At 45.9% G+C, this 71,480-nt stretch overlaps 1 protein-coding gene across 3 annotated transcripts; it reads left to right on the forward strand.

Annotated features, from left to right (window-relative positions):
- Positions 1–16,579: 16,579 nt before the first annotated feature.
- LOC309398896 (solute carrier family 2, facilitated glucose transporter member 11-like) lies at positions 16,580–45,840 on the forward strand. Of its 3 annotated transcripts, none has more exons than XM_081966183.1 (12): positions 16,580–16,985; positions 37,456–37,554; positions 39,627–39,787; positions 40,569–40,693; positions 41,214–41,343; positions 41,491–41,639; positions 42,660–42,847; positions 43,192–43,302; positions 44,124–44,225; positions 44,659–44,734; positions 45,070–45,197; positions 45,445–45,840. In XM_081966183.1, exons 2-12 carry the CDS (start codon positions 37,480–37,482, stop codon positions 45,649–45,651), a joined length of 1,452 nt encoding a protein of 483 aa, XP_081822309.1. In that variant the 5' UTR covers positions 16,580–16,985; positions 37,456–37,479; the 3' UTR covers positions 45,652–45,840. The 3 variants fall into 3 exon arrangements, with proteins under 3 accessions (XP_081822309.1, XP_081822310.1, XP_081822308.1); XM_081966184.1 differs by lacking the exon at positions 16,580–16,985 and adding an exon at positions 17,978–18,018; XM_081966182.1 differs by lacking the exon at positions 16,580–16,985 and adding an exon at positions 20,760–20,824.
- The last annotated feature ends 25,640 nt before the right edge of the window (positions 45,841–71,480 follow it).

The following is a 71,480-nucleotide window of genomic DNA, read 5'->3' on the forward strand; positions in this document are numbered from 1 at the left end:
TTTGGGTAAGAAATGTAAAATTTACACAAGCTCGGAACTTGAGAGAGAATTTTTACAAGATGTTGTACAGATGGCATTTAGATCCAAAAAGGCTAGCCTGTATGTATCCGAATCTACAATCTAAATGTTGGAGATGTGACTGTGTTGGTGCCACGTACTACCATATTTGGTGGACTTGTAAAAAAGTTAAAGCATTTTGGATAAAAATATGGTGGGTTATTCAAAATATTTTGAAAAAGAGGATAAAGTTCACACCCCAGTTGTTTTTGTTAGATATAGTTTCAGATTGTACTGTTATAGAGACTAATTTGATTTTGAACCTAACGACGGCAGCAAGATTGTTGGTGGCGCAATATTGGAAGAAGGAAGAGTTGCCCACTATCCAAGAATGGACGTTAAAAGTAGTAAACTTAGCAGAGATGGCCAAAATCTCAGCGTATCTGAAGGACCATTCAGATGAGAAGTACAAGCTGGACTGGAGAAGATGGATTGACTATATTCAAAACAAATACCGGACTAAAAAATTTCAGTTAGTTTATGAATGAAGGCATAAGGAATGCTACAATTTATTCAAAGCTAGTTTAATAAAGGGGGAGTTAAAGCACAAGAATAGTAACATGTTAAAATTAGCTTATGTTAGCATATGGTTGTTAAATGTTTATACCCTGTATTTTGCTCTGGGAGGTCGGGGGGAGGGAGGGAGGGAAGAGGGGCAGGGATGGGGGAAGAGGGAAGGGTAAGGGGGGTAATAATTGTAAAACTTATTAAAAATTTTAAGAATAAAAAAAATCCTTAAAAACCATTGTTAAGTATTCTGCACACAATAATTTATACTGTAACCATTTCAAGGTATTCTACACACAATAAATTGAAGTAAACCATTTTAAAATATTCTACACTCAATACTTTTAAGTAAAATGATTTTAAAAAATTCTATACACAATACATTTTAAAGTATTGAGTATAGAATTTTTAAAAATGCTTTATTTTAATTTATTTTGGATAGAATCTTTTTTAAATAGTCTAAGACAATTTAAAAAAATAATCCACACACAATAAATTGAAGTAAACCATTTTAAAATATTCTATACTCAATACTTTTAAGTAAAACAATTTTAAAAAATTCTATACACAATACATTTTAAAGTATTGAGTATAGAATTTTTAAAAATGCTTTATTTTAATTTATTTTGGATAGAATCTTTTTTAAATAGTCTAAGACAATTTAAAAAAATAATCCACACACAATAAATTGAAGTAAACCATTTTAAAATATTCTATACTCAATACTTTTAAGTAAAACAATTTTAAAAAATTCTATACACAATAAATAAAATATTATTTTAAAAAACATTAAAAGAATAAAAGAAAAAAAACAGGTCACTTACCAGCAGGCAGAATTCAGCAGCTCTTCGATGCGATGGATGAGCAGGGAGCAGGCAGGCAACAAGACAGCAGGACAGGTAAATTTACTGGACTGGAGGGACAAGAGTTGTCGGTTAGCTAGGCACATCGCCTGGCAGCTTATCCAGCCAGGCGAGGCTGGAGAGAGGGGGCGGGGGGCTTTTGGCTGCGTGGCATACGCCAGCTCGCGGCTTTCATAAAAGCTAGCCCACCACCAATGCCGCTGCCCACCCACTTTCGGCCGTGTGTGAAAGCCACCGCCTGCGCCATCGCCGACCAGTGCCTTTCAGCCACGCAGCGTATGCCAGCTCGCGGCTTTTGCAAGGCAAGGCCTGGAAGGCCTTCCCTCGCGAAAGCAGCGAGCTGGCGTAAGCTAGCCTCCCGCTGCCCCCCCTTGCACTTAGTAGCTTACCTGAGGGAAGCAGCAAGCTTCTCGAAGGCGAATCGAAGCAAAGGGAGGACCGATCAGCAAGCGCAATGCAACAGCACCTTGGAAACGAGAAGAATGTTGGCCGTTGGTGCCAAGCTTTTAAATAGGTCGCCTCCAGCCCGCTCACTGATTGGCTGGACTCCAGCCAATCAGTGAGCGGCGGGCTGGGCTAGTTTAGTGCCGACGGGCGGGGGAGCGAGCAAGCTGCGACAGGATGTCCAGGGTGAGTGAGCGACAGGGCCAGGGCAGGTGTTCCGGAAGTTACTTCCGGGTCCACCGGTCAAACCTCCTTTCACTGGATCAGTAAATTTCACCAACCGGTTCTCCTGAGCTGGTGCGAACCGGCAAAAACCTACCACTGGAGCAGACCCACTACAACATAATGCCCACAACTCCCAACCTTGTGTGTTCATCTAAATCTCCATAAAGTTTTTCCATGAGAGCAATCAGTGCTGTTTCCATTCCACATTCCTTGGCTTGGATCCTGACAGCCGAAGGTCCAGATAGCCTCCTTCTTCCATTCTCCTTGGCAGCTGCTACACTATCACCTTAGGGAGGAAAGGTTTGGAAGTGGAGCAGATACTATTTAAACCTGCTGGGTTTGAGGCAGATTGTGTAGGAGACAAACTGAGCTTTTCAAGGCTACAGAGCCCTTTTCAAGTTTAAAAAATAACAAAAAATACAAAAACAAATACAAAACAGATAAAAACACAAACAACATAACAATATTATATACTTTTACAGCTTCCCATGCCCAGCGTGTATATTCTGCTTTTCTAGTTTACTATTCAATTTTGCCTTCTTGTAAGTTTCTAACAATTCTAATGATAATATAATAATTATACTATAATATAGTATAGTGCATATAATCAAATTTTACTTATATACATATATACATTTTTCTTCATAATATAATCAATAGTTTTTGAAACTTTTATTTCTTGTTTTGACTTCTATTCTCCAGCCACTTGTACAGTCTACTCCAAATTTTATAATAGTCCAACTCTTCTCTTTCTTTTAACTCCATGGTTATCCTATCCATTTTCGCATATTTGAGTCTCTTCCTAATTACCACATCATCTGGGTGGGTAGTTTTTTGTTTCCAATTTTGGGCAAAGGCAATCCTAGCAGTGGTTAGTATGTGTAATGTTATATCTTGATATTTCTTATCCATCTCTGGGTCTAGTATACCTAATAAGCATAATTCTGGTTTCAATGCTATCTTCTGTGATTTCTTCCAGCTAATCCTAAATTTTAAACCAATATTTCCACCACATATGATAAAACATCTCAGATTTATGTCTGCATCTCCAACATTCCGAAAATAGGTTTGGATACACCTTGGCCAATCTTGCTGCTGGTAGGTGCCATTGGTAGAGCATTTTATATAAATTATCCTTATTGGCTACCACCATCGTAAGCTTATCGTTTCTTTCCCACAATTTGTCCCAATCCTCTAATTTTATAGTATGTCCAAATTTTCTGGCCCAGGTTATCATGGTGTCACGCCTGCAGCCATGTTCCTTTTGAGTCTTTGGCCTGCCACACTTCTATTATACTATGCTGTTTCTATATTTGGGAAATGGGAGGGGGGATGATATGGAGTAGAATGTTATGTAGCCAAAATAAAATTCCTTTCTAGATGGCCAAGGTCATTCTTTGTCTTGGTACCTCTGCACCTGAACAGAACTGGATGGGTGGAACTGCCAGCATGGGAGTGGAAGATTGGGCCATGTGATGGACTTGTGGGTGTAGGAGCAAGATCAACTTTAACTTGGGGGGGGGGGAATGGAAGAAGCTTCAGATTTGGGTTTCCCCGAGATGTGCCAGCATAGCTCTCTTAATAAATTGGAATATTGAGCAGCACGTTGCCTTGGACTCTGATTTAATTTTGGATGCTATCTGGAATGCTGGAATTAACCCAAATCTCCCTCAAAATACTTCATCAGCTATCCCAGGATTGGGATGCTATTCGGGGTTCTGAGTCCCAGCATTGATCCAACCCTGGGCAGTGTAAAATCTCAATGAGAATGGAAGAAGAGAAGAAAGCTACCAGGGGGTGGGGGGGCGCAGATGACAGATCACCTATCTATATCAAGACCATTTATGTGCCTTCTAAAACTGTAGCCGAGGCAGCAGAAACAGTGGAGGCCACAGGAAGGGAGAGCCAGCTGGGGGCCAGGTGTAAGGAACTGACCTCTAAACCTCCCTCACAGATGGAATTAATTCTGCAAGACGAAGCCTCGGGATTTATTGCCTCTAAGGAATTTCTGCTGGAGAGACAGGGGGTGCAAGGGAAGCTCTGACACACTACTGGAGAAGGTCAGAGCAGACCCCAGCTAGCAGATCTGATGAATGGAGATCCTAGCCACCCTCATGGTGTGATTCTCTGACCGGCCCCCCAGACCAATTTGCATGGCTAAACATGAGTGGAATCAACCCCCCATTTAGCTCAGGACCACCTAGGTGGGCCCTGGCCCAGCCCACATTCTCTTTCCCTAGCAGAGACTCTGCAATGCACTGGAGTGGAGATCTTCCACAAAGCGACAAGCGAGGCGACGCAAACCCTTGCTGCTGGAGCAAAGCCAACATCAGGGCACCTCCCTCCCAGAGTGCAGATGGGCCCTCCACTGAAATGTGGAATTCAATCCAGCCAGCAGAAAGGGGCCTGGGGCACATCTCCCCTTAGCCAGTGACCAATGTTCAGGCTGCAACCTGTGAATCAAGCACCACTGGGGTGGGCTTTCTTCCCAGTCATGGATGGGCCAAATACCAATAGGCGCCTGCCCCTCCTCAGCAGATGACACCATTTCAGATAACTGATCCAGGGCAGCCTCAGGGACTAACATCCCCACCACCACCGGTTCCAGTCCCACCAGCAATGTCTCAACAAGCTTTTTCCCAACCTCTGCCACTGGGAACAGCTCAACAAGGGGACCTACTGCCCCAAGCAGCCAGCCAGAGCCTGCTCAAATTCAGCCACCAGCCCTGCTGGCTCCCATGCCCCCGCATTTCTGGGCAATATTTGATGGGACCCCAGAGAAGCTAGTTTACTTCTTGAATCGAGTCTCGGCGTACATTGATCGGGTTGGGATCCAATACCCTTCTGACAGAGAATTGATTTCAGAAATAGCAGAGGGGATGAATGAGGTGGAGGCTGCATAGTGGATAGCGTAGCTCCACGAAAAGAGGGCTCCTGAGCTAGAAGATGCAACCGGGTTCATCTGATGCTTGCCTGATTTAGCGATTTGGCCCAACACATGGAAGCAGAAGAGCAGATCCAGGGATTGCAACAGGCTGGTCGTCAGGTGAAGGAGTTAGTTTGGGAGTTCAGGAGAACAGCTGAAAGACTGAGAGACTGGCCAGAAAGACTCCTGGTCCACACGTTTAAAAATGCCTTAGATCCCGAACTGCTTGCAGCATAAGAGGGGGTCCGAGAACGAATCCAGAATTGGTACACCACTGCAATCATACTGGATCACAATCTTCACCCTCATTGAAAGCCTGCTGCAGAAAAACCTGCTGTAAGGTCTTTGGGCCGCCGAACACAGATGCAGTGAGCTGAGAAGCCTCGACCCCCCCTTTCCCTTGGGAGGCGGCAATAAAATGCTACCGATGCAGTCAACTGGGCCACAGGGCATCAGAGTGCCTGGCTCTAGTCCCAGTCCCACAAGCACAAGACAAAGAACCCCCCCCCAAAAAAAGCCACCAGAAAAGAGTCATCTGGTCCAACAACCTGAGAAGCCTGATCCCCAACCTGAGGAAACAGAGGGTCTGACCACTGGGGAAGCCCGTTCCACCTCAGAGGAGGAGGAGAATACTAAAGATGACTCAATGGTGAGTGCACCCATCCACCCCTTTACCATCAAAGCCAAACTCCAAGTACCAAAATCGGGAGTGGAAGTGGAGGTTAGGGCAATTGTAGACACCGGCTGTACCCAATGCTTAATCAGCATGTCTATTGTGGAGCAGCTAGGCATATGCACAAGACCCCTAGCCCATCCCATTCAGTTTGAACAGGTTGATGGAATGCTAATTGGGAGGGGCAGCCACGTGAATTACTGAATTGGTAAAGTTACAGATAGGCTGCCACTATGAGTTCCTCAGATTCTAGCGGTAGCTCCAAGAATGCAGGAATCAATTATCTTGGTGCTTTCATGGCTGAACAAATGGGCACCTACAATAAAGTGGGAGGATGGTATTCGTAAGTTGATTATTGGCTTTGGTCCGCTACCACCGGTGGAGCCAAAGGGCCACCCAGCGATGATTGGACCCAATAGCCCAGACCACCCAGAGCCTGCAGCACCTGCAGCAGACGCAAAAACCCCAGGGATCCAGCAAGTACCAAAAGACTACTGGGACCTGGAGGGGGTGTTCAGTGAGGAAGACTGCAACTTTCTTCCCCCTCATCAGCCCACAGATTGCGCAATAAAATTCATACCTGAGGCTACCCTACCAAAGCCGAAGATGTACTCCATGGCTCCAAAGAGATGGTAGAATTGAGGAAGTACATTGATGTCAATTTGAAGTGAGGCTTTATTGAACCAACAAAGTTGAAAGTAGTGGCCCCAGTGTTCTTCAAAGAGAAGAAAGATGGCGGTGTTTGTCTCTGTATTGATTTGTAGGGTTTGAATGCAGTATACGTGAAGAACACCTCTCGCCTCCCCCTCATGAAAGATATGTTGAACCACTTGGCTAAAGGCAAGGTGTTCACCAAGCTGGACTTGAGAGAGGTGTATTACCATATATGAATCAGAGAGGGATCTTTTCTGAAACCCTAGAAGAACATTGTGAAGCTGGTACGACAAGTCCTGGAAAAACTCCTAGTCGCCAAACTATATGCAAAATTGTCAAAGTGTGAGTTCCACAAAACCTCACTAGATTACCTTGGCTATCGCATCTCCAATGAGGGGATAGAGTTGGAGCCAGGAAAAGTGAAAGCTGTGTTAGACTGGAAACCTCCAAGTACTCACAGACAGCTGAGGCTTCAGCTGGTCCAGAATGCGGCCGCGCGGGTTGTCATGGGGGTACCTAGGTGCTCCCATGTTACACCCCTTTTAGGCGGCCTGAACTGGTTGCCGGTTGTTTTCCAGGTGCAATTCAAGGTATTAATTATGACCTTTAAAGCGCTCCATGGCTTAGGCCCAGGGTACCTGCGAGACCACCTACTGCCACCAGTAGCCTCCCACCGTCCAGTACGATCCCACAGAGTTGGCCTTCTCAGGGTGCCGTCGGCCAGACAGTGTCGGCTGGTTACCCCCAGGGGGAGAGCCTTCTCTGTGGGAGCGCCTTCCCTCTGGAATGAGCTGCCCCTGGAGCTTCGCATAATCCTTCCGATGGGCCCTAAAAAGTTGGCTTTTGCAGCAAGCCGGCCTGGCCTGTTAATTTTAACTCATTTTTTAAATGTATTGTCCTATAAATTGGGTTTGTTTTTTTGGATATGTATTTAATTTCTTTTTAACTTTCGGGATGTGTGTTTTTTAATGTTGTACGCCGGCCTGAGTCCTTTGGGAGAAGGGCGGCATATAAATCCAAATAAAACAAACAAAACAAAACAAAACAAACTAATGGAACTACTTGTCTCCAGATGTTCTGGGTGCTCGATTACTGGAAATTTTTAAGAAAAGACTGGCCAGCCATTTCTTTGAAATGGTATAGGGTTTCCCCCACCCCCCAAAGTCCCTTCAAAGTGTTATTCTGTTATCCTGACACCTTTCCCAGGCCCTCCACTCAGATTTTGGCATCCTCAGTTTTCCTGCTGAGCAGGGGGTTGGACTAGAAGACCTCAGACGTCCCTTTCAACTCTGTTATTCAATTATTCCTGACATTCACACACACACACACACACACACACACACACACACACACAATTTAAGCAAATGCCCTTGTTTTGGAGAGTTTAGAATCAGAAGGTACCTTGGAGCAGTGGTGAGCTGCAAGTGTTTTAACAACCAGTTCTGTGCCCTAATGACTGGCTAGGTGGGCGTGAGCAGGGCGTGAAAGCACTCCGCTTCCTGCAGCACTCAGCCAGCCAAAACGGGGCGCAGGGGTTAATTACAAAATGTGGGCTTTGCTTTGTGACATCCAGATCCAGTGAGCAAGAGGTGTGAACTGCACAGAAAATACACTTTGTTTGGTTATGAAGAAATATCCCCAAAGTCCGATGTACACTAAATGTAGACTGACTTTTAGCTACACCCCTCCACCACCAAACAGCAAATTTTGAAGCTCCAGATAAAGAGGATTCATTTTAGGCTGAGTAACCACAGTTTGCATGTTGGAGGGTCCTAAAGGAATGCTGGGAAACTCTGTATTTTAAAGGACATTTGAGGGAGGGGTGCAGAATCGTGAGCTACAAATATTCTCTTCCACATATAAACACTTTTTTGTTAGAGGGACTCAGAGCCTGCCTCATATCAGAAGGCTCCCAGAGCATTTCATTCTAAGTTTTGATATGATTTCTGTAAATAAGGAATGTAGAATTATAATGGCTAAGTAGTTGATTCTTCATGCATCAAAAAAAAAAATACAAAGCTAAGGGATAAACAAATAAAAAACAGATTTGAAAAAAAGAAAAGGCTGAGGAAAGAAAAAGAGTGACTTGCAAGTTTCATTAGTACAGATATAAGTACAAAATATATCAAACTCTTACTCTAAGATTAACATTTGTCTACATTATTTTCATAATCCCGTATCTAATCATCAAAGCATAAATCAACTTTTAATTTCAGTTTCTCACAAAAAGTCCACTAATAGCTTTAATTATTTAATTATAATGTGCTGTTATAAAATTCTGTCAGTAGCCCATCTCGTACTGATGTCTTTTGTCTCTTAATCGCTTCTGACAATTCCATCATTGATATTCATTCATTTACCATAGCTTTCACTGCTTCTGGTACTTTAGCTAGTTCCACTTTTTCCAAATATTCTTTAATTTCTCTTCTGAAACTTTCTCTTGCTCATACAGCTTTTCATAATAGTCTTGAATTATTATTATTTTTATCCTCATTTTGGTAGTATAAAGTTCCTTTCTCATCTACCAGCCTATGTATCAATTTTCTTTCTCTTTCTCTGTTTTCAATTTATATGCCAACCATCTTCCTGGTTTATTTGCATTTTCAAAAAAAAATCTGTTTAGCATTTTTGATTTTTTTGGTGTGCCAATTCTTCTTTATCTAGTAGATTCATTTTATATTTTATCAGTTTCATTTGATTTTTTAAAATCTTCTTGTTTGGTTCTTTCTCTAATTCTAATTCCAGTCTCTTGTGTTCTTCTTTTGGTTTTGTTTCTTTTTCTTGCTTTTTCTCTCTGTATATGTTATAGCTAATCCCCAAATATATGCCTTCACAGTGTCCCGTACATTTTGTAATGAGGTTTCTTCTTTTCTATACTCTTTTAAAAAGAAGTCAATTTCATTTTCCATTCTTTGTATAAATTCCTTGTCTTTTAGTATTGATTCAATGTCCGTCTCCATTTTCTCTTTTGTCCTTTCAATTGGAACTTCAATTGGATTATGATCTGCCCAAGTGCTTGCTTCTATTTCTATTTCTTGCACATTTGACTTTAATTCCAGTGGCATCCATATCATATCTATTCTTGATGTTTATTTCAATAAAATGAGTATTGATTTATTTTAGGATTCATTTCTCTCCATACATCTTGAATACCGAATTCTTCCACCATTAAAAAAAAGATTTTGGAAGCATTTTTCTAGCTTTTTTTACTTACTTTACTACTTTATAGTCCAATTCTGTGTCTACAATTGTGTTGAAATCTCCTACCACACAAATATTTTCATATTCCAATTCTGTAATTTTCTTATGCAGTTTTTCATTAAAAAAATTCTTGTTTATAATTCGATGCATATATTGCTACCAAAAGTATTTGCTTATAGTTCATTGTTACTTCCACCATCAAAATTCTCCCTTCTTCATCTGCAAAAAAAGTTGTCTTGCTTTTATTGTTTCCTTAATATATTGAACCATGCCTCTTTGCTTTTGTTGTGCTTCCAGCTCCTGATGCCTCTTCTTGCTTCTTGCCATCCACCTCCTCTCTCTTTTTTCTTCATATGATCCAAATTTCTCATCATAAAATTGCTTTGCTTTCTCTATATCCATGATGGCCCACGTGCCAGATGTGGCATGCAAAGCCCTCTCTCTGCACTTGCGCTATTGCCAGCTGCTCTTCTTTTTTTGGTGTGTGAATGTGTGATGGCCAGCTGATCTTTGTGAGTGTTGGAGCCCCAGAAACCTGAAGACCAGCTGGCCAGTGTGCATATGTGCACCAGCCAGCTGGTCTTTGAGTTTCCAGGCCATGTTCCTTCGCACACGCATATTTCAGTTTGGGCACTTGGTGCCAAAAAGATTCTCCATCATTGCTCTATGCCTTTATGCATCCAGTCTATGCTTTTGATCCATCCAGGTCACCAGGATTCCTTCAAGTATCACTATCTGAAATGCTTAATTAATTGTCTTGTCGGAAATTGGTATTGTTTTCTTCCATCTCTTACACTTCTAGGGACTTGTTTCAGAGCTCTTATTTCTCTTCCTTTATATTTCAATGGGTTATTTCTTGCTTTTTGAAAAGTCTCTGTTCTTAGTGCCTTCTTAGTAAATCTCACATAATAATAATAATAATAATAATAATAATAATAATAATAATAATAATAATAATAATAATAATAATAATAATAATAATAAATATTTATTTCTTAGCCGCACCCTCTCCCGAAGGACTCGGGGCGGCGTACAATAAAACATATGAAATAAATATATAGACAAGACATACATATTACAAAAACATATACCACAACATGTACAAGGAGGAGGTCGGCTAATGAATAAAAACAATAAAATACAATGTTTAGAAACCCCTAAGTAATTAAATGCAATTAAAATACCCAAATAAAAACCCGTCAGGAGCGATATAGTTAGATCAAAGTTGAGCCAGGCCAGCTACTTGGAATAGGTGGGTCTTGAGCTTTATACGAAAGGAGCGGAGGTCAGAGGTATTCCTAATATCCGGAGAGAGGTCATTCCACAGGGCTGGGCCCGCCACAGAGAAGGCTCTACTCCTAGGCGCCGCCCCCCGACACTGTCTGGTGGACGGCACCTGGAGGAGGCCCTCTCTGTGCGAGCGGATTGGTCGCAGGGATGTATGGGGCAGAATACGATCCCGCAAGTAACTAGGTCCTGAGCCATGGAGCGCTTTAAAGATTGTTATCAAAACCTTGAAACGCACCCGATAGACCACAGGAAGCCAGTGCAGCTCGCGCAGGAACGGTGTCACATGGGAGTACCTAGTACTCCCCATAATTACCCGCGCGGCTGCGTTCTGGACCAACTGTAGCCTCCGGGTGCATTTCAAGGGAAGCCCCATGTAGAGAGCGTTACAGTAGTCCAAGCGAGACGTCACCAGCGCATGAGTGACTGTGCGTAAGGCGTCCCGGTCCAGTAGGGGGCGCAATTGGCGCACCAGGCGAACCTGGTGGAACGCCCCCCTTGCCACGGCTGTCACATGGTCATCCATGGACAGCCGGGCATCCAGGAGGACGCCCAAATTGCGCGCCCGCTCCATGGGGGCAAGTTGAATGCCCCCGATGGCCAATGATGGAATTAATTGGCTGAACCGGGGAGCCGGTACCCACAGCCACTCCGTCTTGGAAGGGTTGAGTTTGAGTCGGTTGTCATCCATCCAGATCCGTACGGCTTCCACGCACTGGGACATCACTTCGATGGCCTCGTTGGGGTGGTTCGGGGTGGAAAAGTACAGCTGAGTATCATCAGCGTACAGATGGTATCCCACCCCGAAACCACGGATGATCTCACCCAGCGGCTTCATATATGTGTTGAACAGGAGTGGCGAGAGGACCAACCCCTGTGGTACCCCACAAGTAAGGGGGCGTAGGGTCGACCTCTCCTCCCCTGCCAACACACACTGCGTCCGGCCAGAAAGGTAGGAGCCGAACCACCGCAAAACGGTGCCCCGGACCCCCAACACCTCCAGCCGGCGCAGCAGGATACCATGGTCAATGGTATCAAAAGCCGCCGAGAGGTCTAATAGGACCAGGATAGAGGAACAACCTCTATCTCTGGCCCTCCAGAGATCATCCACCAACACGACCAAGGCCGTCTCCGTGCTGTGACCGGGGCGGAAGCCGGACTGGCGCGGGTCTAGATAATCATTTTCCTCCAGATGCCGTGGAAACTGGTAGGCCACCACACTCTCTACAACCTTCGCCAAAAAGGGAAGGTTGGAGACGGGACGATAATTGGCCAGCTCCAAAGGATCCAGGGAAGGCTTCTTGAGCAAGGGTCTCACCACCGCCTCTTTCAAGGCGGCCGGGAGAGACCCCTCGCTCAGCAAAGCGTTCACTAGGTCCAGGAGCCAGTCTCGTGTAACCTCCCAGGATGCCAGTACAAGCCAGGAGGGGCACGGGTCCAATAAACATGTGGTGGGTCGCAGTCGTCCACGCATTCTGTCCAAATCCTCGATGGCAACCAAGTCAAACTCCTCCCAGGTCGATTCCTCAAGACTCGCCACGGACGTCTCCATTGGACCACTAACAGGGACCCAATCCTTCCGGAATTGAGCGATTTTATCCTGCAGATATTTCCCAAATTCCTCTGCTCTGCCCTGTAGAGGGGCCTCCCGCGGCCTCTGAAACAAGAGGGAGAGGGACACCCGAAACAGGGCGGCAGGGCGGTTCTCTGCGGATGCAATGAGAGTGGCACAATATTGGCGTTTGGCCACTCTCAATGCCACAAGGTACGTCCTTAAATGGGCTCGTGCCTGTGTTCGATCAAGTTCGGAACGAGAGGATCTCCAACGACTCTCTAGACGTCTCTTGAGGCATTTCATCACCCTCAGCTCCTCGGTAAACCAAGGGGCCAGGGTGGATCGTTGCCGCCGGAGAGGCCGCAAAGGCGCCACCCGGTTCAAGGCCCCGGTAGTCGCATTATTCCACGCGACCACCAGGTCCTCTACCCGGGGGCGGGTCAAGGTTACAGGAGGTGGCCCAAACTCCGTCTGGAACCTATCTGGTTCCATCAGGCACCTGGGGCGGAACCATCTAGTGCTTTCCGGTTCCGCCTCCCCGCAGCGGGAGGTAGCACCAGGGAAGTCAAGACGAAGGAGTGAGTGATCTGACCATGACAGGGGAGTGATGGTTAAGTCCCCTCCTCCCAGATCACTCAACCACTGGCCAGAGACAAAAACGAGGTCCAGAGTGTGTCCTCCCTCGTGTGTCGGGCCCTGAATCATTTGAGTCAGGTCCATGGCTGTCATGGAAGCCATGAACTCCCGAACCCCCTCTGATGCTTCTCCCATCGATGGCAGGTTAAAATCCCCCATCACTAAAAGTTTGGGGGTCTCGACCGCCACCGATGCGATCAGCTCGAGGAGTTCAGGCAGGGCCGCTGATGTATAGCGAGGAGCCAGGTATACTATCAGCAGGCCCAACTGTCTCCCAGGGCCCCATTTCACAACAAGGGATTCACATCCGGACGTCTGTGGCACAGTAGACTCCCTCGGCTCTAAGTCCTCCCGAATAATTGCTGCCACCCCACTGCCCCTTCCCTGGGCCCGGGGCTGGTGAAATGCTCAGTAGCCTGGTGGGCACATTTCCACGAGGGGAAGACCTCCCTTGTGGCCCAACCAGGTCTCCGTTATTCCCGCGAGGTCCGGCTCCCCCTCTAAAATTAGATCGTGAATGAGGGGGGCCTTGTTAACAACGGACCTCGCATTGCATAACAACAGCCTCAGGCCCTGGGTCTGTAACTCTTGACCACCTAGACCGCGGGGGTTGGTACAAGCGACCGGGTGTAACCAGCAACCACGGTCTCCCAACCGACTGTAAGTTCTTAATCTGTCCTCGTATCTGCCCCTCCCTGTGACCGTTGGAATTAAAGAGCCCTGTATAGGAATGATATCCTCCCCCTCCTCCTCCCTTCCGCTCCTTCTGCTCGCGACCACACCTGAAGGCCCGGCTCTCACATCGCTCCTGATCTGACCCACCCGCCCCCGCCCCCCCACCCTGGAGCCCCCTAAAAAGGATAAAAAACATTTCATTAAAAAACCCCTAAGTTTGCGCTTCCTCCACCTCTCTGGGTTCACAAACCCGTCATCAAGGTGGGCCCCGGAGGGGGCAAAGGGCCATGCCTGCGAGAGGGGGGACTCCCGCAGCTGGAGCAAGTCCGACCTCAAATACGTAATGGTAAAAAGCTATGACAAAGTCAGGGTGCTGTTGATGTTAAAATCAATAAGCCAGGATCTAATGGGAGGAAAGAAATGTCCACGATCACAACTAGGTGGGAAGATCTTATGTTGGCCAGGTGATCGGTTGGAAGATGGATGGTAAATAAATAGATGGAGGCCTGGGTGTGGTCCATTGTGGGCGGAAGAGGGCAGATAGTTTGTAGTAGCTAGTTGTTATAAAATAGCAGATGGCGAGGGGGAGAGGGGGAGAGGTAGTAGGAGTAGCCCGGCAGGTGAAATGCCATAAGTCATAAATAGCAGGAAGTCAGCAGGATACCAGATGTTAAACGGGCAGATTATAGTCATCAGGGGCACCTGGGCACAAGCCATGGCAGGTAGTTTGCAAAAGGACAATAGATCTTAGTCTGCCAGGTGGGGGGGCAATAGATCTTAGTCTGCCAGGTGGGGGGGGCTCCTGCCTGTCTCCAGGACAGGCCCTGTTCTGCCCCTAATGCAGAAGCCCTGTTCTGCCCCTCTTCCCCTTTCTGCCTGGTTCCAGCACACAGCACAGATTCCAGCAGCTAGTCCTGGCTTCAACCTGCCTCCCCTCCTGGTCCGGGCGCCGTTCCAGCCACCTTACGGCCCTCTTGAAGGCCTTCCGTCGGCATCCTGCGTCACGGGCCTCTCTCCGTCCTCGCGCTGCCCTCCGGTGGCCGCCGCCATAATCGGTCTCCAATTCCAACTGCAATCTCCATGTCAGCCAGTGCTTTCTTAATCTCCCTCTGGCTGTTTGCCATCCTGACGGACCAAATTAGGTCTCAAAGAACACCAGGGTGGTCATTGAGGCTCAATCCCGGCCCAAAAGGTGGAGAAAGGACCGGCAGCAACCCCTCCTTTGTCAAAGAGCTCCGGAGCATTTTCGGAGCTCAGAAGTCAGCTGCCATTCCCCGGAAGCTCCTCCACATGTACCTCTCTAAGTAGTTTATTTCTTGACATATGCCTTGTGTATACTCTAAATATTTTGTCCATCCCAACAAGTATCTCTTGCTTGTCCAAGGCATCCGCCAACAATTCTGCCATTATCTCTTCAAGTTTTTCTCCTTTTTCTTCCTCAATATTCTAGAATCTCAAGAAGTATTCAGCTTTATCGATCTCCAACATGATTACTGTTCTCTCAATATTTTTGTCTGCCTGTGTAAGTCTATCATCCATCTCTTCCACTTTCTTCTCTGTTTGGTCTGATTTCTCTTCTATTTTCTGCATCCTTTGTTCATTTTTATTATTGTTTGTTGAATGTTCTCCATTTTATCATACATCTTTTCCATTCTTTCCTTCCTGTCTTCAAAATGTTTTGTTGTGGTTTCTTGAAATGTTTCAACCATTAATTTCAATTCTGCTTGCATCATATTCATTGTATTCACCTTTACTTGCTGCAACATGCTATCCAAAGATCTTGGACTTGCTGGACTAGATGCAGCTTCTGATGCTGCTGAGGAGGGCACTGGTGTATTTTTTTTCTCCCTACTTTGCTTAAGTTTGAAGTACTAGTCATTTCAAGTAATCTTGAGATCCTCAGAAAATTTAAAAAGAATAATCAGTAATAACACAAATAATATTCTAATATTTTATCAGTCCCCCACCAATTTCCACTTAAAGAGTATTTTCACAAATTAAGCCACCATCAAAATCTTCTAATAGTTACAAACTTGCTGTTATGTAGTCCAAACAAGAGGAAAATAGAAAATAGAAAAGAAAAAAGTTCCTTGTTAATCTTCAGGTTCTTCAAACCCTAATCCTTTCTTCTCTTGATAGATTTAGGAAATTTGATAAATTTGTAATCCACTTAGGCCCACTAAGACCCAAAATTCAACTACTCGGGTTCATAAATCACCCAAAGGGGGGGGGGATTCAAACAGGAAGGAAAAAAGAAACTTCTTTGCTGTTTCCCAGCTTCTATTTACTTTCTCTGTTTAGTTTTCATCTAAGTTCAAACAGCTACACTGTTAAAAAAGTTACAGTGTTTCACTCTCTGTCTCTGCTGTCTTGCATAAACAGTTTGCTAGAGCAAGTGTTATTGTAACAAGCTTATTCAATATACAGTCAAGGTCATACTTGCATTACTTTCGCTTTTCTGCAGTTTTCTCCAGTAGATGTCGCTGTTGCTCTATTTCTCTTTCTTTCTCTTTTGTGAGCTTAAATTGTATCATCTGCTTCAAGGCTTTTTAAAAGTCACAGGCGTCCAAATTTCATATTCCAAAACGTTTTCAACTTAATCTGTCTTGTATTTTAAATCCACGGTCCAACTTCCTAGCTTTTAAATTTCTTCTCTTTTTGAAAAAAAATTCTCTTTTCCAGTTCTATAAATAGTTCGCAAGTTTGTTCGCCACTATTCTTGGGCCTGGAAAACAAACAATTCCACCTCCTCTTCTTTGAGTCCCACTTTGAGTCCCAGGTTTATTTATTTTAAGGGGGTAAATTCCACAACAGAAGTTGGAAAAATCTCACCCAGATCGATCACACTGTTCCTCACATTCTATGCTTGCTGCATTGGTCAGCTGTCACAGCTCCAGTCAGGCACTCAATGGCCATTTTTTTTCTTCCCACTGGATTGAGAGCTTCCCCCCCATCAAACAAGGAGTATGTGGTCTCCTTGTGATCAGCAGATTGTCCTCTCTGTCTTCATCACCCCTCCAGCGTGATTTAGGTCCCTCAGAACCTCCTGGCAAGTCCTGTGGAGATGCGTCATATTGCTGCAATTCATCCCCGCCTCCTGACCCAGCACTGGGAATTTTCTATGAACCTATCATTCCTTGTTGATTTCTGCACTGGAAACCAGTCAGAAGAAGCTTCTGACCCAAGGCTACACTCTGAGTAACCCCGGATCACCACAGCTTGTTACCCACTGTGGCATGACTCTTGGCTATCCAGTCCCCAGAGCACCATGAACACAGAGAGGTGAGACTTGGATTAGAAACAAACTCTTAGCCTGACTTCACATTTCAAATTCTTGGAGGATGAATCAACCTGCACAAAGTCTATTGAAGCAGGCTTTATAATAGAAAATTTATTCCTTTGTAGAAATATGAGGTAAACAGCAATGTCTAGCACCTAGGGAGCTACATCCTACTAGGAGAAGATTCAACAGGTAATGCAGTTGGAAAAAGATAACGCAGGTGAAAACCTAAGCTTGTTGCCTGAAGTCTAATGTATCAAATCAAGAAGAATCATTGTTCCTCTCCATTCCATTCCCAAAATGTTGCTCCAGTTCTGAACTTGCATCACTGAAAGGTCAGTGACTAATTGGAAGTGTGCAGAGGAGAGCAATCCATATAAAAAGGGACTGGAGAAAGAAAAGCTATGAGGGAGGTATGGGTTATTTTTAACTGAAGAAGACTGCTGGGAGACATGGTAGTGGTCTTTAATATCTGAACACTGTCATGCAGCAGAATCATTCAAAATTACTCCAGGAACAAGAAGAAACAATTAAAATTATGAGGACGTAGATTTGATTTGATATCAGAAGAATTTCCTGTAGTAAGTTACTCAACAGTGAAGTCAATGGCCTTGGGAGGACATCTTCCCCTGAAGGTGTTTAAAAGAAGATGGATTGCAGGGGGAAGGGATTGGACTCTAAGGACCCTTCCAACTCTTATATTTTTTGGTACTGTAATTCAAGAGTAGAAAACAAATCCATGTGGGAAGAAATCATATAAACAAAAAGTAGGAAGAATAAAATACAAAAGGATAGGCATCATAGAAATTCCTAGTCCACTGCAGCAGAGGTGGGTTCCTATCAGTTCGGACTGGCACCTGTCACTGGAACCAGCCAAGACCCAGGCCTGCCACACCCCTGAACCGGTCCCCCGTTCGCTTGCCCCACCCACCCACCCCACCTAGTCATTCCTCACCTCCCGGGCAGTTTGCCTGCTTAAGCTGCCACATGGTGCCTGCCCTACACCCCAACTGAGCTGCCTCCTCCTGTCTACAGGTAAGTCTCAATAGCCCCCCTCCCTAGAGCTTGCTGCACCCCCCCCTCCCACTGACCCCACCAGGCTTGCAACCTTACCTTCCCCTGCTCCTTCCAGGAGCCCCAGGAGCCCCATTTTGGCTCCCAGGGGGCTTCAGGCCCAAAATAGGACATGGGGGGTACCAGTGACGTGCGGTGAGGTTTATGGCTGGGTGAGGCTGGTGACGTCATCAGCGCGAGCCATGGTCCCCTTCATGTTGACTCAGGAAGGCGGGGAATGGGACTACGTGTGCAGGAGGGTAAAGCTGCCTCAGCCTCCTGCACACGTGGTCCCATTCCCCTCCTTCCTGACTCCTGAGTCAACATGAAGGGGACCACGGAGCGCGCTCCACGGGACCGTGGCTCACGCTCCGCGGTCCCCTTCATGTTGACTCAGGAAGGCGGGGAATGGGACCACGTGTGCAGGAGGGAGTCTGAGGCTAGAGAAGCCTCCTGTGCACGTGGTCCCATTCCCGGACCACGTGTGCAGAAGGCTCCTCAGCGCCTTTTCCCTTTCCCCTTTTTTTTTATTTTCATGATGAGAGGGGTGAGGCTCTGCCTCCCCTGCCTCCCCTGACCGCACGTCCCTGGGGGGTACCTAGCAAGTCTCTCTGCAGTCCCTTGGGAGCAAAAACGGGCTGCAGTGGGGGGGGGGCTTCAAGGAAGAAAGAAATCCTCACCGTTTTGGGGATTCCCAAATGCATGGAGCAGATGTCTTCAAACTTGGCAACTTTAAGACTTGTGGACTTCAATTCCCATAAATCAGCTCTGCTGGCTGGAAAATTCTGGGAGTTGAAGTCCACAAGTCTTAAAGTTGCCAAGTTTAAAGATCTCTGGCATGGAGCTTGAATTGAGGGCTTATTGAAAGTGCGGCTAATTATCCTTGCTCAGGCTAAGCTAATCAATAGTCAAGCTCTAAGAATGCCAGATGATCAACGGGCATGTTCTCAGTTTCAAAATGTCTGGCTTTTCTTCTTCCTACCAAAGACTTCTGGGGAGGGAAAGAAAGAAAAAAGAAAGAAAGAAGGAGGGAGGGAGGGAGGGAGGGAGAGAAGGGAGAAAGAGGGAAGGGAAGGGAGAAAGAAAGAAAGAAAAAAAGAAAAAAAGAAAGAGGGAGGGAGGGAAGGGAAGGGAGAAAGAGGGAAGGGAGGGAGAAAGAAAGAAAGAAAGAAAGAAAGAAAGAAAGAAAGAAAGAAAGAAAGAGGGAGGGAGGGAGGGAGGGAAGGGAAGGGAAGGGAAGGGAGAAAGAAAGAAAGAAAGAAAGAAAGAAAGAAAGAAAGAAAGAAAGAAAGAAAGAGGGAGGGAAGGAGGGAAGGAGGGAAGGAGGGAAGGAGGGAAGGAGGGAAGGAAGGGAGAAATAAAGAAAGAGGGAGGGAGGGAGAGGAGGAAGAAAGAAAGAGGGAAGGGAAGGGAGAAAGAAAGAAAGAAAGAGGGGGAGGGAAGGAAGGGAGAAAGAGGGAAGGGAAGGGAGAAAGAAAGAAAGAAAGAAAGAAAGAAAGAAAGAAAGAAAGAAAGAGGGAGGGAGGTAAGGAGGGAAGGAAGGGAGAAATAAAGAAAGAAAGAGGGAGGGAGAGGAGGAAGAAAGAAAGAGGGAAGGGAAGGAAAGGGAAGGGAAGGGAGAAAGAAAGAAAGAAAGAAAGAAAGAAAGAAAGAAAGAAAGAAAGAAAGAAAGAGGGGCGAGGGAAGGAAGGGAGAAAGAGGGAAGGGAAGGGAGAAAGAAAGAAAGAAAGAAAGAAAGAAAGAAAGAAAGAAAGAAAGAAAGAAAGAAAGAAGGAAGGAAAGAGGGGGAGGGAAAGGAGAAAGAGAAAAGGGAAAGTGAAAGAGATATGGATGTGTGGAGGGAGGGAGGAAGTGAAAAAGGAGAGGAAGGAAGGACTACAAACCTGGCACTAGACACAGTTTCAGAGGATGCTTTGAAACAGCACAGTAATCCAGGGCTGGAAGGACTTCAGAGGTCATCTAGTCCAACCCCCTGCTCCAGCAGGGGACCTTATTATCATCTTGGTTATGTAGGAAAAATTCCCAGACATCCCCAAGCATTGCCAACCCCAGTAAAAAGAAACCTAGAGCAAAAACTTCCTGCAGTATTAAAAAGAATAGAAAAGGGGGCTGCTATGTATTGTTTAATGGATTGCTAAATTGGCCACACCCACCCAGTCAAATGACCACCAAGCCACTGCCACCCGGTCACATGATTGCCAAGCCACGCCCACAAAATAAGCCGTGCCCACAGAACCGGTAGTAAAAAACTTTGAAACCCACCACTGATCTACAGCCCCTGTGCTGAAGAGTGATGAGATGTTCAGAAACAAGGGAGTTGGACTCGGATCTTCAGCCTCTCGACTCCCTCTGGTGAGTCCAGAAAGAGCTGGAAATTGGAAAGTCAAAAAGGATAAGGAAAATCAAGCTCTAAGTCCGACTCTTGACTTTGGTGGCACTACGTCTGTTCCAGTGGCACTGAGATGGCACCCTTTGAAGTGGGGAGTTCCAGCAAGGTGATGTTGGGGAGATCCAACAGCCACTGCAGACCATGACTGCCGAAGAGATCTCTCTGAAGCCTCTTCTTCCCATCAGGCTTTGTCACAGAGTCTATGGACAGCCTAAACCCAGCGAACAAGATGTACCATTTCATCCTTTGTTCTTGAAATCATTATAGTGAATGGTTAACCAGGCAATTTGGGATTTCACCAAGAAATGAAATAAAGAGCACAAAGTCCAGGGCTGCCTTCTATTAGAGACAAGATCCAGAGGAGCTCCAATCGAGATGGCAGTGATCTTCTGGGATGTGGTGAGTACAAGCCAGACAAGGCTTCCTGGCATCCCATCCCAAGGGGCTGCTAAAGGCACAGCAGCAGCTACTTCCAGGTCACTCAGACCCTCCTGGAGCACATTCTGCATGGGCATCTTCCCTGACCTTCCATCCATGCAAAACTCAGCCTGCCTGGATTCCGCCCAGGCATGAAGTTGGGCTAAATCAGAGTTCTTCAAAGTGACCCCATGGGTTGGCAGCAGTAGTAGTAGTAGTAGTAGTAGTAGTAGTAGTAGTAGTAGTAGTAGTAGTTAGATCTGGGCAACGAGAGAACAGACTGCGGACACGAAGTGACTTAACAGCTCTTTATTAGTAGTAGTAGTGATCCAGCTTTCTCTGTGGTCGGAGGGTTCCCCTTTTATAGGGATCGGGTACGCCCCTCGACCAATCAGAACGATACCTGTTTCCCACTGTAGCAGCGGACCAGAGAGGAGACTTGCCACGATATATGTTAATATCTAACACCCCTCCCCTCCTAGACGGAATGTTGCGGTTAGTAATATAGTCCTTGAGATACGTTGGTGTTTGTCTTACTCGGGTGGAGCGTCGCAGTTCGGGTTGGTCAGAAGTAGTTATAGGATCGGTTTCTTTCCGTGTTTCGTTTCCGGGCGTTTGCAGGCTCTCGTTGCTTTGGCGTTCGGGGATCTGCTCGCTTTCGTTGCTTGGGGGTTGTTCCGTTTCGCGCCCGACCTCTTGTTCTGTCCTTGGCTCGCAGGTGTCGTAGTTCTCTGTGTTGGGGCTCTCGAGTGGCTGGCTTTGCAATGGCAGGTAGCTCTCATTCTCTGTTCGTACATCTGAGTGCGCCAGGCGACCCCGTAGTTGATCGATGTGCCTTTTCCAGTTCCGCCCATCTTCTAGTTCCAACAGATACGATCGTGGACCCGTGATGCCAATGACCTTTGCCGGCATCCACAATGTCCCCCCTGCATAGTTGTGGGCGTATACTGAATCCCCTATGCTAAAACTCCGAATTTTGCTTGTAGAGTCTGGGGGAGCGGTGGCAGAGTAATTTGGGTGAAGACGGTCCAGGTGAGACCGTAGACGGCGGCCCATGAGTAGTTCAGCGGAGCTCCTACCCGTCGTTGCGCTGGGGGTAATGTGTTGGATCAATAGGTAATGGTCAATGCATGTTTGCCAATCACCTGGACCCATCCTAGCAAGGGCCTCTTTTGTGAATCGCACCATTCTCTCCGCCTGTCCATTTGACGCCGGATGGAATGGCGCGACGAGGGCGTGCCGAATTCCCTGACCTGCTAGATATGTCTCAAATTGCATGGCCGTGAACTGGGGCCCATTATCGGAGACCAGGAGGTCGGGCAGGCCATGAGTGGCGAAAAGTCGCCGTAGAACCTTAATGACTGCCTCTGCCGTGGTTGAAGTCATTAGGACTACTTCTAGCCATTTCGAGTATGCATCCACAACTATAAGGAAAGTCTGACCTTGGAACGGCCCTACGAAGTCGATGTGTATTTGCGACCAGGGTGCTTTAGGCTTCTCCCATTCTGTGGTGGGCGCTTCCGGGGGTGCTGGTCTCGATTCCTGGCATGGGTCGCAAGTGGCCACCCATTCCTCTATTTCTTTGTCCATGTTTGGCCACCAAACGTAACTTCTTGCTAACGCCTTCATCCTAACAATCCCCAGATGACCCACATGTAAAGCATCTAATACATTCCTACGTAAAGCATACGGAATAACAACTCGATCCCCCCACAATAAACAACCTTGTAACACTGAGAGTTCGTCCCGTTTTGACCAAAACACTTTGAATTCCGGGCCCACGTTTCCCTTCGGCCACCCCCTCCAAACCCAAGTTTGAACTTGCTTTATTAAATTGTCTTTAGAAGAAAACCTTGCAACATCGTAAGAGGAAACCGGTCCTGAGTCCAAACAATCAATGAGCAGCACCGGTACTTCGGGAGTGGGGTCTGGCAAAAGGTCCGGTAGTGGGCAACGGCTGAGTGCGTCTGCGTGTCCTAGAGTGGAGCCCGGTCGATGAATTAACTTGTATGAGTACGCAGCCAGGAAAACAGTCCACCTGGTCATGCGTGGAGAAAGGGAGACTGGAGTGGGGCGGTTTCCCGCCAAAAGTCCCAACAGCGGTTTGTGATCTGTAATCAGTTCAAAATCGCGGCCGTAGAGGTATTCGTGGAAACGTTTTACCCCAGCTACAGCAGCTAGCGCTTCCCTGTCCATCTGGCTGTAATTCCTCTCGGCCGATGAAAGAGTCCTGGAGTAGAAAGCGATGGGTGCTTCTTTTCCGTCGGGCATCCGGTGGCTGAGGACTGTGCCGACTCCAAAAGGTGATGCGTCGCAGGTCAATACCAGCGGTAGTGTCTGGCTGTATTGGACTAACAGCGAGTCAGTGGTGAGGAGGCGCTTTACTCCGGCAAAAGCTGCTGCTTCGGATCGTCCCCATTTCCATGGTGTGTTCCTCTGGAGTAGACGGTGTAGTGGCTCAGCAACGGTCGCCTTCTGTCTCAGAAAAACGCTGTAGAAGTTAAGTAGTCCGAGGAAGGCCTGCAACTCGGTCTGATTTCGTGGTGTGGGGGCGTCCTGGATCGCCTTAATTTTCTTTGAAGTGGGGTGTATTCCCTGACCATCGATTCTATAACCCAGGAATTCTACGCTAGGCACGTTAATTTGGCATTTTTCCTTTTTGAGGCGGAGACCCTTTTCTCTGATTCTGGCCAAAACAGTTCTGACTCTTTTATTTAATTGCTCCTCGTTTGCAGCGGACACCAAGATGTCGTCAAAATAGGGGACGACTCCCGGTATCCCTTGCAAAAGTCGCTCCATGACGCTCTGGAACAATCCTGGAGCAATACTCACACCGAATTGTAGCCGGTTGCATTTGAATGCTCCTCTATGCGTCACTATAGTTTGGGCCTCCGCTGTGGCGCTATCTACGGGCAACTGCTGGTAAGCTTGTGCCATGTCTAATTTAGCAAATACCTTTCCTGGCCCCAACGAGTGCAATAAGTGCTGTACTACAGGCACAGGATATGCGCTTTGTTGTAGCGCGACATTAATTGTGCATTTATAGTCCGCGCAGATGCGGACTGATCCGTCTGGTTTGACTGGGGTCACAATGGGCGTTTCCCAGCGCGCGTGATCCACCGGCTCAAGGACTCCTTGCTCCACTAACTTATCTATTTCCTTATCTATTTTTGGGCGGAGTGCAAAAGGCACTCGTCTCGGTTTGAGTCGGATTGGCGCCACTTTGGGGTCTAAATTGAATGATATCGGTGTACCCACATACTTACCAAGGGTTAGGGTTAGGGTTAGGGCTGAACACATCCTCGAACTCCTTAAAAATCTGCTCAGCGCTGCTGTTTCCCACGGCGTTGATTCCGGTGACTTCTAGCCCCAAGGATTCAAACCAATTCAGTCCTAGGAGGTTTTGTAATGGTGCGCTGGCGATGGTCACGGGCAGCTGGGCTATGATGGGGACTCGGTTCCCCTGGTAGTCTCGTAGCAGGATGTCTGGAGCGCGTAGTTGGCTCTTTTTGAGGCTAGGGATAGCCTGTTTCATGGATGCCCATGAAATGATCGTCAGGGATGATCCTGTGTCAACTTCCAGCTCGCAAGGTGAGCCCTCCAAGAGGACTGTGACTCTCAGCTTTTTTGGCCGCTTGGTGCGGACCTGGCTTATTGTTGTGAGATACGTTCGCAATTCCTCTCTCTGGGTCAACTCTATTTCAGCATCTGTATCCTGAAAATACTCTCGTTGAGCGTCTTGATAGAACGCTCTCTCAGCTCTTTGTGTGTAATCTCTCTGGGGATACACTTGCTCAGCTCTTTGGGAATTTTCTCTCTGGGTAAACACTTGTGGATTTCTCTCTGGGCGCCCTTTTTGATTTCGCCAACCCCCTGGGTTGGGCTTCTGTTGGCGGTACATGGGTGGCTGCCGTGAGGCAGGGACTTCGCTCCAGCACACTCGTGCGATGTGCCCAAGTTTGTTGCAGTGTGAACAAACAACATTCCTGAACCTACAGGTAGACCTGGGGTGATTCCCTCTGCAGCTTGCGCAGGGCGACAAACGGAATCCGGGTCTCCCCCCAGGCCTCAAGTGACTGCTCCGCATCAGGTGACTGTCCTCGAACTCGGGATCCTCGTAGTCGGGGCTTGTGTCCTCGTAGTGAACTCTGGTGTGTCTTGGCGCTGGCTGGCCTGTGTTGAACCCGCGTTGAATTGTCTCCGCTGATCTGTCTGCTGCTTCTGAAGCTCTTGCCTCGTCGAGTACAATCTGTAGGCTTAAATTGGTTTTGGCTAACAGCCGTTTTTGTAGGGAAATGTCTCTCAGCCCGCTAACGAGTCGATCCATAATCTGCTCATCCAGGTCTCTGAATCCACAATGTGTGGCTGCTTTTCGTAGAGCTGCAACGTACTGGTTGATAGATTCTCCCGCCTTCTGGTTCCTTGTGTTGAATGCTTGGCGGCAAACATGGCGGGAAGGTTTTGGCGCGTAATGAGTCTGTAGAGCCTGTTGCAACGCCGTCCATGATACTGCCTGTATTGGAGTAGGCGCGGTGAGGTCTCTGGCCGTGTTGAAGACTTCTTTTCCGCAGTAGCCGAGGAAGATGTTTTTCTTCCGGGCGTCTGTGATCCCTGTGTATTCGTTCGCTTCGAGAAAACACTCGAAACGAATCATGAAGGCTTCCCATTCGTCGTTCGCTGGGTCGAATGGAGCGGGGGGAGTGTGCATCGCCATCTTCTCTCGTTTGAATTTGCCGCGCTGTGGTGGCCTGAGATGGCTGCCAGAATTTCTGCCGAATTCCTAGGCTGGATTAAATCCGGAGATTCTGGAGGTAGCGTTCTTCGTCCTATCTGTCTCTCGATCCCACCTTCGTCGCCAATGTTAGATCGGGGCAACGAGAGAACAGACTGCGGACACGAAGTGACTTAACAGCTCTTTATTAGTAGTAGTAGTGATCCAGCTTTCTCTGTGGTCGGAGGGTTCCCCTTTTATAGGGATCGGGTACGCCCCTCGACCAATCAGAACGATACCTGTTTCCCGCTGTAGCAGCGGACCAGAGAGGAGACTTGCCACGATATATGTTAATATCTATTTCTGAATAATTTTTTTTATTGTTTTTGTCTTTTTATCACATATTACACTCTTTATATCAACAGTTTGTACAATGTTACATCGTCGTATCTATGTATGTTTTCCTCTCTTTACCATATATTACAATCCTTATGTCATTTTATCTATACATTTTTATGATATTTAACATATTTACCTATTTTTATATACAGTTCTATGTTTATTTATGTATATTGTTTTTGGCTTAAATGTTTTTCTTATTATCCAACCATTCATACCACTTATTCCAAATTTCGTAGTATTCCGATTCTTCTTTGTCCTGTAATTTTTGAGTTAGTTTGTCCATCTCTGCGCACTCCAAAGTTTTTTTTATCACTAATTCGTCTGGCGGTGTATTGTTTTGCTTCCAGCATTGGGCGAAGGCAATTCTAGCTATAGTTAATATATGTGTTAGTAAATATTTAATTTTTTTGTGTAGTTCCCTTTAATTATTCCTAATAAAAGGGTTTCGGGTTTATACTTTACTTGTTCCCCCGTAATTTCTTGTGCCCACTTCCAGATTCTTTTCCAGTATTTTTGCGATTCCGGGCATGTCCACCACATGTGGTAGTAGGTCCCTTCTTCTTTTTTACATTTCCAGCATATCGATTTCAGTGTTGGGTACATTTTTGCTAATCTTGTTGGTGGTAGGTGCCAACGATAAAACATTTTATATATATTATCTTTCAGTGTCGCTGATCTCGTTAATTTATAATTTATATTCCAAATTTTTTCCCAATCCGCTAGATCTATGTTATAACCAAAAATTTTGGCCCATGCTATCATACATCCTTTAACTATTTCTTCTTCTAAGTTTATTTCTAACAAATATTTATACATTTTCGTTATAAATTTATTTTCTGGGCCAGTTAAGATTTTGTCTATTTGTTGCAATTCCGTATATATTCCATATTCTTTTATATCTTTTTTATATCTTGATTGTAATTGGAGGTATGGCCACCAATCTATATTGATATTATTCTCTTTTAGTTCTTGGTTCGTTTTCAAATTCCCCTGGTTATCTAATATTTCACTGTATCTAACCATTTTTGATAAATCTAGCGTATTGGGGTGTATCATGGCTTCCATGGTGGAAAGCCATGCCGGTATTTTCATATAGTGTTTTGCTTTAATTTTATTCCAGACTTGAATTAATGCTTCTCTAATGTAATGTCTATGGAAATATTTTTGCTTCTTTTTACTCTCTTCCCATAAGAAAAAGTGCCATCCTGTTTGTAGGTCGTGGCCTTCTATTGCTAATATTCTTTTGTTTTTTAGATTTATCCAATCTTTAATCCAAATTAGTGCTGCTGCATTGTAGTAGAGTTCCCAGTCAGGTAGTCCCATACCACCTCTGCTTCTATCGTCCTGTAATGCTTTCAGTTTTATCCTAGCTTTTTTCCCTTGCCAGATGAATTTTAGTATTATTTTATTCAATTCAGTAAAAAAAGTTTTCTCTAGTTTTATGGGGATTGTTTGAAATAGATATAGGACTCTTGGTAGTATGTTCATTTTTATAGTTGCTATTTTCCCTAATAGCGATAGTTGTAGTTTCCCCCATAATTCTAGGTCTTTTTTTATTTGTTGCACTAATTTTGTGTAATTATTTTCTTTTATGGTTGAGCACTTTGCAGTTAGCCATATTCCTAAATATTTGACTTTCTTTACTACCTGGAGTCCTATTGTTTTTTCTAATTCTTTGTTCTGTTTTTCCTTCAGATTTTTTGTTATTATTTTAGTCTTTTCTCTATTAATTTTTAGTCCTGCCACATCTCCATATTTTTCTAGTTCTTGCATTAACCTGTTCCCTGTTTCTAATGGATCTTCTATGATAAATACTAAGTCATCTGCAAAGGCCTGTATTTTGTATTCTTCCTTTTTAGTTTTGGTTCCTCTTATTTCCTGGTTTTTTCTAATTCGTATCAGAAGGCTTTCTAGCGTCAGAATAAAAAGCAGAGGTGATAGTGGGCAGCCTTGTCTCACTCCTTTCGTTATTTCAAAAGACTGTATTCTCAATAGTATGCTTGCCTTTTGGGTGGAGTATATTGTTTCTATTAATTTTTCAAATTTATTTCCTAGATTCATATTTTTAATTTGTTTCATGTATTGCCAATTTAAATTATCGAATGCCTTCTGTGCATCCAGGAATACAAGTGCCACTTGTTTCTCTGTATGCACCTCATAGTACTCCAAGATATTAGCAATTATTCTGGTATTATTTCTAATTTGTCTTGTTGGGAGAAATCCATTTTGATCTGGGTGTATGTAATCATTTAGTAATCTTTTTAGTCTCTCCGCTATTATTGTTGCAAATATTTTGTAGTCCACATTCAGCAACGAGATTGGCCTGTAATTTTGAATTTGGTTGTGGTCTGTACCTTCTTTATATATTAACGTAATGTATGCTTCCCTCCATGTGTTTGGTATTTTTGCTTTTGTCAATGTTTCGTTGTACATCTCCAACATTAGGGGTTCTATTGATTCATTCAGATCGTTTATCGTTTTGTACCATTCTGCTGGGAATCCATCTGGACCTGGTGTTTTATTATTTTTCTGTTTTTGAATTGCCTGTTTCAGTTCAATATTTGTTATTTGTTTCATTAGCATTTCTTTCATCTCTTCCGGTATTACTGGGGGTTCTTCTTTGTTCAAATATTCTTGTATTTGTTTGTCATCTACTTGTTCCCCCTTGTATAACTTCTCGAAATATTTATGTACAATCTTTTTTTCCCCTTCCATTGTGTGTTGTAATTCACCCGTTTCCTCTTGGAGTTGATATATTAGTCTTTTTTCTCTTTCTTTTCTCAATCTATAAGATAACCACCTTCCTGGTTTATTTGCTTGTCCAAAAAAAATTTGTTTCGTTAGTTTTAAGTGTTTTACTATTTCTTCCTGGACTAGTATGTTTAATTTGTGTTTCGCTAGCATCCAATCTTTTCTAATTTTGTCACTGTGGTTTGTTTTGGAGTTCTTTTTCTAGGTTCTCAATTTCCTTCTCTAATGCTTTCTGTGTCAGGCCTGTAATTCTGTTCCTTTTAGGATCTTTGGCCTGCCACATAATTAAAACATACATATTATGCTGTTTCATTGGTATAGTAGTTGGGAGGGGGGAATAGAAAGGAGTAGGATTGTGGAATGTATTGTTATGGATTTCTTAGAAGCTCAAGGTCGTCTTTTGTCTCCGCACCTCGACACCTGGCCGGAAGAAGAGGGGTGTACATGCCAGAGTGGAAGATGAAGATTGGACCATGTGATGAATTATGGGGTGTGGGGATAGATGATGAACTTTTAACTTGGGGAATTCACCGGATGTACCTTAGAGTTGAAATTTCACCAGCTTAATGCCAACATGCCTGTCTTATTAAATTGGAGTTTTAAGGACTACTTTGCCTTGGACAATGATTTAATTCTGCATGATATTTGGAACGCTGACATTCTGTTGTGCCCATTTTTCTTTATTTCTTTTTGCTGAATAAGCTATAATGATTCCTCGTATGTAGGCTTTCATGGTATCCCATAGATTTTGTATTGATGTCTGTTCTTTTGTGTTTTCTTTGAGAAATAGTCCCAACTCACACTTTTGGATAAATTCTTTTTCTTTTAATATTTGCAGGTTTAATGTCCATCTTCGTCTAGTTTTTTTTTCCCCTTTCCAGATTATTTTAATGGGGTTATGGTCTGCCCAGGTGTTTGGTAGTATTTCAATTTTATATACTTCTGCCCCGATTTCCTTATTCATCCATGCCATGTCGATCCGTGACCAAGATTGGTGTGGATTTGAGTAAAAGGTAAATTGTTTTTTATTTGGTTCCATTTTTCTCCAGATGTCTATTAGATTTAGCTCTTCCATCATCTCCATACACGTTGTTGGTAATACTTTTTTTTGTTTTTGGTTTTTTTGTCACTTACATAGTCTATTTTGCTATCTACTATGGCATTATAGTCTCCTATTATACAGATGTTTTCCCCTCCAATTTCTCTGATTTTTCCATGTAATTTTTTATAGAAATTTTTCTGGTCTTCGTTTGGGGCATAAATTGCTACCAGCAATATTGGTTTTTGGTTTATCCATATCTCTAAAATTAATATTCTTCCCCTTGGATCTGCATAGATTAAGCTTGTCTTTATTCTCTCTTTAACATAAATTGCTAATCCTTTTCTTTTTTCTTCTGCCGATGCTGTATATAATTTCCCCAATTTCGGACATTCTAAGTATTTTATGTCTTGTTGTTTGATATGTGTTTCCTGTAGACATATTATGTCTGCTTTTTGTTTTATTAATTTTGCCCAGATGTGTTTTCTTTTTGTTAGTGAATTTAAACCATTGACATTTACAGATAGTAGTTGGATTTCTTCCTCCATTTTCCTAGATCTCTACTTGTCCTTATTTTTATTTGTCTCTAGTTTCTTTTTGACTTCTTGTTTTTGGTCTTACTTCTTCTTCTTTCTGTTGTTCTTCCTCTTCCCTGCTACGTCCTCCCTGTCTTCCCTCCCTTGCCTTTTGTTGTCTTTCTTCCCTTCTTCTAAATTCTATTTCCTCTTCTGTGTTTTGTTTCTCTTCTGGATACATTAATTGCTCGTATAATTCCTGTGCTTTTTCAAGGTTGTCAATTTTAATTCTCTTCTCCTGCCATGTTACTAACATCCCTTCTGGTATTAACCATCTAAATAGCATCTCCCTCTTAATTAATTGCGTGGCCAAGAATTGGTAGTCTCTTCTCTGTTCCCTCACTCTTCGTGGGATTTGTTTTAATATTAGTATCTCCTTCCCCTCGTACATCATCGGTTCTTCTCTTGTTATTTTATATAGTATGTCTCTTACTTTTTTCCTCGCGAACCTGATGTGCACTTCTCTGGGTAGTCGATGTTTCCTCGCATAATTGGTGGTAACTCTATAAATGTCGTCGAGTTCATTTATGATCTCTTGCTTATCTGTGTTTAAAGTTTCTGCAATTAAGCCAGACATTATCGTAGTTAGGTCTTCACCTTTTACCTCTGTCACATTCTGAAAGCGGAGGTAGAAAGCTGCACGGTCCATCTCCATGTGAATAAGTGATTCCTCTAAATTTTTATTTGATGCTTTCATTTGTTGTTCAACCTGGTTTATTTTTGTTTCTGTCTGTTCTGTTCTTTTTTCTACTTCTTTTATTAATTGTTCATTCTTTCCCAGAGCTTGTTGTATATGTTTCCATTTTATCATCTAATTTCTGTATATCTTTCTTGACTTCATTTTTCATTTCACACATCTCTGCTTTCATTTCATTCATATCTATTTTCATTTCATTCATATCTTTTTTCATTTCATCATGGTTTTTTGTTGCTGTTTCTTGGAATTTTAGCATAGTTTCTTGAATGGTTTGCAGCACTGTTTGTATATTTTCAGTATTCGACCCCACATTTGTTTTTTCTGTTTCATTCATTTCTTCTGTTGGCCCTTTGGATGTTGGGGGGGCCGGCGAACCCCTTGTTGTTGGGTTTATTGCAGGGTTGATGTTCATCTTTTTTCCACTTCTAAGTGCTGTTGATGTTATATTTGCCATTTCTCTTATAGTTTTATCTTGTTCTGAAAGTATCTTGTATATATTGTCCCAAACTGGCATTCAATCTTTCCCCCCACCTTCTTTCTTTTTTTTTTGTCTTAGTATATCCGCATTAATCTTAGTATACTATATAAATTTTAAGTAATACAGTATAATAATAATAATAATTATTATACAATAATATCTAGAGGTGTTGGGAGAAGGGGTTATATAGGCAGGGAGGGAGGACTGGGGAGAGTCTCAATATTTGTTCATTTTAACATTTACAGTGCTATATTTAAGTACTTAAATGCTTAGATTGTTTCTTAATAATGTTAAATTTAAACTTATTTAAATGGTTGTGGCATATATAGCTAGTAATTGCCACCAGGATTCACACTTACTTATTTATGGTTATAGCAATGTAGCAATAAATATATATATAAATAACGCTATTTGTCTTAAATATTGATTAATTTAAATATTTGATTATAAAGATTATAACAATTGTATAAAGTTAATATAGACAGTTCATTCACCACTTTTTCCTCTGTGTTTCTTTAAGTTTAGAGCTTCTTTAAATTCTTTTAAGTTCTTTTCAAGTCCTTTCTTTCAACTTTGCTCAGATACTCCGGCTCTTCTAAGTTGTTACAATGTTGCGATTTCGTCAGCTTTCTCTTCCGCCTTGATACTTTGTTGCTCTATAATTAATGGCTGTCTGCTGCTGTTTCCCGGTCTAGCACGATCTTTCAAAGTCTCCTTCTGTCTCCTTTCTCCTGCTACCCGAGTCCACAGTAGCCTCAGCCAGATCGTATTTCTTTCCCCTCGTTTCTGTTCGGGCTCCTTTTAAACTTTAAAGTGTCGCTCTCACCTCTTTCAGTGGCCTTTTTGATGGGGTTTTCACGCCAGATCTCTGGAGTCTCTCTGTTTGCCCGTTCTCCTCTATAGTTTCGGTACGTCTTTTCCCAGCCTGTAGCTCTCCGCTGTTTTTACTTGTATCAGGCGTTGCAACAATGTAGCAAAAGTTGATTCAATTCTCTTCCTTCCTTCTTCTATTTGGTGGTTTGCCGAGGCTTCAGGTCCACCATTCAGTGCAGCAAGCGGCGAACGTTTACACGCTGGGTTAAAAAGGGTATCCCCAGTCGTAACGGGCGATCGCCTTCCGCCTCGTTCGTTCTGGGGTATCCCTACTTCTCCGCTTCACCCTACAAGCTCAGCGTATCCCCCTGGGGGATCCTCCAGGTGTGTATATCGGGGTTCGAAGAGCAGAGCCCTGCTTTCTTCCCCCCACTCGCCTCCATGTTACCACCGGAAGTCCCCATTAATATCTAACAGTAGTAGTAGTAGTAGTAGTAGTATTAGTAGTAAAATTTAAAAATTAGACTAGAGATGGAAGAGACCTTGGAGGTCTAACCCCCTGCTCAAGCAGGAGCCCCTTACTATTCCAGAAAAATGGCTGCCCAGTCTTTTCTTAAAAACCTCCGGTGATGAAGCACCCACAACTTCTGGAGGCAATCTGTTCAGCTGTTCAAGTTAATTGTCCTCCCTGTTAGGAAGTTTATCCTAAATTCCAGGTTTCTTCTCTCCTTGAATCAATAGGTTCTTGTCTCGCCTTCTGGTGCTTTGAAAAATAGGTTGACCTCCTCCTCTGTGGCAGCCCCTCAAATACTGGAATACTGTTATCATGTCACCCCGACTCCTTCTTTTCCCTAGACTAGCCCTATCCAATTCCTGCAACCATTCTTCATGTGTTTTTGTTTCCAAGGTTTTAATCATTTTAGTTGCTATTAGTTAAAGTAGTATTTATTAAATTATTTTTAAAAATGAATACTTGGGGATGATGAGCAAGCTGAACTTTTATGAAGCTATTGATGAGTGAAGAGTTTGGGGAGCCCTGAGCTATAAGATCTTCAAAGGACCTCCCAATGTCAAATTCTGACTTTGTTCTTCAAAAGTTCCATTTCCCCCAATTTACTCTGGCTGGGTTTATACCACAAAATGGGTGCCTTGAGCCACTGCAGGTTGTAAACTAGGCTCTTCACCTTTTCAAAGCTTCCACTCCCTTCTCAGAGGACCAAGTCTTCTGGGAAGCCAGAACGATGGCAGTCAAGCTCTGATCTCAGGAAGCCTTTCCTTGCCCACTCCCCAGCTGCGAAAGCTCTTTTTGGAGATTCCAGATCAATAATCACTCCTGACAATCCTGAAGGGAGTTTCCTTCTCCCCCATCCCTTGGGAGGCCCGACAGGTTTGCATATCAGCAGGAAGGGAGCAGTGAGTGCTGCCAGAATCATTGGCCGAGGACAGTGGTGGGATTCAATGTTTTTTACTATTGGTTCTGTGGGCGTGGCTTGGTGGGCGTGGCAGGAGAAGGTTACTGTAAAATCCCCATTTCCTCCTGATCAGCTGGGACTGGGACGGTAGACAATATATGGGGGCAGGGCCAGTCAGAGGTGGTATTTACCGGTGAGTATTTACTCAAAATTTCCGCTATCAGTTCTCCAGAACTGGTCAGAACCTGCTGAATCCCACCTCTGGCTGAGGAGGATCTTCCAGCACTGTTCTCAATGCGTGGGTGTGGAAGAATGAAACTTGTTTTCAAATGGGGTTATGCCTCTTCTAGGCTCTAGGTCCGTGATGGCGAACCTATGGCACGCGAAGCCATCACCAGTTGTCTTCCAGGTTTGGACGCAGCAGCCAGCTGGTCTTAATGCACATTGGTGTGCCAGAAAGCAGAAGTGGAGCCGCCTGATGCGCACGCGAGGAAAATGATCTTTTTGTTTCCAAGGTGCACATGTGCAATGGCCATTTGGTGATCTGGTTCCTGGTGCACATGCACACGCAAAAAACAGCAACAGGAAGAACGGCTACGCATGCCAAAAGACGCTGAGAGGGGTTCCCAGCCATCGCTTCTTAGCGGAGTAGAGCTGTGGTCAGGGCTTCCCTCCCACCGCACTGGAGCGGGCTTCTTGCATGGCCCCAGCCCTCCAGGCCATGGCTTATCTGTGGTCCAAAGTGCCTGGCTAGCTCAGGTGCCCCAGAAAAGCAGCAGCAGCGACAGCCACAAGGGGAAGGGCAGAAGCAGCCGGCCGGACCCTGCAGCCACTCCCATCCCAGCCACAAGTGGCACTGTGACAGCCGCCGGGGGCAAGGGGGCGGAAGCAGCAAGGACGGGCTATCCCTCCCTACCTGAGCGAGCTACTTGCACAGCTCCAGCCCGCGGCTCTGATGAGGCCCCATGGTCTGGAGTGCCTGGCTGGCTTGGGCACCACAGAAGAGCAGCAGCTGCAGGGGGAAGGACAGGAGCAACCGGGCAGCCACCGCAGCTGCTCCCACATGAGCGAGCCAGGCCCTCGGTGGCATCTTTATGAGGGCAGCTCACCTCCCTGCCAGCAACTCCTCCAGCATCCCGGCTGGAAGCATCAGCGCAACCGTTACCAGGGGCGAAGGGGTGGCGATGCCGAGAACAGGTGACCACCACCCCTTCGTCCCTTCCCCAACAGCAGCTGTTGTGATTCAGCTTCCAGCCGGGATGCTGGCAGAGGAGGTGAGCTACCCACATAAAGACGCTGCTGCGGGCCTGGCAGAATATATCCCAGCTGGAAGCGGCAGCGCTCCAGACCACAGATCCTCATCAGAGCCATGGGCTGGAGCTGTGCAAGAAGCCTGCTCGGGGGGGGGGAGCCTGGAACAGCACATCCTCGCCATCGCCACCTCTTCCCCCCCAGGAGCAGTGGTTGTTGCGCTGCTGCTTCCAGCCAGGATATATTCTGCCAGGTCCTCGGTGGCATCCTGATACCAGGGGCGAAGGAGTGGCAGGGGCAAAGAGCAACAGCCGCTGTTGGGGAAGGGATGAAGGGGTGACGGTAGCCCGTTCTCGCCACCGCCAGCCCTTCGCCCCAGGTAACTGCGACTGTTGCGCTGCTGCTTCCAGCCGGGACGCTGGAGGAGCTGCTGGCAGGGAGGCAAGCTACCTGCATAAAGACGCCACCGAGGGCCTGGTAGAATATATCCTGGCTGGAAGTGGCAGCGCTCTGGACCTCACATCCTCATCAAAGCTGGAGCTGCACAAGGAGACTGCTCAGGCAGGGGGGAGGAAAGCCTGGAACCGCCCGTCCTCGCCATCACCACCCCTTCGCCCCCGATAGTGGTGACTGTTGTGCTGTTGCTTCCAGCTGGGATATATTCCTACCAGGCCCTTGGCGGCGTCCCGGTACCAGGGGCGAAGGAGTGGCAGGGGTGAAGTGCAACAACCTCTTTTGGGGAAGGGACAAAGGGGTGACAGTCGCCCGTTCTTGCCACCACCAGCCCTTCGCCCCAGGTATCTTGTCTGGAAGCGGCAGAGCTCCGGACCGCACATCCTCATCAGAGCTGCGGGCTGGAGCCGTGCAAGTAGCCCGCTCAGATGGGGAGGGAGGGAAGCCCTTGCCACCGCTGCCCCCTTTCCCCTGGCGGCTGTTACAGTGCTGCTTCTGGCTGGGATGCTGGAGCAGCCAGAAGGAGGAGAAGCGCCATGGGGGAGGTGGGCGGGGCAGTCACTGATTGCAGATGCTTCTGGTGCATAGGATGAAACAGGCGGAATGACTACTGGGACCTGAGGCAGAGGCGGCATGGACATAGGCAACACGCCCGGCAGAGGCAGCGGCAGCAACAGCATTGTAGGGGCGGAGGATAATGCCCAGGGGTTCCCCCATAACCCAGGTCGGGAACATGGAGCCAGGAAATGGGTCTCCCAGGGCATCGGCTGGCCAAAGTGCGGACCTTTATAGGCCGCAATAGAGACAAAGTCTGTGCGCTGGGCGGGGTGGTCTTGGGGCCCGGCACAGGCCAGCTCAGTCACCCCACCAAGAGGAGCGGTTTCCTCTGTTGCCTCCAAAGGCGGCAGGGAGTAGCAGGCGTGGCTGCTGTGGATGTAAGTGGAAGGTGCTGGGTCCATTCCCTCCAAAACGGCCGTTATATTCCTCCCTGCAGAGCAAGAGCCCAGGGCCAAGCCCATTGGCCACAGCCTCCATTTCCAAGAGAAGGCTGTTCAGTCGCCCCCAGTGCAGTCCGGGAGACAGCAAAGCACCTCGGGAGGGCGGGGGAGGCTGTTTTCGCCCTCTCCAAGCTCCTTGAAAGCCTCTGGAGCCTGGGGAGGGCGAAAAACGGGTCTATCACGGGCCAAAAGGGGGGGGGGGTTGCGCGTGCATGCACAAGGTGTGCACATGTGCATGCGCAAGGGGGGGTGTCACACGCATAGCATTATGGGTAAGGCATGCCCACGTACAACCTCCTTGTGCTCCCCCCGCTTTTGGCACAGGAGCCTAAAAGGTTCACCATTGCTGCCCTAGCTGATGGTTTTATAGGGACCAGTCAAAAGAAATTAACACAAAGGGAAGTGAGGTGAAAGACTATTTTGAACCAAAAGGTTTAAAACTACATAACTGCATGGCAAGATTCAGGCAAGGGGTGGGGGCTGAATGCAGACAGTCTAAGCTGAGGGGTGTCCAAGGGCAGCCAGCATTGTGGGATGAAGGTGCAAACACCTTGCCCCAGTTCTGTCTGCTGCCCCCCACCCCCCACCCCACCCCCGACCTCTGGCGTGGCCAGCAGAAGTCCTCTGCGTTCAGCATACCCCTTGCCTTTAACTCCTACTTCCTTTGGGGAGATTCTGCCAGATGCATAGATGGGGGGAGGAGTGTTATTATATTATTACCATTATCTGTGTTTGCTTTTTATGCCTTTGTATGATAGTTTATGTCTATGTATTTATATATTCATTGAATTTCTATGCTGCCCATCAATCTGGTAAAGAAATAAAGTAAAAACAGATCCAATCCATGAAAAAAAAACCACGTATCATATAACCCCTAGCCAGAGCCCCAGTAACACAGCATTTGACCCCACCCCACCCCGCCTGGTGAAAGAGAAGGTCTTCCCCACCCCTTTTTGGCATGCAACATAAAGGAGAGGAATACAGGTTTTTGGTGTTTTTTTTAAAAAAGGAGTGTTGTTTCTCTTCCTCCCAGATTCAATATCAGAGACTCCTCTTAATGGTGGTTATTCTGGGAATTGGAGGATCGCTGCAGATTGGCTTCCAAGGATCTATGATCACCTATGCATCTGTGGTAAGCAATTGTTGTACCCAAAATGGGTCCTAGCCTGGTGCCAAAGCCAACAAAGACCACCAGATATGAGGAATGGCATTTTCAGCTTCTTTTGCACCAGCAAAAGGGTCTCAGCAGCTAAAGGAGCCAAGATCTTGAACAATCACAAGCACAAATTTTATACAGTTACAATTAAGGAAGTTAACATCCTATGAATCACACATTGGTTCCTTGACATGTCTCTTGATTGGATTCTTCTACTTTACCCTCCTTCTTCACACATTGCATGTTTATGTTAATAAGCTTTCTTATCAAAAGAAGTGTATCTTTTACTACTACAATAAGCCACAGTTTACCAAAGTTTAAATATCTATGTGCCTTAGCTAGCATTCTTCTTGCGGTCTTTCTAACTTGCTAGACAATTGTGTCCCATCATTTGTTACCCTCACAACAACTGCAACTTTCTGTGTCAGCAATTGGTTTAACAAACTTTTCAAATTCCAACCTTAGTCCTCCACAGTCCGCCTCCCAGGCAGGATCTGCATGGAAGATCTGCTGGTCACAGCTCTGCAGAACCTGCCTTGGATTCATCACCCCGAGACACAAAAGGAAGATGCCCCTTGTGCTTCAACATCTTTGGCAGAAGAGGAGAGGCCTGTGGGGGGAATCCTCTGACTGCTCTGCAGGATGGAGCAGCAGAAACCGGGGCCGTGTACAAGGACATCTCTGCAGGGTCCTCGGTGCTCTCTGAGCCAGATGGTTTTCTTGCAGACATTTCATTGCCCTAACTAGGTAACATCAAAATGAAATATCTGCAAGCCCAGAGCATCAAGAGCCCCTCATTTCAACCCTGAGCTACAAATAGTCTCCTTTATTGGGATGTGAGGGTTGTATTCCACACAATCACAAGACCCCATGCTGACTGAGGACTTCATACATTGGCGACTGCTGAAATCCCCCCTCCCCCCGAGGGTGCCCTGCAGGGCCATTGTACCAAAGGACATCTTTGCGGCCCTCCAGGACCCGGTCCTACCTCCCCATGTACACTTTTTATATTAAAAATGGAATTAAAAGAATTGGGAACCTGGCATCCTATCAATCCCTACATCTGCTGGTAGAGCAGTTTTGGTTTCTTCTGCTCCAAACAGCTGGGACTGGCAGGCCTCTGGGAGGCAGCCATCTCCAGGTTCCAGCCTCAAGAATGCCCCACGCTCCCCACCCTGTTTCCTCCCAGATCTTGAAGGGGTTCTTTGGAAATGCCCCTTTGAGGGTCCCCCTTCCCATCTTTAAATATTCCCCAGGCCCCAAAGAAAATTGTGGTTCTCTCCTGTAGGCAATGCCACCTCCCTTCCGGCACTTGGAACAGCTCTTCCCAATATTTTGAGAAGCCTTTGTCTTCCTTGCCATGTAATGTGCATGGAAAGGCACCAGCAAAGGCTCTTTGGAGACCTTCTACAGCCAGATCACAGGTAGTCCTTGACTTACATCGATTTGTTTAGTGACAGTTTGACGTTACAGCAGCACTAAAAAAAAACCAACTTATGACCCGTTTTCACATTTATGATTGTTGCTGCATGCCTATGGTCACAGGATCAAAATCCATGCATTCACAGTAACTGGCAAGTATCTCTGACCACTGCACTGGCCTTGGGTCACAAGACCCTCGTCTGTAACCTTCCCAACTGGCTTCCGACAAGCAGAATCAATGGGGGAAGCCAGATTTTCTTAATGACTACGTGATTCATTTAATTACTGCAGTGATTCACTTAACAACTGTGGCAAAAAAGTGATAAAATGGGCAAAACTTACTTAACTGCCTTCCTTAGCAACAGAAATTTTGAGCTCAATTGTAGTTGTAAGTCGAGGAGTACCTGCCTCATCCTTCCATTGAAATTTATCTGGTAGGCTCTCATTTACTGAGCCTGGTGGCCCAGCTGACTGATGGCCACCTTGGTGTCATTACAGGCATCACCTGCCTGGCTGTGTTGCTATGTCTTCCTTAGGCATCTCCTACCTGTCCCTTCTTGTGAACTTTGTTTCTACCATCAGTGGTGAGAAAACTCTCTCTGCCTAACCACATCCCTCTTTTCCAGCACATCAAAGAGTTCATCAATGAGACGTGGTTGGAGAGGTTTGGACATTCGGTCCATCCTTCAACGCTCACCTTATTGTGGTCTTCAGTGGTATCCATCTTTGGCTTGGGAGGTCTCCTGGGCTCCATGAGCAGTGGATGCCTGGCTGCCAAATATGGAAAGTAGGTCCCCATTGAATACTTGCTTCCATCAAGGCCATCTTCAAAGCATTAAAGAACCATGTGCCATTAGTCAAGTCCTTGAGAGTCTTTTGGCAGCAGTTGGACTTTTTAGCCAGGCCTTTTCAGCTGGCTAATAATTCTAATTGGTTGCTTGGTTGTTTAATTGTTATAGTTTATTGTAAAGCCCTTTGAATGAGGAGGAGGAGGAGGAGGAGGAGGAGGAGGAGGAGGAGGAGGAGGAGGAGGAGGAGGAGGAAGATGCATAGAGAAAAAGAGAGGATATGCAGTTGAAAGTCCCATGGGTGCTCAATCCAAATCAGAGCGGGATCATAGGTTGGTGCCATAGAAGCAATAGGGATGAAAGTTTATCAGAGTTTTTGTATTAGCAATAGCTGAATATATTTTGGAAATTGTGTAAGGCCATTTTTTAAAAGCCAGTAATGTTAAATCAGGCAAGTTACCTACAGGTACCTTCCTGACAGGATTTTTTTCCTGTCTTCCTATGAAGACAGTTAAAAAAAACCTGGATGTATTTAGCTATGAGGAAACCGAGAAGATATGCTAGCCATGTTCCCATATCTCAAAGCCAGAGACATAGAAGAAGGAGGTCAGGTCCTCTTCTTCTCAAGTGTAGGACCTGAATTTCAATGATTGCCAAAGAAAGGCAGGCCCTTCTTTTTCTGAAGGAAGAGATGGTTGCTGCTGGGCCCCCCATGAACAGGCCAGAAATCCCCATCCTCTTCCAAGTATCAGAGCATCTCTGCCCCTTTTTCATGAACAGGAAGAACTGCTTTTTGGGCAGCAACGTGCTGATGGTAGCCAGCGCATTCCTCCTGGGCTTCAGCAAGATGGCCAGGTCTGTCGAACTCATTCTGGTGGGACGTTTTCTGTGTGGCATCAGCACAGGTATGCACCCAGCTCTCCCAACTGCTGGCCAAGACCCAAGCAGATGCCAGGACATATTAGGACTGAGAGGGAGGATAGGATGTGAATATGCAATGATTGAGTCATAAGAAATTTGGAAGGGCAGAGGAAGAGCCGCCAGTGAGAGCCCCAGAGGGCACCAAGGGCACTGCATTGTTGCACTGGATGTAGGCTGCCCCCTTTTGTGCAAGGTGCTCTTTTGCCTCCTCCAAGCTTTCAATCTAGCCAAGTCACATCAACCAATCCTTGGCCAAATGAAAAGCTGTCTCACATGAAGGCAGGAGATGGCTGGGAGCCAGACAGAACAAGAAGCCCCACCCAGCTTTCCCCCCATCCAATGCAGCCTGCGCAGATCCAACCCCGCTAAGCTCAAGCAGTTTCCACAGTTCCCTGTTCTGCGCTTCTCCTTTTTGTAGCCAAACTGTTCTTGCTTCACTTTGATGGTGCAGCAGACTTTTGCTTCTTGTGGCCCCAATAACTTGTTTTCTGCCTTCAATTCAAGGTGTTTGTATCCTTCTTCATCCCCAGTACCTCGGAGAGGTTTCCCCCAAAAAACTCCGCGGATTTACCACTTCAACCGCTTCCATGTTTTGGTGTTTGGGAAAAGTCCTTGGTCAAGTTATGGGTCTAAGGTACAGTCACACTTTCCACAATGCTCTGGCTTCATGTTACTTTTTCAGCATTAATGATTGTGGTCATGAGAGCACAAGATGACAATCAGAGATGCGTCTTATCCATAAGCCTTGGAAACAACCTAGGTTTTCTGTCTGCTTTCCCAGGGAGCTTTTGGGAAGTGGGGCCCTCTGGCCAATGCTGCTGGCCTTCAGTGGGGCTGCGGCCTTGGTCCCCTTGCTCATACTACCATTCTTCCCTGAATCACCACCTCACTTGCTCTTGCACAGAGGAGACGAAGAAGGATGTGTGAAAGGTAACAGATGACAACACTTCCTCCTTTCCACGAGAAACGGTAACATTAAAAAGCCTCTGAAAAGGCAGCTAGAAAAGCAGTGAGAAATTGAGTCAAGTCAAAGGGTTACCAAGATGGGGCTGAGTTTGGAACTGTCGGTCCCAATTACCATTGTTAAGTGAGGACCACATATATGGTTTTTATATAGTTTTAGGTTTTATTGTTCTTAAATTGCTGTTTTGTTTGGATTCTTTCATGTGGCTTTTCATGTTTTGTGAACTGCCCTAAATCATATAGTTGCGATAGGCAGCAATATAAACTGGATAAATCACTAATAAATGACAGGGGATTTTTCCTATGGAGCAGACTCTTCCCCCCTGCCACAGATGGGGAGGCCAGAACCAATTTAAACCACATGCAAGAAGATACAGAGCAGGCATCAGGTACAACTTCCTGACTGTGTGCTAGCCAGTGGAACAGACTGCCACAGGAAAGGGATCCTCCCCTCTCTCAAGGCCTCAAACAAAGGCTTAGTAAGATGACTGTCCAAACTGTCTAAGCAAGCCCTGCACCAAAGTGATTCTGAGATCCTTTCCAACCACGGATTGCCTCCAGAAGTGGTGGATGCTCCGTTACTGGAGTTTTTAAGAGAAGATTAGACAGCCATTTGTCCAGAATGGTATGGGGTCTCCTGCTTGTGCATGTGGTTGGACTAGAAGAGCTCCAAGATCCCTTCCAACTGTTATTCTCTTCTGTTAGAGGCAGAGAGTCCTGCCCACTCTCCTTTTTTCTACTTTTCCTTCAGTTCCTCTGTTAGCAGGATCCCCCTGCCAACTCCAAGAGTTCCCCACCTTTTATATCCACAGAAGTAATAGCTGTGCCAATTCTGGTCTGCACAAAGTGGAGCTGGTGTCACCAAGAAACGTTCCAGCCGGTCCTGCTGCCAGGCAGGGAGCCAGAGGAGATGTATCCACTGGACCCGAAGTTGTGTCCTGTGGCAGGGATTCCTGTGTCCTGCCATGCACTCTTTCTCATTCCCAGCAATGAAGACCTTTTGGGGGGAAGAGCCTCATCGGGCAGAGCTGGATGACTTGCAGAAAGAGCAAGCGGCCCTGAACAGCGCCCAGAGCAAGAGCCTCCTGGAACTGGTCAAGGAGCCTTCCCTGCGCTGGCAGCTCTATATGCTGCTTGTCCTGGCGGTGACCACACAGCTGAGTGGCATCCAGGCAGTTGAGTGAGGCCTCTGGTCCATTGCTTCTGGGTGTGGGGGGGAGGGGCTTTCCACTTGGAGATGTGGAAACAGGAAAACCCTACAATTCCCTTTGACCTATTTCCCCCTTGGGAGTTGAAGTGCCTCCTTTACTGGAGGGGAGGGGTTTTACAAACCAGGACTGGCTCTTCCTTCTCTTCCTTCCTAGGCCTGGTTTGATGAATGCCCTGTTCTGAGCTCGCTCCCTTCCATTGAAAGCCTCCCCTTCCAGGACTGCTCCTGGGCAGTCGTAGCATCTTCCTCCTGTACAGGAGTCCTCAGATGGCTTCCCTGGTTTCTCCTCCTCTTCCTCCTTCTCCTCAGATTTACTCCTACACCTTTGAAGTGATGCAAACCGCTGGGTTCCACCTTGAGCAGATCCCCTACTTGGCCCTGGGAGTGAGCCTCTGCGAATTCCTTTCCACCATCCTTTGTGTGAGTGAGAGGGGGTAAGATGCAGCAGGAAGCGGCTGGGACGGTTGTGACCCAAGAGAAGGCAGCCCTTCCTCCAAAAGGGAGAGAAGCCAGGACAGGGCCATGGCTAGAGGCTTTATGGCCACACCCTGAACCCTCTGCAAGGACCAGGCATCACAATCCTGCTGGTGGGTTTTGTGGTTAGGAGACTGCCCAGAAACCAGGAGACTGTGAGTTCCAGTCCAGCCTTAGGCAACAAAGCCAGCTGGATGACTTTGGGCCAGTCACTCTCAGCCCAACCAACCACACAGTGGTGGGGAAAACAGAGGAAGGGAAGAGCATTAGGTATGTTCGTCCACTTGAGTTGTTTACAAAAATGATAAAAGTGGAATAAACATTTAATTATTAAATAAATAAGGTGTGTGATAACCTTACTTCCTGCTAGCCCTTGGAAGACAGGTAAAATATGTCGTGTGGTGGCTTGCAAGCCTCAGGGATTTCCATAGTCTTGTTCCCAGAGCAGGCTGTTGGGACCTATCACTGAAATTAGGGCAGGGCAGAGAATGGAATGGAATAGGAATAGGAACGGAACAGAACAGAACAGATGGAACGGAACTAAACAGAATAGAATTCTTTATTGGCTAAGTGTGATTGGACACACAAGGAATTTGTCTCTGGTTTATAAGCTCTCAGTGTCTGTGGAGATTCTCAGTCATCCAGGTCATGGTTGTCTCAAAGGTGCTTTTTCAAGAGGCAACTGGACTCAGTGCCATGGATGTTAGCCATGGGTCAAGCTGCAAGGGCATCTTCCAAGTGCTCATTCCTCTCCCCAAATCCCTCAGAGCTTCATCATCGAACGATTTGGAAGAAAGGTGCTACTCTGGGCAGGCTACGCTTTGATGGGCACCATGCTGGCTGGTATCACCTTAGCCCTCTCTCTGCAGGTGAGGAAATGCCTCATGAGCTGCTCATTCAAACAAGGGATGGCAGCTGTTGAGTGATCTACTGGAGGAAGCCACTGCACTAGGTTACACTCCCCTGATCTAATAGGTCTCTCTCCCTCCCTCCCTCCCTCCCATACATCCCTTTATGGTTAGAAAAGAAGGAAGCAACACAGCTTTTGGCTGAGGAAGATAATTTGATTCCCAAGGCAAAAACAGGGCTGAGGGCTGAGCAAAGTCAGAAGAGAAAGTTTATTCTGCTGACCAGACAAGGGCCCTGTAGATGGAGAGGCCAAGAATGGGGGCCAGGAACCAGGGCGTTTTTAGGCTTTTGATAAAAATTAAACCTCTGGCTCACGAATCATAGGGAGTTGGTTGATATCCATGTTTGATCATAATAAGTTAATGAACTAAAATGCAGTTTTGTTTATTTCAGCCCTGGTTCTCCTGGATGCCTTATTGTTGCCTTACTTTGATCTTCTGTTTTGTATTTGTCTTTGGAATGGGCCCAGGTAATTTCTTCAGCACAGATTTATAGGGACACCTAAAGTTACTTTTGGTTTAAACCTTTCAAAGGAGGGGGCAAAATAAAGTAAGATGGTGTCCTGATCTAGACCCTGGCTTTCAGGAGATGAAGCAGTTGCTCTTTAGCCACCATTCAACAAAATCCTTCCAACTTCTCTTTTCCCAAACCGTGGTTAATAAAGTGATTAGTTCCCCTTCCTAGCCCCAGCTAAATTTTGGATACCACTGTGTCTGGCTCAGGAAATCCTCGATGAAAAATCTGTATGAGATTACTGGTAGAGTTGTGCTGATGGTAACAAACTTTCCTTTACTTTCTCCATAGCTGGTGCCACAGTCTCTCTCCGGATGGAAATCTTTGATCAGTCATCCAGAGCCCCTGCCTTTGCCATTAGTGGAACCCTGAGCTGGGCTGGAGTCTTTGTGATCGGAATGGTGTTTCCATTGATGTTGGTAAATGATTCTGATACACATGGATTTATTCCTCCCTCCAATCTGCAGGGAAATTGGGACAAGTGCCCCAATTAGATCTTGTAAGTTGGTTGAAGCTGACTTGCTGAATGATGCAAAGTTGGCAATACCAGCTGAATCCCAGGGCTTGGTATTTGGAAACCAGACAGGAATATTTATTGGGAATTTGCACAAGAATCAGCCTCTGTTCCACTGTTGTAATCCTAAAGCCATTTTTTCCCATCACCAGGAACACATCGGTCAGTTCTCCTTTCTCATCTTCATGGGCACCCTTTATACTTCAGGATTTATTGTTTACTTCTTCCTGCCTGAGACAAAGAAAAAATCTATCCTAGAAATCCAAGAAGAATTTGATAAACTTAATTTTAAGAAGAAACAAATTCCTGTCTTAGAAGCCAAGCTGACCAAAGACCATGAATTGTGTACCAAACTATGACAAAGTTGGACTCTCAAATCTCAGAGGCCCTGCATGGTTCAACCTGCAGTTTTTTGGAAGTCCCTTTAGATGACCCTCCAGAATTGCTTCTCCATCCCTAAGATGTTAAAGCACTTCTGGTCACCAAATCCTAGTTGTTTTGTGATTACATGATCCAGTAGAAAATAAAGATCCTTGTATTCTTGACAACATTGCACATTTTGATAGATCATGCAAGGGCCTGGCTAGACTGCAGCATGTCTTTTAAAGAGGAGTCATGGAACGCATTCAGAGTCCCTGGCACTGGATACCAAGTTGGCCTTCACTTCTACACACATCATCTCAATCTGGGAAGGTCCTGGGTACAGCACCAGAGGGGACCTTTAGTCCCACTTTTAAGGAAATTTTAGAATTGGAAGTGGAATTGGAATTGAATAGAGGTGGATTTGTGTGGCCTGGCGTGGCGTGGAACGGAACAGAATGGAACGGAACAGAACAGCTTTATTTGGCCAAATGTAATTAGATTAGCTTCCAGTGCAGAAGCTGTCAATGTACATGCAAAGCAACAAAGTAACAATAATCATAATGATGATACCAATAAGAGTGGTTTCATTTCATTTCCAATTCATTTCTTGAGGAAATGAATTCTGTGCTCTGTGGAAAAGTCCTTCTAACTTGCCCTCAGATTCACCCTTCCCTCTGCATTTTACCCACTTTCTCAACATTGACCATTTGAGTGTCTAACTACAGTTTACAGCTCTTTGTACTTCCTTTTTATTTTTACCCTGTATGGATTAGTTGATATTGTCAACCAATTTGATGACCTCACTCCATTGCAGAAACTGGCCCTCTATTTAATTTGTTATTGCTTCACAAGTCTAATTAAAATTTTATTTATAGTCACAGACCAAAACACAAGTACTACAAAGAGACATAAGAGAATTGATCATAGCATCATAGCAATCAGTCACCAGAAGGTTAACTAAGGAAAGTTGCAGTGTTCTCCTCTAATGGTTACAGCTCTTAAGAAAAATTTGGAAACCTGAGAGGTGATGTATGAGGAACCATCTCCAAGGCAATATACAAACAAATTACAGCCATTGGGTCTAGAAGGGACGATTTCAAGAAGAGACAGTAACGCAGTAACTTGGATCTGTCTGCGTTATACATGGGACAAAATAGAAGGACGTGCTCCAGAGTTTCAACCTTGGCTCTGTCACAAGGCCATAGCCGCTCGTTAATTGGGAGACTCTGAAAACAACCATCCAAAAGTGCTGAGGGCAAGACATTAAAGCGAGCTAGGGAAAAAGCTCTTCTATACTTAGGAATGGTTAAAGTATAAAAATAGGAAGCCATCCTCAATCCATAGTTATTAAGTTGATTAAAAGTCAGGGGGGAGCAAGTTTTGTTGGCTCTGGCTCGTAGATATTGTAAATCAATGTCCACAAGCCGTTGGACTACCCTAAATTGGGAATCCTTAAGGCTGTAGTTTCCCAAGGCATCCTCCGTGAAACCTAGCAGATGAAGTTTCTTCAGCAGCTCTTTCTCCCAGCGAGAAATATGGGAGTCCGTGAACACCAGGGAGAGGTAGCTGCCAGGAACTGCCAGAAAGAGCACCCGAAACCATCATTTAAAGGTGTTTATCCAGGCCATACATTCCACCGATCGAATGCCCAGTTCCAGGTATATCGGGGCAAAACGAACACAAGGGGGAAGACCCAGAAGTTTTCTAAAGAAAGCAGCCTGGGTTCTTTCAATGCAATCCTTGAAGCCCTGTATCCATATGGAAATATCGTAAAGAGTTTGGGCCAGCGTTTTGGCTTTGTAAATACATAGGGCAGAAGGAATGAACTGGCCACCCTGGGTATAAAAGAATCTTAAAATCTGCTGGTGACTACAGGAGGCCGAGTTCAGCACCTGGGTTCGATGTCTAGTCCAGGCACCAGTGTTCTGAAATTGAATACCTAGATACTTAAAATGTAAAACCCGCTTGACAGCATTGCCACTGATATCCCAGTTATACAATTTCCGGGCTCTAGTAAACACTAATATTTTCAATTTATCATAATTAATAACCAAATGGTTTTCAACACAGTAAGACCCAAATGCAGAATGTAATCTTTTCAGTCCTGGCCTTGACAATGAAAGGAGAACCGCATCATCAGCATAAAGAAGAAGCGGGATCTTTGTAGTTGTCAGCTTTGGGGTGTGAGATTCAATATGTCCAATGTAACCGGCCAGGTCAGAAAAAATATATTAAACAGAAGAGGAGCCAGAACACATCCCTGCCTTACTCCATTCTTAATCGGGATAGGATTAGAGAGTTCTCCCTGCAGACCACACCTGACCTGGCTGGAGGTCTGATTGTACAAGGACCTAATTAAGAACAGCAAATGTCTGTCAATGGAACTTTAAGCAGTTTTGACCACAACAGACCCCTAGGGACTGAGTCAAATGCTGACTTTAGGTCAATAAAAGCAGTGAAGAGTTTGCCACCTGGTATAGTAGTATACGTATTTGTCGACCAGGTGCGCTAGGACAAAGCAGTGATCCAGTGTGGCACAACCCGCTTTAAACCCAATTTGTTCGGCACCAATAATATTGGATTCCTCAGCCCAAGAGAGGACTCTGCAGTGCAGATATTTAGCATACAATTTCCCAATAATGGAGAGCAGGCTTATGGGGCGATAGTCAGCTGGGTTGTTTCTATTTCCTCATTTCAAATTCAAATTCAAAATTTTAATTTGTTAGCCGCTCCCTCTCCGCAAGGGACTCGGGGCGGCGTACAATAAAAAATACATACATACATATAGACATACAGATACACACATATACATACATATACATACATGGAGGAGGTAGTAATCAAAACATATATCACATTTATAATAATAATAGAAAATTAAAATTAGGCATTAAAATATCCCATGATAAAATACAATTTAAAAAGGACTTTCAGGAGGAGGATAAACTACGGTTGAGCCAGGCCAGATAATTGAAAGAGGTGGGTCTTGAGTTTTACACGGAAGGAGCGGAGATCGGAAGTAATCCTGATGTCAAGGGGGAGGTCATTCCACAGGGCTGGGCCCATCACAGAGAAGGCCCTGCTCCTGGGTGTCGCCCCCCGACACTGTTTAGCGGATGGCACCCGGAGAAGTCCCTCTCTGTGTGAGCGGATTGGTCGTAGGGATGTATGGGGCAGGATGCGATCCCGCAAATAACTAGGTCCTATGCCATGGAGCGCTTTAAAGATCGCAATCAAAACCTTGAAACGCACCCGATAGACCACAGGAAGCCAGTGCAGCTCGCGCAGGAGAGGTGTTACATGGGAGAACCTAGTCCTCCCCATAATCACCCGCGCGGCCGCATTCTGAACCAACTGTAGTCTCCGAGTGCATCTCAAGGGAAGCCCCATGTAGAGAGCATTGCAGTAGTCCAGGCGAGACGTCACTAGCGCATGGGTGACTGTGCGCAAGGCATCCCGGTCCAATAAGGGGCGCAATTGGTGCACCAGGCAGACCTGGTGGAACGCCCCCTTGCCACGGCTGTTACATGGTCATCCATGGACAGCCGGGCATCTAGGAGGACGCCCAAATTGCCCGCCCGTTCCATGAAGGCCAGTTGCTCGCCCCCAATGGCCAGAGATGGAAGCAACTGGTTGAACCGGGGGGCCGGAAGCCACAGCCACTCCTTCTTGGAGGTGTTGAGTTTAAGTTGGTTGTCATCCATCCAGACCCGTACGGCTTCCAAGCACTGGGACATCATTTCAACGGCCTCGTTGGGGTGGTTCGGGGTGGAGATGTACAGCTGAGTGTCATCAGCATACAGATGGTATCCCACCCCAAAGCCACGGATGATCTCGCCCAGCAGTTTCATGTATGTGTTGAACAGGAGTGGCGAGAGAACCGACCCCTGTGGCACCCCGCAAGTGAGGGGGCTCAGGGTCAATCTCTGCTCCCCTGCCAACACACGTTGCGCCGGCCGGAGAGGTAGGAGCCGAACCACCGTAAAACGGTGCCCCTGACTCCCAACCCCCATAGCTGGTGCAACAGGATACCATGGTCGATGGTATCGAAAGCCGCCGAGAGATCTAATAGGACCAGGACAGAGGAACAACCCCTATCTCTGGCCCTCCAGAGATCATCAACCAACGCGACCAAGGCTGTCTCCGTGCTGTGCCCGGGTCGGAAGCCGGACTGGCGCGGGTCTAGATAATCATTCTCCTCCAAGTGACGTGGGAACTGCTGGGCCACCACACTCTCTACAACCTTCGCTAAAAAGGGAAGATTGGAGACTGGACGATAATTAGCTAGCTCCATTGGGTCCAGGGAAGGCTTCTTGAGTAGGGGACTCACAACCGCCTCTTCCAAGGCGGCCGGCAGAGACCCCTCGCCCAACGAAGCGTTCACTAGGCCCAGGAGCCAGTCGCGTGTAACCTCCCAGGATGCCAGTACAAGCCAGGAGGGGCACGGGTCCAATAAACATGTGGTAGGTCGCAGACGTCCACGTAACTTGTCCAAATCCTCGATGGCAACCGAGTCAAACTCCTCCCAAAGCGGTCCCTCAAGACTCGCCACGGGCGTCTCTACTGGACCACTGAAAGGGACCCATCCCATCCGGATTTGAGCAACTTTGTCCTGCAGATATTTCCCAAACTCCTCTACTCTGCCCTGTAAAGGGGCTTCCCGCGGCCACTGAAACAAGAGGGAGCGGGTCACCCGGAACAGGGCAGCAGGGCGGTTATCTGCAGACGCAATAAGAGCGGCACAATGGTGACGTTTGGCCGCTCTTAATGCCACAAGGTACGTCCTTAAGTAGGTTCGTGCCTGTGCTCGGTCAAATTCGGAGCAGGAGGATCTCCAACGACTCTCTAGGCGTCTCTTGTGCCGTTTCATCACCCTTAGCTCCTCGGTAAACCAAGGAGCCAGGGTGGTTCGTTGCCGCAGGAGAGGCCACAAAGGCGCCACCTGGTCAAGGGCCCCGGCAGTCGCACTATTCCATGCGGCTACCAGGTCCTCCACCCGGGGGCGGGGAAGGTCTACAGGAGGTGGCCCAAGCTCCGTCTGGAACTTATCTGGTTCCATCAGGCGTTTGGGGCGGAACCATCTAATGCCTTCCGGCTCCGCCTCCCCGCAATGGGGGGTAGCACCAGGGAAGTCAAGTCGGAGAAGTGAGTGATCCGACCATGACAGGGGAGTAATAGTTAAATCCCCTATTCCCAGATCACTCGTCCACTGGCCAGAGACAAAAACAAGGTCCAACGTGTGGCCCCCTTCGTGGGTAGGGCCCTGAATTAATTGGGTCAGGTCCATGGCTGTCATGGAAGCCATGAACTCCCGAACCCTCTCAGACGCTTCTCCCATCGACGGCAAGTTGAAATCCCCCATCACTAAGAGTTTGGGGGTCTCAACCGCCACCGATGTGATCAGCTCGAGGAGTTCAGGCAGGGCCGCTGATGTATAGCGAGGAGCCAGGTATACTATCAGCAGGCCCAACTGCCTCCCTGGGCCCCATCTCACAACAAGGGACCCGGATGTCTGCGGCACAGTGAACTCTCTCGGCTCTAAGTCTTCCCGGATAATCACTGCTACCCCACCGCCCCTTCCCTGGGCCCGAGGCTGGTGAAATGCTCGATAACCTGGCGGGCACATTTCCACGAGGGGCAGACCTCCCTCGTGGCCCAACCAGGTCTCAGTTATTGGATACCCTGTTAATTAGTGATTCAAAGGCCAAGACTATCTTCGAGCCGCTGCTTGCTAGTACCTGATTGTACAAGTTGAGGCACCCCGGAGATGATAAAAAGGAATGAAACTTTCTTTCAGTATTGGGAGACCATTTGATCCTCCTTGTGTACGAGGCCACATAAGGGTCTAATATCTGAGGGCCCCTAGGGAGATGCACATTTGAAAGAAGCTCAATAATTGTAACCAGGGGGGTAGTGGTCGCTCTCCATAAGGCAGTCCACGTAAAAAGCACGGACTGCCTCTCTTAAGGGTTGAGATACCAGTACAAAATAAATAACACTGCTCCCATGTAAAAGTAAATTCACCAGCCAGATCACGTAGTGGCACACGGAGCCATTTGTCAGGGTATGCGAGGCGCTGCCCTGTCATCTGGCTAGCGCACATGCGGCGCTAGCCAGCTGAGTTCACCCTTTTTTTAAGCCATTTTTCGCCCTCCCCCGGGGTGGCGGGGGAGGCTGTTTTCGCTCTCCCCATGCTCCTATAAAGCCTCTGGAGCCTGGGGAGGGCGAAAAAAGCATGCAAAAATGGGGAGGGGGGTTGCACCTGTAGTGCACGCATGCGCACTGGGGGGGTGTCACGCATTGCATTATGGGTGTGGCACGCCTGCACACGACCCCCCTGCACTCCCCCCACTTATGGCACGTGAGCCAAAAAAGGTTCGCCATCGCTGACCTAGGGTACACCCATTAAGAATTATCTTGTGGGGTTGGGCTGCTAGAAGGGCTAACTGAATGCCAGCAAAATTTGTTAATTCGTCCTTAGAATGTCTGGCTGAAGTCAGGTGACCTATGGCCTGGAGGGTTTCTTGGGGGTAGAGTGCCTCTATTGCTGGGGGGACTTGAGCTCCCAAATGGGCCTTAAAGTCACCCCCATAAGGATGTATAGCGCTGGGAATTTAGTTTCCATACAAGTAATGTCATATATTAGTTCTATAGTTCTTCAGCGTGCCCCATTGAGCCTTGATATCGGCTTGCCTCCTCGTCGGGGGAAGATAAACATTCAACACTAACAGTTTGCTTAATTAAAAGGGCCATAGCTAAAGAACCACAGGGGGATAGTTCCACTATTTCCACTTTCAGAGAAGTGGAAACCAAACAAGCTAGACCACCCTTAGGCCTCCCTGCCATAGATTGTCTAATAGCGGCCAATGAATCGGTTGTAAATCCTGAAAAGGACATATTATCACAAGCCCAGGTCTCCTGGAGCAGGATCACATCGTATGAATGGATATAGTTAACAAATTCTGTAGTCCCACACCTTTGCCCCCAGCCTGCAATGTTCCACGAAAGGCACTTAAGTATACGGGGGAGGGGGGTATTTGAGTTTACTAGTCATTCTGTGTGGTTAATTTTTTCCAGAGCACCGAAGGATGCAAAAAAACACGTCCATTATTAGATGGCAGGGTCATCCTCTTGGGAGGCAAAACCAAGGGGAAAGAAGGGGGAGGTGAGCCTTGCTCATGAGGCTGTAAGACTCTGAATGCACTCCAGTTCGTACTTGTGGCATTGACTGGTTGCTTAGCTGGAAGGTATTCGACAGTATCATCAAGTGGAGTTTGAGTTAGCCCTGCATCTCCAGATTTACGAATTAAACATTTTGGGGGAAGTGCCAGCAGAGCTTCCGCTGGTAAATCAGTATAAACTCCCTGTGGTCCAAAGGAGTCCTTGTCAGAAAGTGATAGGCTCCAAAGCTTGAACTTAACTGCATCCAGACGCTTTATGATTTGGGCTCTTTCTGATTGAGGAAGTACACTAAAGGAGTCAAAGAGCCGTGTCTCCTCCTGGTTCCAAAAGCCGTCCTGGCACAGATCAGTCCCATAGATAGGTGGAATCCCAGAGACATTGAGCTGGGACCCATCTACCAAGAGACCTTGGGTACCCTGGGTGCCCTGGGCTGATGCTGCTTCTTTTGGGGCCATCTCTTCCCAGCTGAACAGATCAAGGGAAGCTTCCTGGTAAGTTGTTACGTGCTGCAAGGGGCTAATTTGGCCAGTTGTAGGAGGAGCAGTTAGCCTACCATCTGAGAGAACACCAGCTGAAGGTTTTGCAGAAGTGGGTATATAGCTAAAACATGGTGCAATATCCAGACTAGCATTCGAAGTTGGCTCTTTAATATATGCCACTGAGGATCTTTTGGGGGCGCTTCACAAGTCTCAGAATTCATAGATGAAGCTGATTAGATCCATTCAATCTGGTTCCAATGTTCCATGTCTTACATTTGCAAGAAAGTGGATTGCTAAATCTTGTACTTAAGGAGGGGATGTGGCTGTTTAGTCCACTAAATTTCCTGATCGCTCTTTCTTGGTCAACATCTTGTTCTAGTCTTTCATGGACTGATGTTGGCAGAAAGTATTACAGGAGCATTTGTACTACAACTTAAACAGTAAAAAATGTCATCCAAGCAGCAGACATAACAAAACAATAATAAAAGAATGAGGTTGCAATCTTGAAGCATAAAATAGTTTAAAGTTGAAAACTCAAAATTGCCTTTCCTGGAATTTCAGGTTATATGTTAAACTACAGCAAACAACAGAGCAGATCTCTCAGCACTGTCATCTAAACGGATGCAGGCCAAAGGCTGGAACCATTTTTCTCCCCGCGTAAAGTATCTCTACAATTGAGAGCCAGAAGCATCTGCATCTTTCTTAGAAGCATTTCTCCAACACAGATTTCCCACCACACCAAGCAAGCTCTTTCCATTTTAAGTCTACAAGCTTTTTGAAATAATCCAATTTAATCACATTTGTCCAAGAATCCTAGAAGCTGAGGTGAGGTGTAGCCATCCATAGCACATGTGAGTTCTTCATCTCCATATCCAGAGAGGTTCCATAGAATTGGTCTGGGATGTGACAATTGAACATGGCTGGCTTAACATGCCCACTCCATCTCGGCCCCACCACTATGGCTGACCCAACACATGCATTCATACTCAGCTGAGTGTCCACCGGCAGTCCTCTCCCACCCCTTAATCCCGGGCAATTCAGAGAGCGATTGTGGGAACAAGGTCGCCATGGTATATGTGCAGATCAGTTTTCCTGATTGGAACACATATATGGAATTTGGGACTGGAATAAATTGAGTAGTAAATGCGGGTTGAGATGGATGCCCACTGGGAGGGCCCAAATTAGAAAGCTGTGTTTGCAATGACAATAGCAATGCTTAGATCTTAACAGGAACTTTCAAACTGAGGAAGTTACTAGCTGCATAGGAAACACGTGGTAAAAGCGCTTAAGCAGGTATAGCTAAAAATAACCATATAAGGTAGGAATGCTTTATTGTAACCATATTTAACCAATAATAAATTAGGATGCTTTTATTTCCTTATACGCTCTTAATAAAAGGGGGCTTCAGATAACGTTCTGGGCCACTCGTGTATCAAGAAACCTTGTCTGTTGTCTTTGTCGCAGCGACCCTGCAACACACTCGTTGTCCGAGGTTCTTCAGACTTTCCTTGTCGATAACTCCCGCAGGAGCGAATTTAGAGGGCCCCTCGCAAGGGTGGATTAGCCAATAAAAGACACCACACAAAAGATTCTCGAAGTGAGAGAGCACGAAGTGCCCGGGGTGATGTTGTGTCCCCCGAATAGATCGCAACAGACTCTTTTATTAAGCAGTTTCATTAGGGCGGGGGGAGATACACGCATAAGAGAGTAGCATATAGAAATCACAGAAAAGCATGACTCATTGCATACGTAACAGAAACTTAAAGCTTAGAAGAAAAGGAAACTTATCCTAGAAACGAAACTGAACACTAGTAGAGCCTAGAAACAAAACTTAACACTAGTAGAGAAACGAAACCTAAATGTGGCTGATAGATAGCTCTGTTACACACCAGATATTGAAACTAGACAGCATATATACATGAATAGGCAATACGTGGCAATTCTAAGAAAGCCTTAAAAGGTTATATTCTCTTGGCCTATTATATTAATAGCAAATGCTGAAGCCTGAACCAAACTTGTATCCATATGTCTTCATTATGAGCAGCCCATTAATTGCGGGAGGGCAAAACCCGCAACTGGTGACCCCAACGTGATTCATCAGAATCAGTCTCGGACCGTCTGTAGCTACTCGCCTGGAAGAGGCTGGCCTTTCGACCTGTCTGAAACACGACCGGTTACCCGTAAGTATAGGCGGAAGATTCTCTCATGGGCAAGTTTGTACATTTGCAAGAGTTGAGAGAATCAACTGAATCCTCCACTAAAATTGCCTCAAATGGAGGGAAATCTCTCCCTCGTTTGAAAAAAAAGGAGTTAATTGGCCTTCTGTCTTAAATTTGGAAACAGTGTCCATAAAATTTCGACTTGGACAAAATTGGGGGAATATTTCCATGGGGCTCTTAGAGCCCCAGTCCAAATTTTGACTACGTGGCGCGTAGCCATGGAATGATTCATTATAAATTTGATAATCAGGTGCCTGCAGAAGCAATACCTCCCCTGTACGATTCTGCAATGGCTTGCGCTCCTAGTAACTGCTTTATTACTAGACAGGAAACCTCAAGAAAAGCGTTATTTTTAAAGAGAGTGTAAAAATCCAAGGAGGGGCATGTCTGTAACATCTCGCCCTCTCTTTCAACAGGGATCAAAACCCTAGTACAAAATGATTTATGTGTCTCTATTTTTTCTCCCTGTCTTCCCAGAAAAGGGAGCCTGTCGTTTTAACAACAAATTTTTTCCTTTCCTCTCACCCCCCTCTTTTTCTCTGGTGAGAAGGCAGGAGGAGGGGGGCTGTGTTCTTTTCACCATTTTTTTTTCTTTTCTCTCCCTGACGTCTCAGCCTGAGAAAGGCGGGGTACAGGGTGATATTTGATGCCTGCATTTGCAGTTTTAATGCAACCTTGCCTTCTGGAAATTTTGAAATTATATTTCAGAGTATTGACTCAAATTACCTTATCTAGATTGTTTGTTTTATTTTTGAAGCTGTTTTTTTCTCTCTCTTTTATGTTTTTATGTTTGCGTGCACTTTGCATACTTAACAGATGGCACTAGAAAGACAAATTGATAATGAGGAACTTTCTCTGAAATTGGCTTATGAAAATGCTAATAGGAATTGTCAAAAGGTTCTTTAACCTATAGCAAATTGTCTCGGGGTTACTTTAGCTGATTTCCTTCAGGCTTGTCGCATCGTGGGTACAACTGACCACAAGATGGGGGCTCTTGCTGCTGCGTTGCAACAAAATGGCGCGTTTCCTGCTTCTTCTTCCTCTGCTTCTTCTTCATCTGCTTCTCCCCGCCCTACCGGAAATTGTTTAAATTGTGGGAAACCTGGTCATTTCAAGGCTCAGTGCCGCGTCCTTGGGGGCGGTGCAAACAAGAACAATCTACAAAGAAGCTCCAAACCAAAAACTGTACCTTTCCTCTGGAACTCTCCTTTCAACCCTTTGCCTATCACAGATGCTATAACAGTGTTTGCTGATGGAAGCAAAAAATATCTCTCTCCTTCTATTGAACCTACCTTGCTGTCCTTTTTCTTTCCCTACAAATTCTTATTTCAAAAAGACAGCACTCATTTCATGTTTCTCATATCAGAAGCCATCAGCCTTTCCCTGGGCCTATCCAGGAAGGAAATGACGTAGCTGATGCTGCGGCGTCAACTGCTTTTACAGCCTTGACTCTACAACCTGCCTCTTCCCTTCCTTGGGAAAGTCATTCTTATTTTCATCAAAATAAAAAGGCACTTATGAAACAATTTGATCTCTCTTCAACAGAAGCAGCTGCAATCATTCAACAATGCCCAACATGCAGCCGTCAAGCACATTCAGTGCCTATGGGAGTAAATCCTAGGGGCACTGAATCCTGACAGATCTGGCAAATGGATTTCACCCAATATGCTTCATTTGCCCCGTGGAAATATCTACATGTTTCCATTGACACTTATTCTGGTTATCAACCACTGCATTCGTACCTTTGCAATGTTGGGACGCCCAATTGTCCAACACACACACAATTGGCTTGCCCTGCGGTTCTCATGGCTAGGGAATTGTGGAGCGAGCTAATTAGACTCACAAACATGCCCTGAATAAATCAAAAGAGGAAAAATGCCTCGGCCTCCCAGCCCTGCAAAACAAACTCAATCCTTGTTTATTTACTTTGAATCAATTGAATTTTTCAATTTCTAATTCGACCGCTTATCAGAGGCATTTTCAACAAAAAACAAGTTTGCCTCTTCATCTGGTATATTTACACCAATTACCAGACAAAACATGGTTAGGACCGATTACTTTAATTACTTGGGGGTGGGGCTAGGCTGCTGTGTTTAAATCTACAGGGTCCAGCCAAAGATGTTGTGCCACCAACCCCTGACTCCTATCCCAGAGATTGTTGAAAGTTCAAGACCCAACATAAAGTACAATACAGGTAAAAGGATATTCTGATATAAACAACTAAGTATAAATAAGTATGAAATGGTACGCATAAATAAGTAAAGAAAAAGGGGACCATGAATGTAAGATATGAATGTATAGGAGGGGAAACATCAATTGTAAAGACATACTGATACGGAACTGCTGTGTGATGGAACTTTGTTGTTTTAATCTATGTTTTTTTGTTTATGTCTTTATCTCTTTAAAATAAAAAAAATAAAAAAGAAGTTCAAGACCCTGCCCCAACACCCACGTGCCTATCACATGGTCCAATCATTTATTGCCATGAATGAAGATTCCTCCCATCCACATCCGTCCAGGTGCAGGGACAAGATGATCTTGACTTTCTGAGAAGGAATGTTATTATGGCTACACATCTCCCAAGTTCCATACCATCCCCCCTCCCAGTTTCCCATAGTTACTATGTTTGAATATGTGGCAGGCTTGAGGCCTTATCCCCTGATGGCTTCCAAGCCTGATACTGAGTTCCTTCAGCCATTCATCATATAGTTTAGCCCCTAGATCTCTTATCATCTTTGCTGCTCTTGCCAGCCACTTGCACAAAACCATCTCCTCTCCCCCCCACCCGTCCACAAAGCCAGAAAGGTTGGGGAACTCCATGGTAAAACATTAATTGTTCTTTCCTGAATCACTGCTGGTTAATTATGTGAAATGATTATTGGGAAATTACTGGCTAGTAATTTGCTGAAAAGTGACAGAAAATTCAGGAGTCTAATGAAATTCCCTCCTACATTCCAGTAAGCCTGAATAACAGAATTGGAAGGAACCTTGCAGGTCTTCTAGTCCAACTCCCTGCTCAAGCAGGAGGCCCTATGCAGTTCCAGATAAGTGGCTGACTCTTTCCAGAGTCTCTACATCTTTTGTAGAGATCACCAATATGGTGATCAAAACTGGATGCAGTATTCTTTTTTTCCAGAATTTTTTTTATTCTCTTACATAGCATTTTAAGTATACATTCACATAGTTGTTATTCTTCTATACATTTATCATTCTTATACATTTATTATTTCATTTAATAGGTTATAATATACAATTTGGGTTGCTTTATTTACCATCCCTTCTTCCTATTGTAACACCACCTCATTTTCCCTTTCTTTCTCCCTCCCTCCCTTCTCTACTTTCTTCCTTCTTCCTCTCTTTTCCCTTCCTTTTTCCCTTGCCTTTCTCCTGCTCCTCCTCTTTCTCTTCCCCTTCCTACTGTGGGAAGTTATCACCCAGCCCTCTCCCAGAAAAATGAAATATCCCAGAAGACAGCTGTAAAGACTATGGGGGAGGGTGGAAATTGATTGTAAAATTTTCTTTCTTTGCCTCCTTCACAAAAATTAATTGTAAGGTTTTCTTTCCTGTCTCATTTATCAGTTGAATGTATTTATGTAAGAATTGTATTTGAGAATGGCTAGCACAGCAAGTTCTGAACACCTTAGATTTCTATCTAGTGGGAGGGAAATTTTGTCCAAAATGTCTGTATTTTCTGTATTGTAGAAGCAGAGAGAGAGAGAGAGAGAGAGAGAGAGAGAGAGAGAGAGAGAGAGGGAGAGAGAGAAAGAGAGGAGGGGCATTCAGAATTAGACTGAAACTATCTCCTTGACTCCTCCACACAAAGCTTCTCCTAGGTTGATTTTTTTCCTGACAAAAAAAAAAAGCCTAAGCAGTGATATCTCCCTTTTAATCCCATGGGTGAGGGTCAATTCCCCTCAGGCAATTCCCCCGCTTGAAGAGTAGCAGAAAGGATCTTAAAAACTCAAACCCTGACTGTGACTCCAAAAAAAATGATGCTGCCCAGTAAAGCAGGACATGTTGCGCTGGTGGTCTCATGAGTAGGAGTCCCTGGGCTCACTGTGTGTAATTTAAAAAAAATACTAAATAGCTTGGATTGCACACTAGCTAAACTCAATTTGGCCTCACTAAAATAAGAGCTAGGGCAGGTTCAAGAACCATCCCTTCGAAATGGGCAGCCTGTAACTTAAAGGAAAAGAATGGCTGTGAAGAATTTTGGGGTTTCTGCTTGCTTGAAACCTTTCTGGAAGCTCACAGAAAGTGATATCTGATACTAATTGGCATGGAAAATTGGATATTATACATTTTTTTCCAGAAATTGTGCCCTGGTTGCTAGACCTTCATGGTTGAAAGCTCTCTGGGAGCTACTGAAGGGATCCTTCTGCTGTCTCTCTCAATGCCTTTCCATCAGAAAAATTAAATCTCCCTGATCTGACCAATTTTTACCTTTCGTCAAGAACATGTGCGTTCCACTCACATGTTTTGGGAAAAAAAGAGGGATTATGGGAAGTTATCACCCAGCCTTCTCCCAGAAAAATGAAATATCCTAGGAAATATTGGAAAGGCAGAATATGCAGTTGGTAGATATGCTTCATGAACAGTTTAGCCAGCTTGTGAGCTGAGGGTAGTCCGCTGCAGGGTATGAAGTGTGCCTGTTTGGAGAACAGGCCTATTACAGTCCAAATCACTGTGTTTCCCCCACTTTTTGGCAACTCTACTATAAAGTCCATCGCAATTTCCTCCCACAGCTTCGTTGGCTCTGCTACTGTTTGCAGTAGTCCAGGGGGTTTTCCTGGTCATCTCTTCATTGTGGCGAAAATGGTACAACTTTTCACGTAACTATCTACATCTTTCTTCATACCAGGCCACCAGAATTGCCTCCGGGCTAAGTGTAAAGTCTTTAGGAACCCAAAGTGGCCTGCTGGTTTGACTCCTCTGGAGAACTAGGGTACGTAGGGATTCTGGGACGTAGAGTTTTGTCCCCTTCCATGCAAGGTCATCTCTCTTTGCCAAGATGTGTTGGTTGGTTTGGAACCAGGGGTCTGCTAGCAGTTCAGTTTTAAGCCTCGTAGTTAGGTTGCTTGCAAGTTGGTCTTGCCGGTCACGGCATTGCCGTCTGGTGGTCACTTGAGCAGCGGTTTGGGTAGAGGGAATGATGGCGTCCACTACGTGCTCCCGTTCGCATTTGTACTGAGGCATGTTGGAGAGGGCGTCAGCTAGAAAGTTCCTCCTGCCTGGAATGTGCTTTATGACAAAATCAAAACGGTTGAAATATTGAGCCCATCGGACTTGTTTAGGTGATAGCTTCCATGGGGTCCTAAGCGCCTCCAGATTTTTGTGGTCAGTCCAGACTTCAAATGGTTCCTGGCTCCCTTCCAACAGGTGTCTCCAGGTTAGCTGTGCCCATCTCACTGCGAAAGCCTCTTTTTCCCATGCGGCCCATCGGCTCTCTGTGTCTGTGAGCTTGCAGGAGGTGTAGGCGCAGGGTTGTAAGCTTCCTTGATTGTTACTTTGGAGTAGCACCGCTCCCACTGCCACATCGCTGGCGTCTGCCTGGATCACGAAAGGTTGCTCAGGGTCAGGATGCTTCAGCACTGGCTCCTTTGCAAACATTTATTTTAGTGTCTCGAACGCCTCTTGGCAGGTTAGGTCCCATGGTAGGGGTTGTCCCGGACGAGGTTTCGTTCCTGGGATCCCTGTCTTCAGGAGGTCTGTCAGGGGTTTGGCAATCTTTGCAAAGGAGGGGATGAATTGCCTGTAGATGTTCGCGAACCCTAGGAAGCTTTGTAGCTGTCTGCGGGTGCGAGGGGGATGCCAGCTTAGGACGGCTTGCACTTTTGCTGGGTCCATCTCTATTCCCTCATTTGACACTCGGTAACCCAGGTAGTCTAACCGTGCATGGTGGAATTCGCATTTTGATACCTTCACGTACAGGTTGGCTGCCAGAAGTTTCTCCAGTACTTGGCAGACCAGGGCTACATGGTCGTCCACGGTCTCCGTATAGATAAGGATGTCATCTAGGTAGACGAGGACCCCCTTGTAGAGGTGCTCATGCAACACCTCCTTTATTAACTGCATGAATACCGCTGGGGCCTCCTGCAGCCCAAAAGGTATCACTTTGAATTGAAAGCTCCCTAGGGGGCAGTTGAATGCTGTTTTCCACTCATCTCCCTCTCTGATTCGTACTCGGTAGTATGCTTCTCTGAGGTCTAGTTTGGTGAAGACTTTTCCCTTGGCCTTCCGGTTTGCTCGGAGGGTCGTTGTAAGCGCTCCGAAGGCTTCAGGGACCGTCCGAGGCTTCCCTGATGCCTTCGGAGCGCTTAAAACGACCCTCCAAGCCGGTTTGCTCGGAGGGTCATTTTAAGCGCTCCAAAGGCTTCAGGGAAGCCTCCGGACAGTCCCTGAAGCCTCCGGAGGGCCTCCGGGGGGTCGGGGGAGGCTCTTTTTGCCCTCCCCAGGCTCCTATAAAGCCCCTGGAGCCTGGGGAGGGCAAAAAAATGTAAAAAGGGGGGGTTCGCGCATTGTGCGCGCATGCGCACTGGGGGGGTTCGCGTGTTGCATTATGGGTGCGGCATGCCCGCACTCAACCCCCCTGCGCTCCCCCCACTTGTGGCATGCGAGCCAAAAAAGGTTCGCCATCACTGAGATAGCATATCCTTCAGGAGGGGGAGGGGGTATAGGTTGTGTACGCACACCCCGTTTATCCCTCGAAAATCCACACACAGCCTCATGGTGCCATCTTTTTTTTATTTGAAGAGGACTGGTGCCGCGACCCGTGGCTTGGCTGGCTCAATGAACCCCCTTGCTAGGTTTTTGTCTATGTATTTGCGCATCTCTTGCATTTCCCGGGGCGTCATGGTATACAGTTTGGGCTTGGGTAGTTTTGCCCCGTGGATGATTTCAATGGCACAGACTGTCTCCCAGTGGGGAGGCAGAACATCACACTCAGCCTCACTGAATACTTCTGCAAGGTCCTGATGTTCTATCGGAATCAGTTCGGCTTCTGGGGTTTTGTTGGCTGTGGTTTCCAGTTTTTCTTGTGGGCTTTCTTGGGGGTTTTCTAGCATGGGTGGTGTTTCTACTTGCTGGTGTGGGAGAGGCTGGGGGCCCCTTGACATCCTAAGTCTTCGGGTACCCCCTTGCCACCAGATGGTCGGTCCCCACTTGTCTAGCCAGGAAAGTCCCAGTATGACTGTGTCTGTCATTTGGGGGGCTATTATGAATCAAATTACTTCCCAGTGATCCGCTAGTTCTAGCCTCACTGGTTCAGTTAGGTGGGTGGCATAGGCTCTGTCAGGGGAAGATTTCACCCTGAACTAAATGAGGTCTAGGAGTCGATGGCTTTTCCAAACAGACATATTCTTCAAGAGGCGGAAGTTAAAATAAAACCCGAGAACGTGTTCTAATGAAAAACAAACTTTTAATATGAAAATAAAATGAAAATAGAAATATAACAAATCTATCTAATTGTTACATTTTGGCAAAAGCAGTTTGTCTCTCAGCTTCCTGGCAGACGAACAAAGATCGAAAAGGAAGAAGTCTCTGGAATGTGTGATGAGCATGCACAATAAATCATTGCTGATAAAACCTTATGACCTACGCAGTAATTCTTTCAGTAATTATTCAGTTCAGTTCGGCTAGCAAACCAATTAAGGCAGTGACACCCCTTCTTTTGCTAGTTGGGCTGATGTCATCAAATCATCATCTTTCGCAGATACTCGTGTTGAACAGCTGCAAGTGGTTTGTTGAGCATGTCAGCAATCTGATCATGTGTAGAAACATATTGCAATTTAACAAAACCTTGCTTAACTAATTGCTTTGTGTTTTGATAACGAATGTCAATGTGTCTGGACCTAGAACCTGTAAAATGTGACTCAGAAATAAAAACCACCGATACATTATCTTCCATCACGATGATTGGTCGAATCGGACGTGTCCAGATATCTGTGATCAAAGCATCAAACCACGTTAGAGAATTACAAGCATCTGAAACACAAGCATATTCAGCTTCAGTAGATGAACATGAAACAAAACTCTGTTTTCTCACTTGCCAGTAAACAGGACATCCATTCAGGAACATCATGTAACCAGAAGTGATTTTGCGTGATTTCTTATCACTTGCCCAATCAGCATCTGCATAACAGCATAACTTTGGATGATCAGTGTGTGTTGGTTCTAGCAATAACTTCATGTGTTTAGTGTGCTTCAGGTATTTCAACAACTTCTTAATGCATGTCCAATGAAATTGTGTTGCCTTACCTACGTGTCGTGATAAAAGATTAACACTAAGTGCAATGTCGGGTCTGGTCCAACTACTAATGTATAATAGTGAACCAATGACTGAACGATAAAGTATTTGGTCCTCGAACTCAGGACTTGGTTCATGTGTTAAGTTGTGAAAATCTGTTTGCATGGGTGTCTTTGTTGTGTTAGCATCTTTCATGTTGCAATGATGCAAAATGTGGTCAATTTTCTCCTCTTGTGAAAGACTAAAGCCCTTCTGTGTCTTTTCAATCTGAACACCTAAATAAGTGCTAAGGTGTCCTAAAGATCTCAGTGTGAAGTATCTCTGCAAACTTTTAGCAAAAATCTCACTCATTTTCTTATTTGGACCAACGTAAACAATATCATCAACATAAACAAGAATTATCTCATATGCGTTGTTAGATCTTTTTGTGAACACGCATTCATCAGTTTCGGACTTAATAAAGCCCATTGAATTTAGTTTGTCAGTAAGACATAAGTACCACATTAAACCTGACTGTTTCAGACCATAAAGACTTTTGTTCAGGAACCAGGTATCCCCTTCTTGCTTTCGGAATCCTGGAGGGCTTCTCACGTAGATCTCTTCATCTAGGTCTGCATGTAGATAAGCTGTGTCCACATCAAATTGGAAAACTTCTAAACCAAGAATAGTTGCAGTGGTTAAAGCATTTTTTACGCTTTCAGTTCTGACTGTTGGTGAGTAAGTGTTTGTGTAGTCCTCAGGATAACGTTGAGCGAAACCCGAGCTACAAGTCTGGCTTTGTATAAAGACTCACCATTCGGTTTCTTCTTGATTCTGTAGACCCATCGAGTGCCAATGACTTTCTTGTTTGCTGGAGGCTTTGCAGGTGTGAATACATTAAGTTTCTTTAAACTGTCCATTTCATCCTGCATTGCATCATACCATTTGTCTTGCTCTGAATCAGGAAGCTGTTTGATTTGTGTGAATGTCTCAGGAGGAAGAGTAACGTTGCAAATCAGAGGCAATGGTGTTTTTGTCAGTTGCCACGAATATCGTTGTGGAGGGATTACTTTTGTGACCCTCTTGGAACATCAGTCCAGTCTTCTTCTTCTTCTTCGTCCTCGTCCTCACGTTCGTCACTAGCATCAGCATCCGTGGCTTGTGAAGACGGAACATCAGGTTGTGAAGAACTGGTAGAAGGAATATCTGCCTGTAAATTGTCATCAGGCTGCGTGGCATCTGGAACATCATCTCTAGGAAAATAAACTCCAGGATCATTGGAATGAATCCTGGATCAGTCAATATCTTCCTCAAAATTAGCAGATTATGAAATGACAACCACATGTTTAGGATCAATAAATTTGCACCATTTTGAGTTATCATCAATACCCATAAATCTCAGTCTCTTTGCTACTGGACCTCCCTTTCTTCTTTGACTTAAGGGAGTGTTCACCATAGCGTATGAACCAAAAATGTGGAGGTTCTTGAGATCAGGCTTGTAGCCATACAGCATGTAGAAAGGAGTTTGATTGATTAAACTGCTCCAAGTACGGTTGACAATGTAATTTGCATATTTGATTGCTTCACCCCAGTATATGCTACCGAGATTGGCATCTTCTAGAAGACAACGCATCATGGTTTGTAGAACTACTTGTCTTCTTTCTACGACTCCGTTATGAGCCTGTGTATATGGAGCGGATGTCTGATGAAGAATTCCATTCTTATGCATCCAGTCCTGGAAACGCTGAGACATGAATTCTGCACCACGGTCACTCTGGATTCTGGCGATGCGAACTTGGCATTGTGTAGAAACAATAGTTGCAAAATCTTTAAAGATCTGAAAGGTCTCAGATTTCTCTCTCATAGGATATACAAATCCATATCTAGAATGATTATCTACAATTGTTAGAAAATACTTTCTACCACCAAATGATGGTGGGAAAGGACCCACTATGTCAGTGTGTACCAAATCAAAAATGCGTGTTGACAGGCGTGTAGCGTGTTTGGGAATTGCAGCTGCCTTGGATTTAGCTTTCCTGCAAACTGCACAATCCAAAAACACCTTACACCCCTTTAGATCCAAACCTTTTGCGAACTCCGGCATCTTTCTAAGAACACGGAAACTGGCATGCCCCAATCTTCTATGCCACTTGTGGATACACCTGGAATGCAAAGGTTTACCAGTTAGTGAATTCTCAACATTAACAGTTTCATGAGGAACCTCAGGCTTGCTCTGAGCAACCTGCTTCTGTTTTCTCTGTTTGTTGGCTTTAGGAGCCTTTGGAATAGCAACGGGTTCTCTCTCTGAACCAACTCTCTCTGGGCCCGTGCTGTCCCTTTTTGGGGTTTGCATACTTGCCTGTGCTTGCCTTTTAGGCTTTGGCTTTAAGTAATAAACACCACCAATCAGCATGGTTTCAGCAACAATATATCCATCTTTAACTATGTAACTTGCTTTCTCGAGGTGGTGAACCTGAAACTTTAAATCTCCAGACAAATGACTTTGACTAAGCAAATTACTGGTTGCTGAAGGTATGTAGTAAACATCAGGGATGTATGTATCGAGCTCTTCAATGTAGTTCCTTTTCCCATGACCTTGCAAGTGTGGTTGGAAAAAAGTGTACAGTTCTCGATATTCGGGCTCTGGCTCGCCCATCTCTGTGAAAAGTTCCTTTCTGTGGGTAACGTGTACAGCTGCTCCACTATCTAAAGTCCACAAAAGATGTCTGTCGTACTTTGGATCAGGTTGTGGAACGTTGGTTATGGGCAATGTTGCGAGTGGAGCTTGTGGATCACGCCTTGGACCACGACGACCTTGTCTTCCGCCTCTACCTCTGCCTCTGGAGTCTGTTCCTCTGGGCTGGTATGTGATGGGAGCTGGAACTCGTTGGGGACAATCCCGGGTGTCATGTTCCACACGGTTACAGTTGTAACATTTTGGCATCCTTGGAGCTTAGCCTCTTCCTCGGAAGGGACGTCTAGCTGGAGCCTTTGATGCTGGGGGTCATTGCAGATGTGGCGTGGCTAATTTGATAGCTTCCTCCTCCACTAAAAGTCTGCAGACATGGTTAACTGTGTGTTGAGCAATAGGCACGTAGTTAATCTTTGCAATGGCATCTTTCCATTCATAATTCAATGAGTTAATGATGATACTAATCATTTGGATATCATTGATTACATGGCCACTTTCTCTCAATTCACTTCTCATTCTTTTCAGTTTGGTCAAATGTCCACCAATTCGTTCACCAGGTTTCAACTTCGAACCATGGAACTCAGACATGAGCAAACATGAAGATTCAATTGAAATGGGCCTGTAGCAATCTTCCAAAATAACCCAAATTTGTTGGGCTGTTGCATCAGATGGAAAAGTAACCTGCAGTTCAGTGTCCATCGACATTAGCAAAGTTGTTCATGCCCTAGTCTCTAGGTCTCTCATTGCAGGAGTCCATGGCTGGGCAGGAGGATTAAAAACCATGCAGTGTGTACCTTCTCTGCGAAGCAAGAGTGCAATCTCACTGACCCAGGCTTTATAATTCTCTCCTGACTCCTTTAATTTTGACTCACCAGTCAAAGGAGTGACAGAAAATGCCTGCTGAGGGATATGCATTTGAACAACTTGCTGTGCAGGTTGAAAAGCTGGTTGTTGAACCAGGGGGCGCTGTAATTGCACCATTGGTCTTTGTGTGGCAACATTAAATTGGCTTGCTTGAGGGGGTGGCATTTGCCTTTCGCTTTGCCTTGTTCCATCTAGGGAAAATCCAACACCACCAGGGGGAGTTGAAGACTTAACCTTTGGAGGTATTTGCATTGCATCTTTATCATCATCATAGATAGATCTGTCCAGGTTTGCTGCAATTTATTTAATTGTTGCTCTAATAAATTATTTCCGCCATGAGATGGCAGTGCAGCTTCACTTCTTGGCTGCAACAGGCCTGCGTACGTGGCAGAATCTGAAGAACAAAGAAGATCACGTGACCTCAGTGACGTGTACATATCTCTCTGTTCTGATTTGCCTGACACTTTTTTCACCAGGAGGTGTGTCTTAGGTTGTTTAGAAGAAGGCAAGATGGCGTCCTCAGACATTTTGGAAGTGGGGAAACCCCTCCTACTTGCCTCTAACCTTTCATAGTGTTTTTTAGCTTCTAGGACCTGTTTTTTTCATATCTTCCCCAGGGCCTGAGAAGGATTCATAAGTTTCACTTTCTGCGTGGGGGTGTTTTTCCTCTGCCGGCAGTTGCCGCGAGGGCTTTGGCCAGACATCAATCGTTTCATAATCTCCAAGAGTCTGGAAGTGAGTTTGCTCTGGCAACGTGTAACGTTTTGGTCTTGCCCAGAGCATGTCATAATCTCTTGGAGATATTTGGGAACGTGCATAATCAGAAGGGAGATTAACTGACCTCAGTCCATAGATTTCACCTCCTTCCTCTTGTTGAAAAGTTGCCCCCATGGTTGGCCTGTCTGCTGAAGAAATCTGGTGCTTTGGAAGTAAGCTTGAAAAATCTTGCATCTCTGTGTCTGAGGAAATGGATCCCTCCGAGCGTGTTTCATATCTGTCTTTTTTCTTTTTCTTCCTTGGCATGGCTAGAAAGTTAATTTTTTTTTAGCGTACCTCAGTAGCTAGACCATTCTTTCTAATTAGCCTGGTCGCTTATCTCTTGAAGATAACTTGGAAGGAACAGCCATAAATTATAAACCATCCTCTGCTACCATTAATTGTCAGGGGAAGATTTCACCCTAAACTAAATGAGGTCTAGGAGTCGACGGCTTTTCCAAACAGGCATATTCTTCAAGAAGCAAAAGTTAAAATAAAACCCGAGAACGTGTTCTAATGAAAAACAAACTTTTAATATGAAAATAAAATGAAAATAGAAATAAAACAAATCTATCTAATTGTTACATTTTGGCAAAAGCAGTTTGTCTCCCAGCTTCCTGGCAGACGAACAAAGATCGAAAAGGAAGAAGTCTCTGGAATGTGTGATGAGCATGCGCAATAAATCATTGCTGATAAAACCTTATAACCTGCGCAGTAATTCTTTCAGTAACTATTCAGTTCAGTTCGGCTAGCAAACCAATTAACGCAGTGACAGGCTCCTCCCATTAGGGACCCATCGACCTGCTCGAACCGGATCGGGTGGGCCAGTCTTTTTGCTCTAATCCCCAGTTTCAGTACTGTGGTTAGGTTGATCAAGCACCTTGTGCAGCCTGAGTCTATTAGGGCTTGAAAATCCCCCTGGTTTCCTGTTTTTGGGGCTCTGGGGTGTATTGGAAAAAGGAAAGGGTGAATTGATTCACTCACCATTGGGTCATTTTCTCCCTCGTCCTCGCTGTCATATGATTCTGGTGATTGGTTGTCGCTGCCATCACTTTTGCCTGAGGGGAAAGGGGGATTTGCAGCCTGGAGGGCTTTCCCAGACGTGTTGGTGGTTCGTTTGGACCCTCGTTCTGGTCATGCCCTAGGCGGTGGGTCTGGACTTGGTTTTGGGGCTGGGGTTGGGCATGCAGCTGCCATGTGGCCCATCCCCCCACATCTGTAGCATTTCAGTGGACTTCGAGGGAGGGCTAGTCTCAGAGCCTGCTGTGGTGCTGTGGTTACCTGCCGGCTGGGTGGTTTCAGGTCAGGTTGACCTCTCTCTCGTGTGTCTGGTTGCTTGGGCATGTTGTTGGTGCGCAGCCCGCTGTCGACTTTTGTTGCTACTCGGAACCACTCAGAGAGTTGATTTGGGATGTCGCAGTATGCAGTTACCTAGGCAATTTGCTTGTCCAGGCTTGTTCTGAAAAAATGCACCAGCAGCCGCTCTGGTGAGAGAGGTAGCCTTCCTATGACCCTCCTAAATTCACGGATGTGTTCTTTGATGGGGCAGCCCCTTTGCTTTAGGTTGCTGAGTTCCTCTTCTGCATATGGGTCCTCCTCCTCCACCTCCTCAAACCTGGCCTCCAGCAGTTGCAGGAAGTAATCTATGTCTTGCAGTTGGGGGGCTCTCCTCTTGTCGAGGGCTGCTAGCCATTCCCTTGCTTCTCCCTCTAGACCCTCTGCTATGGCATTTACCATGGCTCTGGGGGATGGGTAGAGGTGCCCATAGCGTTCTAGGTGGATATCAGCTGAATCAAGGAATAGGGATAGCTGGTCTTAGTCTCCGTCAAACTTTCCCCTGAATTGGGGTGGGTCATCCAGCCCTAATCCCCCAGCCTCCTGTCAGCCTTGGTATGCTTGTGCCTGATATGGCTGGTTATCTCCTTCACCCCTAGTTCGGCGAGAGGAGGGGTTTGCCTGCTCTTGGCAGCCTGCCTGCTGGATTTGCCATTTGAGAGAGAGGGAGGGGCTAAAGCAGAGGGTCTGCCCCATCAAAGAGCACATCTGTGAATTTAGGAGAGTCATAGGAAGGCTACCCTCTTTACCAGAGCAGCTGCTGGTGCATTTCTTCAGAACATGCCTAGACAAGCAAATTGCCCAGGTAACCGCATATTGTGACATCCCAAATCAACTCTCTGAGTGGTTCCGGGTAGCAACAAAAGTTGACAGTGGGCTGCATGCCAACAACATGAGAAAGCAACCGGACACAAAAGAGAGAGGTCAACCTTGCCTGAAACCACCCAGCCAGCAGGGAACAACAGCACCACAGCAGGCCCTGAGACCAGCCCTCCTTTGAAGTATGCTGAAATGCTACAGATGCGGGGGATGGGCCACATGGCAGCTGCATGCCCAACCCCAGCCTTAAAACCAAAGCCAGACCCACCACTCAGGGCACGACCAGAACAAGGCCCCAAACGGACCACCAACATGTCCAGGAAAGTCCTCCAGGCTGCAGACGCTCCTTCCCCCCAAGGTGAAAGTGGTGGAACCCCAGGCAGTGACAACCAGTTGCCTGAACCATATGACAGCAAGGACGAGGGAAAAATGACCCAATGGTGAGAGAACCAATTCACCCTTTCCTTTTCCAATACACCTCACAGCCCCAAAACAGGAAATCAGGGGGATTTTCAAGCCCTAATAGACTCAGGCTGCACAAGGTGCTTGATCAACTTAACCACAGTCCTGAAACTGGGGATCAGAGCAAAAAGAGTGGCCCACCCGATCCGGTTTGAGTAGGTCAATGGGTCCCTAATGGGAGGAGCCTATGCCACCCACCTGACTGAACCAGTGAGGCTAGAACTAGTGGATCACTGGAAGTAATTTGATTCATAATAGCCCCCCAAATGACAGAAGCAGTCATACTGGGACTTTCCTGGCTAAACAAGTGGGGACGGACCATCGGGTGGCAAGGGAAAAGTCTTCACCAAACTAGACCTCAGAGAAGCATACTACCGAGTACGTATCACAGGGGGATCTACATCCCAGAATCCCTACGTACCCTAGCTCTCCAGAGGAGTCATGATGCCAAACCAGCAGGCCACTTTGGGTTCCTAAAGACTTTACACTTAGTCCAGAGGAAGTTCTGGTGGCCTGGCATAAAGAAAGATGTGAATAGTTACGTGAAAAGTTGCACCATCTGCGCCACAATGAAGAGACGACCGGGAAAACCCTCTGGACTGCTGCAAACAGTAGCAGAGGCAACAAGGCCATGGGAGGAGATGGCAATGGACTTTATAGTAGAGTTGCCAAAAAGTGGGGGAAACACGGTGATTTGGACTGTAATAGACCTGTTCTCCAAACAGGCACACTTCATATCCTGCAGCGGACTATCCTCGGCTCATAAGCTGGCCAAACTGTTCATGAAGCATAT

Source organism: Natrix helvetica, assembly GCF_964273705.1.
Source record: "Natrix helvetica genome assembly, chromosome: 14".
In the NCBI taxonomy this organism is placed as follows: Eukaryota; Metazoa; Chordata; class Lepidosauria; order Squamata; family Natricidae; genus Natrix; species Natrix helvetica.

Bases quoted from the DNA above. Each gene is read 5' to 3' on its own strand.
- LOC309398896 (XM_081966182.1), top strand. From the start codon at position 20,801: ATGGCAGTGATCTTCTGGGATGTG. The intron at 41,640-42,659 runs GTAACAGATGAC...TCTCATTCCCAG, and splicing joins CGAAGAAGGATGTGTGAAAG to CAATGAAGACCTTTTGGGGG. The intron at 42,848-43,191 runs GTTGAGTGAGGC...CCTTCTCCTCAG, and splicing joins AGCTGAGTGGCATCCAGGCA to ATTTACTCCTACACCTTTGA.